At 43.4% G+C, this 58555-nt stretch overlaps 1 protein-coding gene across 1 annotated transcript; it reads right to left on the reverse strand.

Moving 5' to 3' along the window:
- Positions 1-9758: 9758 nt before the first annotated feature.
- Positions 9759-47301, reverse strand: LOC106982250 (cytochrome b5). Its single transcript, XM_015080413.3, has 5 exons — positions 47032-47301; positions 18593-18721; positions 16480-16509; positions 11873-11907; positions 9759-10130 (listed from the first exon to the last, which is right to left on the reverse strand). Exons 1-5 carry the CDS (start codon positions 47158-47160, stop codon positions 10049-10051), a joined length of 405 nt encoding a protein of 134 aa, XP_014935899.1. The 5' UTR covers positions 47161-47301; the 3' UTR covers positions 9759-10048.
- Positions 47302-58555: the final 11254 nt, after the last annotated feature.

The following is a 58555-nucleotide window of genomic DNA, read 5'->3' on the forward strand; positions in this document are numbered from 1 at the left end:
AATTCTCCATGGATCCAAGAACATGAAATTTCCTCACCTAAAAGCGACAGTGTATGATTCACATGGTTCCTTACGTTACTTGGTCTGGAGGGAAAACATTTGCAATCACATGCTTTGGTTTCTCTGGGGGGGGCCTCAGCTGTGGGCACAAGCACACTTGTTTCACTTGCTTCTTTAAGGAGAACAGTGCTGATGGGGTGCGCAGCACCCTCACCCCAGGATGTACGAGTGCTTCTAACAAACTTCAGCCTGGTCCTAGAGACTCCCAATACCACCAGATGCAGAAGCCACCTACGGAATTGGAAAGACCAACTGCCCTTGATTGTCAGTTCTACTTCTAAACCTCATGTAGACTTGGGTTCATTCCAAATTTCATGACTGAGCAGGTTCTTTGGGTCATCAGCCTCAGCAGGAAAAAGGGCGTGGCCAAGAAGACACCTGGCCAAGGCAAGAGTAGAGAGAAGCAGGGAAAGAAGCAGTGCCTGGTTCTCCATTTGTAGACTTTCCCGGCCAGATGCATCATCCCCACCCACGAGCAGGGATCTGTTTTTGATCTCGATGGAAATATTCACATTTGACAAAACATAAGACTCACTTATGTTTCAGAATTTATGTAATGATTTCATCGCTCTCAAATTCTTAAACATTTGTCCATTGCAGAATATGCCTCCTGATAGAACCCTCTCCTCTTCATCCATCACGATGGAAATACCTAGTATCCCTGCCTACAGTTCCGGGGACTGACATCCATGTTTCCTGTGTGAAACGCCATCCTCGCTTGTTGCCCCTCCCCCAGGGTGTCCCTGCTAAACACTGAGGGACTGAACACAGCTGATACAGAAGCCTAGCCTTGTCTGCCCCCATGTCTTCACTCCTCCCAGGAAGACCGCAGGGCTTGCTGAGGGCAAGGACCATCTCGCTGCCCCTTCAGCTTATAGGAAAGCTTGTGTTGCAAATGTTGATGGCACAGGAGTGGACCCTGATCACTCTAGGGGGGCCCTGTGCTATCCCAAGTCCCAGAGCTCCCCACACTGACATGGGGCCAGACCAAACTGTACCTCCAGATAAGGTAACAGTGAACACAGTGTTGTCAGAGAGGAGCAGAAAGAGAAGTTTAGAGCCTGGGTCGGTCGGCCCAGCCTCACAGATTCTGTACATGGACACGATGTGGCTGTTGGCCGTGAACATCACAATTACGATTTGTTTCGCTCAGGTTTCATACAGCAAATGCCTCATCCTAATTTAAAGTGATCATTTCTCTAAGAGATCCAGACGGGGGAAGTGCAAACATTCACTGCGCGCGTGCACCAGGGAGAGGAGTGCAAACGTGGTCATTTCATCGCGATCCTCACAATATCAGAGGGTCTGCTCACATCCGTGGGGCAGGGGAAGTAGGTCTGAGTGTTTTCATGTTACAAATTCTAACATCTGCCAATGGCCTAAAAGGCTAGGTTTGAATTTAGGATTTTCAGAGTCCTCAAAGTTCTATGGCAGAAGGTGGCAGCCCCAGGAGAACCAGATCCAGCCCTGGTTATGCGCCTGCCACGTCCACATTCACAAGCCCAAGGAGAATGATGGTCCCCCAGAGATAAATCCAGTCGGAGCACAAGCCGTTACCACAAAGGTGGCACCGATAATGGATTCAGTCACAAAGATCGTCACATTTGCCCATTCAAACCAGGGGGCATTTCAGCACAGCTGCAAAGCATATCTCCTAGCCTGAAATGAAGAGTCGTTCTAAATTCCTTGCAAAGATGGACACTGTTGGTGAGATCTTTTCCTGACTGGAGGCAGATCAGATGAGATAATCATAAGAACGTGGGATGCATGGGTATTTGGCAAGTAGAGTTACAAGTGGAGAAAGGCAAAAACAAGGCACTGGATGTTCTGGCCATAAAAGTCAGAGTCTGTGACTTCTAAGGCAGCGGGGGTGGGGGTGGGGGTGGGAGGGGGGCGACTGTAGTTTATGGAGGCATTGGGAACAGAAGAGAGACTGGTCCAGGGAAGACCAGGGGTCTCCAGCATCACGACAGATCAGAGTTTTAGATGACAAATCCAGCAGTCTGAAAGGTCACCTTCCCCACTCCCACCCCCGCCGTGGCAACGGCCTGAGGGACACAGATGGTGGGTATTACCTTTCCAAGCCAATGCCAGAGTGAAGGAAAGAAAGGGGAGAGGCCTTCACGTTTAGATGAAGTATGAAGTCTCGATCTGGCATCTGGTGTGGAAGCAGCCCACGTCAATGTCGACTATTTCTTCTATCAATTTGACTTTGCGGTCTCTGGATTCACATAGGACCCGGGGTCTGGTGGAGCCTTCTTCAGCTGTGACATACTCACCCAAGTATCACACTCGGTCATTTGGCAGCAGTGACAGAGGACCTTAGGGGGTCCTCTCCATCCGTCTCATTTTTGTAAAAGCAACAGAACAAAACAGTAACTGTGCATACATGACAAGACTGTAAGATCCCCATTGTTAAATCTGATGAGAGTTCATTTAAAAGGGAAATGTAGTTATTCTGTGATATACAACGTTTTAAGATAATAACTGAAATGATGACTGACAACATAGCAGGACATACCAGATTTCTAGGAATCTTACACAATTTTCTACAATACGTACAACATACGCCTACCAAACACAACAAACACCCAGTATTACTTTTTGACAGAACTACTTCCTATGTAACTAACATATCAAATAAGACTAATTCGTGTAACACCTCTCTAAGAAGGTATGGAGAAAGAACAAATCTTCGGAGATGCTACAGGGACTCTAGAAAATCCCAAAGTTATCTCCAGGTCAAAAAGACATCAATTACAATTTGGCTTGGGGGAAGGTTGTCAAAAGTATCAAAAGGCCTTAAAACACTTGGTCAAAAAGGTTCACAGGTCACCGTGAAACGATGTTTAGTTACCCATTTAATCATAATGACAAAGACTGCAGGCAAATACGGAAAGTTAAACATTTGTGTACAAAAACCTTAGCTCTTTGAACAGACAAGATTCAGTTCTCTTTAGTAAACAAAGACCTGATAAACACATCAAGAAACACAGGAAATTATTTTGATAAAATATAATCTTTTGTTTTCTAGGCAGATTACTTAAAAAGATAAAAAAAACTCTTTTACACCTCTTACCAAGAGTAGACCAAAAGTCTAAGCAAACTTTGTCCTTTTAACAGAAAGAACACCAAACATTAATTTTGCAGATTAATTTTGATATTAAATGCATTTATTTATAAACTTGAATCTATTCGAATCTTAGCCAGCTTGACCACATGTAAAATTGTTCTGCAAAGATTCCTTTTCCACAAGCTTCTACAACTTTTTAAACACCCCTTCAGATGTTGTCCTGTTTTTCCTCTCCCATTCCGAAATAACCAACCTCACTTTAGGAAAAAATCATGCTCTTTTGCCTCAAAAAAATAATTCATCTTTATTCCTTGTACCTTCTCTTACCAAAAATACACATCTTACTTTCCTTGCATACAGAAATGTGTCTCTTATTACTTCTAGTACCTTACATATGTTAAAAATTTTAATGCTTAATATATTTTAATTTCTAAATGATTTTTTACAAGTTTATTATTGGAGAGAGTACATGTGTGAGCATGGGGGAGGGGCAGAAAGAGTGCGAGAGAGAGAGAGAGAGAGAGAGAGAGAGAGAGAGAGAGAGAGAATTCCAAGCAGGCTCCACCCTGTCAACGCAGAGCCCGATGAGGGGCTTGATCTCACGAACTGTTGAGATCATGACCTGAGCCAAGATCAAGAGTCAGACGCTTATGCGACTGAGCCACCCAGGCGTCCCTAAAATGCCTTAATTTCTGATGAAAATAAGTTGACAATTGTGAGCTGTTTTTTACTTTAGCATTCTACGGCTTGGCAAATGTATAAATACATTTTATATTTTCTAGAAACACATGCTTTCTCCATGTGGCACAAAACACGTTCACTCATAGCCTCAAATAGCTTTAACTGCTCTGTACAAATAAGTCAGAAAGTAGATAAACCTATCCATCTTCAGTAATTAACGTTTTGGTATTTTATTTAGAGAAGATCTAGACAGTCAAGTACTAATTTAACTTAATAAAACTTTAAGTGTTCAGGTTACCAAAAAGATTTGGGGTAACTATTTAAAAAGCTCACCGAGGGGCGACTGGGTGGCTCCGTCGGTTAAGCATCCGACTTCAGCTCAGGTCGTGATATCGCAGTTTGTGGGTTTGAGCCCGTTGGGCTCTGTGCTGACAGCTCAGAGCCTGGAGCCTGCTTCAGATTTTGTGTCTCCCCCTCTCTCTGCCCCTCCCCTGTTCATGCTCTATCTCTCACTGTCTCTCAATAATAAATAAACATTTTTTTAAAAAATTTTTTAAAGTTCACCGAAAAATTTCTGTCCCCACTTACATGTATTCAGTTCACTTGTTCCCAGCATGAGGGATGAAAATTTCATCAAACCAAGTTATTTTCTGTGCTGACAAATTTTGTAACAGTGATAACATGAATTTATTTGATTAATAAATCCAGGTAGAATAAAAGACGTATGTGTGCATTATATTTAATGTTGATAATTCTATAGACATGTCTGTCTTGACTAAACCAACGAACTTTCATCAGCTTTAATATGAATATTTTCCCAGATCACGTGAACCTGAAAAGCATTTAGGTCTCTATTACATTTTTGAGAATTTTATGAACACTTTATTCATATAAGTGCTTTTCTTTAAGCCAACTGAATAGAGCTCTTTAAAAAAATTAATTTTGGCAATACAATCTGGAGGTGGAAAATACCACACATGTACAATACACATATATAAACACACATACAGACAGAAGTAAACAAAGACCTTACAGCTTTTGTTTCAAAATTTTAGCGATGCGACGGTAGGATAATGCAAAACTCACTGCTTAATGAAAGATGCTGGATCCAAATCATGTGTCTGGAAGATGAAATAAGTAAAGGTCACCTGCTCAGGTGACTAAAGCTTTTTACTAATATTTGTTTATTTGCCTAAGTTTCAAATAACCTTTTCCCCTTTTGTTTTCCTTCTGATAAGAATTACCTCCCTGAAGTTTTTATTTCAAAGACATGGCCTAGCTAAGTCTTGGGAGACCAGGTAGAACATTTACATGCCAAAGGCACAGGGGAAAAAATGCAAGTTCCTCCCGGAAGAAACTTCATGTTCTAAGGTCAGAAGTTTTACAATACTGGGGCATCTGGGTGGCTCAGCTGGTTAAGCATCCAACTTCGGCTCAGGTCATGATCTTGTGGTCCATGAGTTCGAGCCCCGCATCCAGCTCTGTGCTGACAGCTCAGAGCCTGGAGCCTGCTTTGGATTCTGTGTCTCCCTCTCCCTTTTTGCCCCTTTCCGCTCACACTCTGTCTCTCTCTCTCAAAAATAAATAAACATTGAAAAAAGAATAATTTTCACAATACTTACACATGTTTTGAGATAAATAGAGGTGGTTTTAGGATTGCTAACTATAGGTGAACTGTGACTTGTGACTTGTTCCTAGAGCCACATTTCTAGTTTTGCTAAGATGTGTAAGATAAAAACAGTTGTTTTTAATTCCTCAAGGAATTAGATTACAGCCTAATGATACCAAGGGGCTGATCTGTCCACCTAACCAAATTACCTTCAATTTACATCAGGGACTGGATTTCCAACTAAGATGAAAATCCAAGATTTCTATGTTCTGGATTTAGACCTGTTTGTCTTTGGGATGTTTTACAAAATCCTTTCACAGACATCAGAAGGTTGTTCTTTCCTTCTGGATGTGTGGTTTTATTTTAGCTTAGGGAAAAATGTCTATGTCAGGCACTGAATATCAGCTTCCAGTTTCACCAACTTTTGACCACTGAGCTACTTTACAAAAATCCTTTAAATATTTTGCCCGTTTTCAGCTGAGATGAACAATAAATTATTTTTGGTGGTATTGAACAACCCTTGTTGCGTTTAAGAGGAGGCAAAGAATACTACTTTCTCAAGATTCAGAGTCGCTCTGAAATATGGCCAAAAGGAAGAACTGACAACTTTTGTGTTCGAGGCAGGCAGAAACCCAAGCCAAGTTCTTAGGACACAAAACAAGACAAGCAAGAAGGCAAGAACTCTCCCTGGAGGAGACAGAAAGAGTCGAGAATCAGTGGGTTGGGTTTGGAAAGGAAGAGACAACTCAAGAAATTTTATTTTCTCCTCTTGACTGGGCATGCAGAGATCCAGGAGAGCTGACTCTGGTAGGAACCCTCACCTTTCACCGACTTCTGTCAGTCTTCCCCAAACCCCATCTGTAGGTTCCAAGAGGGCTTAAAGAGTGTAGCTTCAGTATCTACCAGAATCTGGCAAAGTGTTTCATTCATTTGTAGTTTCCCTTGTTTGTTTAAGGGAGTGACAGCCGTTTACCAGAAAATTCCTCAGAGTCCCAACAACTCTGGGAGGGGCCCATATGGGAGCTCTCCTTTAAGGGTAGACATGGAGGCATCTATAAGGCCACTCAGTTGGCAAATTTTGTTTTCAGTCTTATTCCAAAGTCCTTTCAAAGTACTTGGCTGCAGTCATGAGTTCCATCAGACTGATGGGGGCTCAGTTCCAACCTGTTTTTGTTGTTGTGTTTGTTGGTGTTGTTGTTGTTGAATTTTTAATCAGTCTACTAATCTCAGGGACTGATCCATTTACAAACAGCGCAGCTAGAGCAGGTTGGGTGACCTCATTTTTTGCATGGAACCTGAATGCCACAGGAAGAGTGCTTCCACACAGGCTTTAATGTCTGCCACAGATTCATCTTTTTTGTTTGCATGTTTCAGTAATAAACCAAATGGTGCGTGCAGGGAAAACTCCTCCAAAGGATGGCTTTTAAGAGATCAATCACTATTTTATGAACTTTTTCTGGTCCACGAGGGAAGTGTGTTTCAGATCGAGGATCCTGAGCATCTTTGGGTTTACACTGATCTGTTTCCTGACTCCATGTTTGGGCTTCCTCAGGGCCAACCTGCATGTGCATAAGCTCATAGAGATCTGGAAGCCTGTGGTCCTTGGCCCTGGTGATGATGAAATTCTTCAGGAAACTTCTGGGGATCCTCCCTAGGTTTAGGAAATTCTGTTACTATGGTAGTTCACTCTTTGACCAAGGAGTTTAAGATATCTTTAAAAAAATTTTTTCATGTTTATTTTCGAGAGAGAGAGAGAGAGAGCGAGCACAAGCAGGGGAGGGGCAGAGAGAGGGGGAGGGACACCGAATCCGAAGCAGGCTCCAGGCTCTGAGCTGTCAGCACAGAACCCGACGCGGGGCTTGAACTCACGAACCATGCGATCATGACGTGAGCCAAAGTTGGACACTTAACTGACCTACCCCGGCGCCTCAGGAGTTTAAGGCATCTGAGGAGGATCTCCTGCAACCTGGGGTGACCCATTCTGTTTGTTTGGTTTGGGAGCCCTTGCTTTCAAAATCTTGTCTAACAGGAATGTTTCTCATAATGGCCATTGTAATTCTAGGTTGTTTTTAGTAAGACTTGGTCATTGTAAATATCTACAGCTTCTGGGACCACAGTTCTTAGACACCAGATAAGTAGTTGTGCCGAAAGGTGGTATGTTCAACTCTCTGAGCTAAGGCTTTGGGTCTTTTGGAGCCGAACTAACACCTAAGGGGACGTGTGGCTGGGCTGGGGATCGTGTGATGTTTGGACCTCACCACACGGAGACTTTCTTGAGGTTGGCAGGTGATCTAGCATCAGTGTAACCTGTTCTGTGACCAACTTATGGATAAATTAGGTGGCAAGCATTCTAACAGTTTTTAAGTGCTCAACGCATGCAAGTCAATTACGCAGCTTTTGGCTTCCCAGATTTCCATTGCCTTTACCTACACAAAACACACTGGTTCCAGGCCAGCTTAAGCCACACCTAGTTTGACTCCAGTTGGCAACTGCCAGCAATGGGACTGGGGACAGGACCAAGCCAGCAGACCCCAAACAAATGGAGAACTCTGGAATGAACCACCGCCAACATGGAATCCGAGATTCAAGCAAGGGTAAGGATTCTGACCAGACGGGGAACTGCAGTCCCGACTCCCAACACTTCTCAACATGGAATCAGGGACCGGAAGCAAACGACAGCTTAGAGAGCCAACAAGGTCAGGAGCTTGACACAGAGAGAGCAGAGCTCAGAACCAAGAGGCACTTACCCACGGCCCTCCGAAAGGGCTAGAAAGACAGAGGGTTTGTGGGTACCCTGCCTGTGTTTCTCGCCCCCAAAGCCGTGAGAGGCTTCCTTCAGATCCCATCCTTGCCACCAAATCTGTTAAAAGCCAAAATTCATCTCAATAAAATTTAAAGATCTTATTAGTTTTATTCAACAATTCACGAATGGGGTGGTGCCCCACCTGGCACACAGAAAGAAGTGCCCAGGAGCTACAGAAAACGTTAGAGTTACGGGCAGAAAGAGGTGGGACAGGGAAGTTATTTTAGCAGAGCCATCTTCCTTTGAGGGGACCGCAGCGGGGAAGAGGGATCCATCTCGGATTATCTCATTAGTGCTGGCCAGGTAATTCCAGACTGCCCAGCTTAAGATTCTACTCCTGGGAGAGGCTGAAACTGCAATCCATTTAGGTATTAAGCCTTTGTTTGGTGATGTGGGCTTAGCACAACTTGGGGCCTGTTGCCTCTATTTAAATAATACTCTGTAATTTACAAAGTCCTTTCCAATGTGTTTATTTCTGAAGAACTCCATTGCTTTTCAGTTGACCAGCATGCCAATGGAAACTTGCAGTCACACATAACTACAAAGCACTTAGAATCTAATTCGTCCTTTCAGTTTCCACATTCGGAAGAAAAATAGCATGGGGCCGAGGATAATAAACAAAGACGACAGAATTAATCTCCTGGAACTCCAATGAGAAAATGAACAGAGCCATACCAGAATTCCTCATGGCTCATCAGCACCAGCTAACTTTCTTCAAAACTCAGGTTCCAAATGTCCCATATCTCTTTCAAATTTCGTTTTTGCAAAGGAGGGAATGAACATTTTCTTACGTGAGCACATTAACATTTTTGGCCTCTGAATGAGTAGTTTTTTTAAACTTTAGAACCTATATGACTGTGAACCTCTTCGGAATATTTTCAGTCTGTGAGAAGGGAGGGCTAAAATGTCCTCTCATGGTTCACAGGTTTTATTCTTTATAGTTCACAGATTTCTTTCTTTTAATCAAAGACGAGATGGTCTCTTTTTTATAGGTCCTATAGGCTACCTTCTCTTTATCATCTGTTTCAAGTAGAATAATTAGAAATCTTACATTTTGGGAGTGCCTGGGTGGTTCAGTCGCTCAGTTAGGCGTCTGGCTTCAGCTCAGGTCACGATCTCACAGTCCCTGAGTTCAAGCCCCGCATGGGGCTCTATGCTGAGCGCTCAGAGGTTAGAGCCTGCTTTGAATTCTATGTCTCCCTCTGTCTGCCCCTCCCCCGCTTGCACTCTCTCCTCTCTCTCTCTCTCTCTCTCTCAAAAATAAACATTAAAAAAATTAAAGGAAGAAAGAAATCTTTCATTTTTTAGACCTTCCTAATTCCCGCGAAAGGGAAACTCTGCTGGAAGAGGCAGAACTGGTTGTTCAGTGAGATAAGGAGGAGCACAAGGAGAGAGCCAAGGACATTCCCTTCCTCACACCATAGGGACAACTTGGGTCTGAATGACCAGTGCATTAAATGACTCTGCTGAATAATCAGATTCTAAACGTTAAAGACAATTATGTACCAAATAGACAGACAAACGTGGTGGTGTATTTTAAAAGCCAGATATATTTTTAAACGATCGTGCCTACAATAAGTAAATTATGTAGTGATGGAACATCAAAAAAAAGTTGATGAACAAAAAGGCACATTCTAAGAGTTCAAGAGTAGAAAGAACAGAAGAGTTCCTTTTGGTTTGGTTCTAGGGTAAGAGAAAAGAGAAACAGGTATACTAAAATTATATCTCAGGTGAAGGTTTCTGTCAGCTGAAGCAGTTAACATTGGCGTCTTTCTCCCTGGTCCAAAGCAGTCTTTTCTTTCATTGACTTCTGAGAGTGTGTTTAATCTTCCTTTGTGTAGAGATGATACATCAGGGCTACCACCAGTGCTGAGATGGCAGGGATCACCCAGTTGGTCCACCAGCTGGAAAGAAATGGCAATGATGCTTGTATGGTGCTCGATACACAGGACTCAAAACCTCTGCTCTTCTGATTACCATGAAAACCACTGTGGCATGTGTTTATTACGTCTCTAACGTACCTGGATGAAAAGCCAACTAACTCGTTAAAAGTGACATGAGCACATCACATGCCCTAATATACCAGCACCTGCTCGGCTTTATAAGAAAATGAACGGCCCCACCCCTGTTCCACTTAAATCTATTTCTATAAACTTATACAAAGAGCTATGAACCACTCACTCCCCCAATAGATGCTACCGATAACCAGTGACTTATCTAAGGACACGAACTCTGAGTTACGGATCACAAGTTCATAAAAGCAAATATTCCTTACAGGTTTTATTCTACTCACATACACTAAGAATTTAAAATAGTACTAAACCGAGAACCAGAAAATCAAGTTTCTCATTTTGGCAGAGGCATCAACAGGTCTATAACCGGGAGAACAGCACCTCTCCTCGACTGTGAAGTTAAGGACTTTGAACCACAGGATGATTAAGGTTGCTATGTCCACCACAACTTTACATTCTCCGACTCTGTTCTGAAAATCTAATCTGTACAAATGCACAATAGATTTATCGCGGGAAGAAAGAGCATGCCCAAACGACTTCATCTGTGGTCCACAGGTGTAAACCCAGAAAACTCCCTAACTTACACACTGTTTCAGTCCTGGTGCAAAGAACTTCTGATCTACTATAAATGGCAGATGACAGATCAAATCAGGGACAAAGCTAGGATGATCTTCAATTTAGATATGAACCTTTAATTACTTAGAAAACAAAATATACAGCTTGTAGAATGTGAATTAAGCCAGAAAATCACCTATGAAGACATATATTTTCTGGCATAAACTTTCTACCCTGTAAAACTTCACACATCAACGCATACAAAGATGGAATTCATTAACAAGATTTAACCTGCACAAGGGTTACAAATGCAATTTTCATCTTGGTGGGCTTTTCAGTTTTCATTTAGAAGGAAACTGACCTGCCCATGAAACATAGGATGAAGTGAGTACTAACCACTGCCTGAAGGCAGGTAATGTACTAGAACACCGACAGAGACTGGGGCGGTTACATTTGACAGGGTGAAAGAATAAATAAGCATAAATGTGTGGCTTTGAGCTTGGGGCCAAATATCTCTAGCTACCAGATACACAGATGCATATAGTCCCAATTACACAAGTCAATATGCTAGAACTGCCAAAAATGTCAATACAACGTTGGACTATACCACAGAAATCCAGTCCCTAGAACAAGGGACTCATGTTACACTTGGAAGAACACTGAACCATGCCTAGAGAGACCTAATCACTACAATGCTAAAACCGGATCATATACTGAATGAGAAAGGAAAGAGATGTTTGCCTGGAGAGTAAAAGATTGTGCTGGCCACAGGACTACCGTGGAGAAAAGGAGACCCATTTGTTCAGTCTGTCCTATAGGGTAGATATGGCCAGAGGGTGAGATTCGGGGTTGTTCTGAAGAGGGTCCCGAGTCTGAGCTGACAGCTGAGGAGAGAGTGTCCTGAGTCATGGGGGTGCCAAGTGGGGACAATCCTGGGATGTCCACTGACGGGGGGGGGGGGGGGGGGGGCAGAGTGGACGCCTGCACCTCAAATGGGGGAGGGTCCCATAATCCGACTCTGACTCTATGAGCCTTCTGATCACAATTACTTTAAAAGAAAACTACCACGTATCACGTACCTGGAATTAGAATCAACAGTAGTAATGAGAGTCTCCTGAAACACGAGAGAAAAAGTAAACGTAAAGGGAACATCTAAACATTTATTCAATTGACTAAGAACTTCTTTTATAAGTAGGTCACAGTATTTTACTCAGTACATTCTTCCAAACACATTGAAAGGGAAAATTAACATCATAAACTTTTCACTAAAATGCCCAATTTCACCATTTTTTCAGAAGGAAAAAAATTTTAAGACTCATCTGTATGTAAATTACTTACAAACCTAACCTAGATAATTTGAAAGAAAATGTTAAAAATAGCCTATATAGAAAATACCCTGTACACAGTACACATCTGAATACTTTAATGGAGAAACTGAAAACAGATTATCATGTACACATACACATAACCCCGCCACTACCTTCAGGAAGAGCAGTTTAATTTTTTAAAAGCACTGATGAAACATTCAATAAAAAACATTAGTTATTTCATTCAAATTTTATATGAAGTAAAGTCACCCAAACTGTATTAAAAGACATGTCAAGCAAAAAGAGAGAAGTAAAAACAGTCATTTAAATTACAACACTCTGGGGGCACCTGGCTGGCGCAGTTAAGTGTCTGGCTTGATTCCAGCTCAAGTCAAGATCTCAGGGTCATGAGATCAAGCCCCCAGTCAGGCTCTGCACTGACAGTACAGAGCCTGCTTGGGATTTTCTGTCTCTCCCTCTCTCTCTGCCCCTCCCCAACTTGTGTGTGCACACTCTCTCTCAAAATAAATAAGTAAACTTCAGAAAATAATTAAATTAATTAATTGTAACACTGTGGACCACCACCTTTCCTGGACTCCAACTCTGACAAGACGGCTCTAAAAAGATACCGGAGGCCTTAGGGACTGGTCTCTCACACCGTCACTAGCCAAGAGCCCTCTGAAAATAAGGACGCCCTGTGCGTGTGCTGGGGTCTTTCACAGTTGCAGCCTAATTTACCTTCCAGAACTTTCTGAGAGAAGTTCTTCTTGTCGGTACCATGAAAGTGAACTAATTTTGGCTCTGGAACAATACATACTTCCCCAAACAGCTGAATAACTAAGGCCTAAGAAAAAATAAACTGTTCTGGGCTTGAAAACTTAAGAAGCATTCTTTTGAAATTTCACACCAGCAGAAGTATTAGTGCCTCAAAGGAAGGTAAGTAAGGCAGCTTCCTCAGAGAGTTCATCTCCGCAGTTTCCCAAAGCACAAGACAAGCCAGTAGCAAAACAATCAGCAGTCTGCAGTGAGGCAAAGCGACACACAGCAGGGCGCATTAGAGAAACCCCATGAAAAGGCAGAAAACTTTTAGGGAAGGGCAAGCAAAACAGTTAGGAGACCCACAAACCTGGAAACATGGCCTTTAAGATTCCTGACACAATAGGAGGGAAAAAAATAAGTCATTTAAAAAGGAAACGTCACACATCTATTATCTCTTTAAGCAATGTTAAATCTTAGCGACTACACAAAGTATTCATAACGACGGCAAGGCTTTTCAAATTTTGTATATATGAATAAAATTAACAAGCATTACCAGAAGTCAGTGGACTATGCGAAATTATTATTCAGCGATTAGAAGACACAATGAGTCGTGAAAACCAGAGTGCAACGGTTCATTAAAGGTAAAATATTATTGTCACAATAGAAAGTTAAGCCCGGAAGAGTAAAACAGAACGCGAACACAGATCTGTTATTTGCTTATACCAAGTACACGCATTTTACCAAACATGCTGACAACCCTATGGAAACTAGGCTGGCCTGTCCTCACTCTCCAAACACTACCCTGAGCGCTCATGCTAAAACAAAAACTCTTAGGGTGTTTGATCCTCTAAAGAGCTGTACTTTGGGGCGCCTGGGTGGCTTGGTCGGTTAAGCGGCCGACTTCGGCTCAGGTCACGATCTCGCGGTCCGTGAGTTCGAGCCCCGTGTCGGGCTCTGTGCTGACGGCTCAGAGCCTGGAGCCTGTTTCAGATTCTGTGTCTCCCTCTTTCTCTGACCCTCCCCTGCTCATGCTCTCTCTCTCTGTCTCAAAAATAAATAAATGTTAAAAAAAAAAAAATTAAAAAAAAAAAAAAAGAGCTGTACTTTAAGAGATTATATATATTTCCAAGTGTTTATTTTCTGTTAGGCTCTTAACCCAGAGGTGCCTGGGAGTTACAGCAAAAGTCTGAATTATCACTTACCACCATGCTGAAAAAGGAAACTGAAACAGTCTGGTCGATCCAGTGGTCTGAGGGGCCTAAGCTGGGTTTCTATGTGTAACTAACAAATACATCAAGACCAACAGGCAGAAAAGACTATGGCTTTTATTATAGGCTCTGCCACCTGCTCACTCCATGACCTTGAGGAGTTCAACTTCACATAGAAAGGTCAATAATTCAACCAGTGCAAGAGAAGCTCTATATAAAATAATGCAAAGCGCCTCGGGTCTTTGCAAATCAAAATCCTCTCATTTATACATTCATCTTTCTTAGCCTAGTCCCTAACTGGAAGGCTTTCCTAACCCATGCCTTTCCCGTGCAGAGCCCACACAAGAAGCTTCAAGAAACCGCACCTGCCAAGCTGGAGATGGGTGCTAGCCATGGTTCTGCAGCGTGTGACCTTAGACAAGGCCAACGCTCGGAACAAGGTCTGAGCTTCACTGTTCTCACCCTCCCTGGAAGGTCTCTGGATCCCACAGGGTCATCACAAGAACCAAATAAGTTCATTTAAACAGCAATGATTTGAAAACCACAACCAAGAAAAGGTATTGACACTCCTGACATCCTCCGTGTAAGCAAATGTGATAGGTACAAATTTGTTCAGAAACATGTCATTTCTGTCTACCAATATCTTACTTTGGCAACTAAACACCACGTTTTCCTCTGGGCGGGTTCAAACCAGTCAACTTTGTTGCATCTTATTTTACAATTCAACTAGATATTTTAAACAGGCAACGCTGAAAAAAGTCAGAGCACAGCTTACATTGATCAGCCTGCAGAGACAGACAGATGGTTACACAGAGACACAACAACAGAAATATCTAAGGACTCTCGCCTGGCAAACTAGAAGCCCCAGAAAGAAAAATCCAGAAATGTGGTCACAAATTTTCCTTTACTGTATCTGCCTGTGGCCTCTAAGGAAGATGGCAAGTTCTCAGCCGCTTTCTCCACTTCTGCTGATAGAAGCAATGTCATGTGTGTTCTCAGAGAGGAAAGAGTCTGTCTTCCAGAAATGCGGCAGCGCGGTAGGGGACCCACTGACCACCTCAGCCCTAATTTCTGTCTCTGGGCATCATGGTTTGGGATACGGCTGGATCTACATTAAATCTAACTTGATATAATGAGCCTCATCAAACCTTTGTTTTATTGTAGCTGAATGATTTGCCCTGAAATTATTAACATACTGAACACCTAACAGGAAAAAAAAATGTATTTGTTCCCTGAGAGACTGTGGAGAAAAAGCAAAAACCACATGCATCACAGGATTTCACCTGCCCCAAACAAAAGTAGCCCCCCAAAAGCTGCTAATGTCGTATGAATGAACAGCAGGGACTGTTACAGAGGCAGCAACTGTTACAGAGGCAATTCAAATTCTGAAGTCCATTTCTTATCTTCCCAAGGTATTCGAATCACCAACATTGAACTTAAGCCTTTGGAATAGGGAAAGAAGAGAATATAAATGAAGGTGCTGTGCAGGAAGCAGCACGATGCAAGACTTTTATTGTACTACCGGGGGTATAAAGGTAAGCATGGCCTTCATGCTCTATTGGATTCACTGCTTGGATTTTGCTATAGATTAAAGACAACGTCTTGTCAACAGCAGCTGGTTCTTCATACAAGCCCCATGGAGTCCCACTGTTGTCCTCTAGTAAAAGCAAGAGCAGAAACCAAAATGGAAAAACTATCCTTTGTTTCTGTGGCTTAAGCAAAACTTTCCTCCAGATCCTTTAATTACAGGCCAGCAACCATCCTGTCTGCTCGTACTTGTCAGGGATTCTGGTTGTTGGCATCAGTTCTTACTATGGGTTTACCTTCAGAGGTGTGAGATCATCAGCTCAGAGAGAAGGGCTAGTGAACCAGGATGTAAAACTAGTGTCCCTAGAACTGTTTTCCTTTCCTAAGGAAAAATGCCCCCAAAAGTTATTATTTAATTTGACTAACATTAAATCCATGCAACCAATGTTTATTTTACACCTACTATGTGCCCCGGGGACACAGAGATGACGACGACACGGGTATGTTCTGCAAGGTTCAAGTACTAAGATCTGTCCTCAATCAGACTTTATGCTCTCTGAAAATCAGGTTTGTGTCAAATCTTTCAGATTAGAAGCACAGTGCTACTTATAAAAAGAAGCTCTTGAAGAGGTAGCTACTGACATTCATGAGGAAAAAATTACGTATTGAGGGTCTTACGAAGTGAACACATAAGCTGTTCTAATGAAACACAATGGCTGATCCACACATGAAGTATTTTCCTGAGCCAACACGTTACATATTCATCTAACCTAGAGAGACCTATGCTGGCCTCCAATATGTAAAAGACCTCTGTCCTCCAGTTTGACAGACATTAAATACAGTGGAGACACATACGGTCCTGAGACGCTGAGATGATGCACTTACCGAAGGTTTGATTATCTTTGATCTGTCATCCTGCAAAGGAAAAAAAGCACATCATGGAATGAAAGTTTACGAAAGCACCATGTCCAAAGCACTCGCTTTTACTGAGATGTTTTAAAAAACCTTACTCTTCAGTAATTATTAGCAATTTACATTCATCTACCTAGGTTGTTATTCACATAGTTTGATCCATCTGAGTTGACTGCTAAAATTAACAACTGATTAAGTGATTAATTTTTAATCTAGAGTTCCAAGGTTTAGAATATCATCCATGATAATCCTGTTTCTATGTTGATGCGCATATATATTAGACTTGGATTTTGATCTTCAATTCAGAGAGCAGCTGGGATCTAATTAGATTCTTCTCTTCTATCCTCGGAAATGAGTCTGTGTGTGTGTGTGTGTGTGTGTAATTCTGTGTGATATCCTTAGTGAATTCCTGCAATCTCCCAGTTGCAGGGCCGTAATTTTCTTAAACCTCTGGTTGAGGGAGTCCAAATTAAGGGGCATCTAAAGGTGACCACAGAGGAGCCCAGTAGGCAGGTGAGGCAGAAATGCTGTAGTCACAGCCTGAAAACCCACCTGCTCTAAACCCACAAGTTTTGGAAAGGAAAGAATCAAACATTTTAGGGGAAGTCCTCTCCAGTTACCAGGAAAGTACCGCACTTTGATGAAGTGTGAAGATGAAGATGATAAAAACAGGTGGATGAATAAACTCCCCGGATAAGTGAGGGACACTTTCAGGGCACCACCTCCTGCCACCAAAAAGCAAACAAAAAACCCCACCTCTCCCTTCAACTGAAATTGCTCTACAGCACATTTCTGATCTTCAGGCTTTCCATAAAAAGCCTACTTTAAGCTTTCCTTCATCCCTGATCGTCGTAAGAAACGTCAATCAACAAAACTTTTCATATGGGTTTTCATCTGTCAGGGGTCTCTCAGAGTGCCTGCTTGGGCTAGGGCCACACGCCCATGCTGCTTCTTGTTAGCCTGCTTCTCACAGCGCCTCAGCCCCCTCTGGATGGCTCCTGGTGAGGCAGCATGAGCTGAGAAGCAGACTGGGGACCGTGCTGAGAGACCCCAGTGCTCTCCAGAGGTGAGAACAGCTGAACGCAGCGTGTAGGATCCGCTGCCTGCTTGGAGAATGACACTGCTTCTTCCCAAGTGTTCAGCCGCATTCAGATTAGCCGAGTTTCACATGCTCATTTGAAACTGCCGCAGAAGGGCCTAAACTCATATTACCCCTCTAGGTTTATATAAAAGCTGAAGTAGGCCAACATTTTGCCAAAGTCAGTCCATGGACTGACACCAAAGGTAACATTCTCAAAGTTCTGGGGTAAAGTGAGAAAAAAAGAGGAGAACGTGTTGGTTTTATACAAGGTAGAGTGCACTCATTTAACAGAGGTGGGTTAAAATTTTTTTTTATTTTTTTTAGAATTAAAATATCCTCAGACTAATGAAAGTAAAGGGAGTTTGTTAAGTAAAATATTTTACTCAAAAAAACAAAAACTAAAACAAAAAAACCCATGGTGGATCAATGACCCCCACTTTCTAAAATCTGCTGCTCCAAGGGGCGCCTGGGTGGCTCAGTCGGTTGGGCATCCGACTACGGCTCAGGTCATGATCTCACAGTTCGTGAGTTCGAGCCCCGCGTCAGGCTCTGTGCTGACAGCTCGGAGGCTGGAGCCTGCTTCAGATTCTGTGTCTCCCTTACTCTCTGCCCCTGACCTACTAACGCTCTGTCTCTGCCTCTCAAAAACGAATAGACGTTAAATAAATAAATAGATAGATAGTAGATAGGTAGGTGGGTGGGTAGGTAGGTAGGTAGGTAGGTAAATCAATCAATCAATCAATCTGCTGCTCTGAGAGACACTTCATAGTCTGAGAGGCGCCATGGCCTTGGGGTAGAGAGTCCTGACTCCAAGTGCCAGTGAGAACTAAGCCAGGGAAATACAAAGAAATTTCCAGCTGATTTACGACAAGAATGGTGTTCTAAAATCAGGAGGAACTGTTTTTTGCTTTACTCCTTCAATTTCATAGTACGCAAGTCTACCGTTTTAAGCAAGGTCAACTCACAACCTTAAAGAAAAGGAAAGGCCCCCAAGAAGGTACTTACCGGATGAAGCTCTCCAATGATGTACGTTTTGGACAATTCTCTAGCATCTGTAGAGTGCCCGACATCCTCAAAGTTTTCAGTAGCATCCCCTCCAGCTTGTTCCCTTAGCACTTCTTCTCCACCAGGATGCTGTTTGAAGGAGATAAAAAAAAAAAAAAAAAAAATGCGTTTTTTCCAAGCAAATAAGTTAAAAGGAAGTGGTCAGTTTATTTAACCAAATAGGCTACTTTAGAAGTCATAGATGACAATGTGTGAGTACAACTCATCCATAATGTGGGTGAGAACAGTATACTCTTTTGTATTCAATTTCCTTCTTGGAAATACAGAAAAACCTTTCTCCAATAGTCAAGATGTCCATTTCCCCAGGTATTCATATGGCAATACACACATTAGACACATATTTTTAATCCTTTGGGAATGTCTTCTTTGCTTTTCCAGAAAGCTCTCAAAATTGTTCTTCTTAATCTTTACCCAACCTAATTTTAATTCAGTCCTATATCCTGACCTTTGATTTCTTCGGTCTAAGTGTAGACTTATGCTACTACTCCTTAGATGATTAACTGTGTGATAATTCATCTTCAAAAAGCACCCCGTCTGCCCACCAAGCACAGGCAGAGGATAGCCTGTTGGACAGGCAAGCACATCCCCTGCCTCTCGCAGAACTTTCTAGGAGAAAGTTAAAGGAAAGCAAGCAGGTGCACCAGTGACTTGCTCAAGCTGCTGCCAGAGGGACAGATTACTTTTGGGGACTGCGGAGACAAAAAAGAAAGAGTAGCAGTCTACGTGGGGTCAGGAAGAAGATCTCTGTGGAACGGAAGCATTTCAGTGCTCTTAGTTAGGTGCTTCAAATGGTAAAACAAAGAAAGGATGGTCACAAAGCAGCAAGGGGACTGACAAGAGCGGCCAAGGCACAAACACAGATGAAGTCCAGAGATCTTCAGGCAAGGAAAGGAGTTCTCATTCAAGTCAAAAGAAAGAGCTTGGTTATTAGCATCCTAAATACTTTCATCGGGAAAAAAGTCTTCTTAAATTGAGCCTCAGTATTACCTTAGTTCAAATTTACCCCACCCTTAAGCAAATCATCTATAAGTACGTGTCCAATAACTAAACAACTCTCCTTTGCATAACTGACTGCACTCTGTTCTTAATTTCTCCCAGTGATGGAAAACATAGAGGTACATGACAAAGAAGGGTAGATAATTACTCTGTTTTCAAATCCATCTCTCCTCCTACTTTGTTTAAATATATCTACTGCTATAGAAATCTACCAGTTTTCTTTTCCTCTCCTATTATAAAAGTTATCCATCTACATTATAGAAAAAATCACCCAATCACGTATGGTCTTGCCATCTCAATAGGGCTGGATATACATATAAGTATATGTGTGAATAATTTTTACAAGAAAACTGTGATCATTACCTTATGCATACTGTTTTGTTAGGTAAAAAGCAGATTACAATACATGGTACTAAGAGCATTGCCTAGTGGTTACTTACTACTACTATGTAAACTTAGGAAAATAATGGTATTTATCTCATAGTTTTTGAAGATTAAACATGTTGATATATGTGCCTAGCATGTAACATACAACCAATGAGCATTACCCAGCATTTTTATGAAATATTTTCCCAATGTCATCAAGCATCTTTCCTCAACATGACTTTTCCAACAGCTATGTAATACTACATACCGCAGGAATTTCCAAACTTATTTAAATGTCTTCTACTGGGGGCACAGATCAGAAGTCCACTTTAAACAAACATGAGGGGCGCCTGGGTGGCTCAGTCAGTTAAGCGTCCGACTTCGGCTCAGGTCATGATCTCGCAGTCCGTGAGTTCGAGCCCCGCGTCGGGCTCTGTGCTGACTGCTCAGAGCCTGGAGCCTGTTTCAGATTCTGTGTCTCCCTCTCTCTCTGACCCTCCCCCATTCATGCTCTGTCTCTCTCTGTCTCAAAAATAAATAAATGTTAAAAAAAATAATAATAAAAAAAATAAACAAACATGAGAAGCCACACCAGGGTACAGGCAGCTGACTGGCTCACTCTGAGAGCCAATCTGAAGCTTCCTGATGTACCTCCAAGGCTGTGGCAATGGAAACCATGGTCTGTTGATTCTGTAACAATCTGTTTAATACTGGACATGGACTGAGGAGTACAGAAGCAAAACACGAGAGATATAAAATGACTAATTTAACTCAGCACCCACAAATTGTGTAAGTTCACATAATATTCTTTCCATGTGGGCAGCCGAACTCATGAGTTCCTTAACTTTTGGTTCCTGTTAAGGATATGTGAATATAGACAAATCTCCCAGAGCAAACCACTACTTTCCAGTTATAAACTATTATCTTCAAAGGAAATTTGCAAATGAGATTAAAAACACAGACTGGCCTTTAATAAAGCATCATAAAACTAAACAAGTTTTTAAAATAGAGAATTCTGGGGCATCTGGGTGGCTCAGCTGGTTGAGCGTCTGACTCTTGATTTCACCTCAGGTCATGATGCCGAGGTCGTGGGATCGAGCCCCACGTCAGATTCCACGCTGAGCACTGGAGCCTGCTTAAGATATTCTCTCTCTCTCTCTCTCTCTCTCTCTCTCTCTCTCTTCGCACCCTCACCCCTCCCTGGCTCACTCACACAAACTCTTAGAGCAACACAACAGTCCTCACCCAAAAAAAAGGGCAAGTTCTCAACTTAATTTCTGACCAAGCAAGGAAACAGGAGAGTATGTCTCTACATGTACATAAGCGTGCATCTAGCTATGATTTAAGCTCTGCCTAAACCATCTCTGTGAGGTAGTTTTTTCAGGGGGGAAAAAAAGTAAAACATCTTGAGTTCCACTGGTTCCACTGACCACTATTTAAGAAAAATTATAGCATCAACAAACTGACACTAAAATACCTTTGACCTTACTCTTAAGGATTTTTTAAACAGTAAACAAAAACAAAACAAAAAACTGACTGGGTGACTCAGTCAGTTAAGCATCCACCTCTTGGTTTCAGCTCAGGTCGTAAGCTCAGGGTTCATGAGTTCGAGCCCCACATCAGGCTCTGCACTGAAAGCATGAAGTCTGCTTGGGATTCTGTCTCCCTCTCTCTGTCCCTCCCCTACTTGCTCTCTCTCTCCCTCTCTCTCTCAAAATAAATAAACCTTAAAAAAAGTTTAAAAGTTGATTTTTTTTAATGTTTATTTTTGAGAGAGAAACAGAGCACAAGCAGGGGAGGGAGAGAGAGAGAAGAGGGAGACAAACAATCTGAAACAGGCTCCAGACTCCCAGCTGTCAGCACAGAGCCCGACCCCGGGCTCAAACCCACAAACCCATGGGATCATGACCTGAGCCAAAGTCAGAGGCTTAACCGACTGAGCCACCCAGATGCCCCAAAAGTTGATTTTTTTTTAAACAAAATAACTCAAGTCTTGATAAGACAGCAAAAGATACAGGACTGGCTGATTATAATATCAAATATTTTCCTTGAAACATATTTATGATGTGGGGAAGAGACACAGAGACACACACTTTGTAAAGTAAATCAAGTCTAATCACGACGGTTTGAAACTTGGTGATTCACCGTGTCATTCTCTTCACTCGTGAGCAGATTCACGCTGCAGTCTTTTTTTTTTTTAATTTTTTTTTAATGTTTATTTATTTCTGAGACAGAGAGAAACGGAACATGAGTGGGAGAGGGGCAGAGAGAGAGGGAGATACAGAATCCGAAGCAGGCTCCAGGCTCTGAGCCATCAGCACAGAGCCCGATACGGGGCTCGAACTCACAGACTGTGAGATCATGACCTGAGCCGAAGTCGGACGCTCAACCGACTGAGCCACCCAGGTGCCCCCACGCTGCAGTCTTAATACACACACATCTCACTGCACACATCTCATTTTAAGACTGTCAGCATTCTTAAGAGACAGACCTGGGGACACTGGCATTGGTGCCATCTTGGTTACTCCCAGGGATGGTGTACAACTATAGTTTCTGCCCAGAAACCCTGAGAAAACTTACTGCTATCTGTTAGGCAGCTTCTAGAACTGGAGAGTGACTCAAAGAAAAGGCAAGGCTTCAAAAGAGGTAAACAGTAAAATTAACAGGTGATGAAAATTATCTGAAGATTTTCTGAAAGATTTACGGAAAAGACCGAAGTACCTAGTCATACACACAGGCAAGATTAGAGGTAACAAAAGAGGTGAGGCTCTCCTGAAGACTGAGCCAAGCACTGGTGAATTCTGTAACAAAAGTCTGTCCTCAGAAAGCAGCACTCACTGGGGCTCCCACTCATCCCACCATGTGGTGGCAGTCAGCAGCCCAAAGAGAGAGCGATGGGAGGGAACACCAGGGGTGACAGTAAGGAGGACACAGGAAGGACAGAACTGGGTGCAGCTATGGAAAAGTCAGCCATTTCCACCGTAGCTGTGTCCTTCTGACATAAAGTCTCCCATTTTTCCAGACGAAGATTTCTTTCTCCACTTGCAATATTACGTGCCAAAGTCAATTCACTCAACAAACACACAACAAATGTCTCTATGCGACAGACACCAGACATGGGGAGCAGAGAAGGTCCCAGCTCCTGCCTGGGGAATTTATAAACTAATAGGGACCTCACAGGAATAATCTGCAACTGTACCACTGCAGGTGAAAATCAATGTTCTGAAACAAAAGAGCACACCGCCATGAAGAATACAGCAGGGACTCAGGAGTGGCTCCGCTGAGCTAAGATACAAAGCAGGAGTCAGGGTCAAGGAGGGGCAGAGACAGAGGGGTGAAGTGTCCCATGGGGGAGGGAACACAGTGAGCTCTGCGGCAGGGAGAGGCTGGCTCCGGGGAGGGCAGGCCACACAGGGCTCTAGATCTTTCTCCTGCAAGTGATGAGAAGCCATTGAGAAGATCTAAGAAGGGAAGGTGACAAAAGCAGAATTTTTTAAAAAAAAACATAACCATAGTTTTAAAAATATAACCTCGTCTTCAGAGTGAACAACAGGTAGAAGGGCAGGAGAGGATTCAGGAAGGCAATTTGCCAAGGCCAATACAGTAATCTAGCGAGAGACAGCCTACGGAAGGCTGGTAGCAGCCAGGGACACAAACAGGTGTAGAAGACACAGAATGCGAGAGAGGAAGGACGTCTCGGTGGAGTGACGACGGTGGATGAGAGACAAGATGCAACGCGAGGACACAGATTTGGGGCTTGCAAAATCGAACGAATGGACGTTGATGCCAACCACCGGGAACGGGAATCCTGGAGGCAGACCAGCTTCGGTGGGCAGGCTGGTTCCATCAGTGCCTCTGCGCACTCACCGTGTCCACATGCCTGGTGAGCCAGTCACCCCCTTGTCTGCCTCTGCAAAATCTCCACCACACAAGTTATCCACATACACATTGCTCTCACGGCATATGAAACCCCAGATACCAACCAGGGAATACCCATAAAATAACTGGAACTAGCTTTTGCTCTTGGCATCCATAGTTGAAGGGTTATTTATAGGAAAATAGATTTGAAAAGATAAAAGACTGGCACAGCCATAATTCAGAAGACATTAACGGCCAGAGTCCCACCCGACTCCCAAGGACACTTTCCAGGAAGTCAAGGTGAACTTCCGTGGCGTCGACAGTAACACTGGCAACCAGGGCCTGAAATTACAGGACTCTCTACGGCTCACGGCATAAAAGGCCTCAGCAAACGTGGCACGGTGGATCTCTTCATGAAATGCTGGCTTCTCGTGGCTGCTGGGACAGCAGGACCCCTGGCTTCACCCCCACTGGCCACTACTTTCTAATCTCTTCATCTCCAAGTCTCAACGAGGGAGCACTCCAGGGCTCAAGGCCGTGGTCCCCACCCACTCTCTACCTGTACCAGCCCTCCCAGTGATTTCATCTGGTCTCCAACCCAGAAAATCACCGTTCCCTAGTGAGTGCAGTGGAATAACACCCGACTTCCCGAGCTCCGGAGTCCTCCCCCCTGCAGTCGCCCCCACCTCACACGTGCACTCAGCATCTGATGCACGTCCCAAACACAACGTAAAAACCAATGCGCTGCTTTACAGAATTTCCGTTCTCAGGAAACAGTGCCACCATGCACCCAATTGCTACAGTCAAACTTTATTCCTCTTTCGTTCCCACTCCAATCCACCAGCAAATCCAGGTGACTCTCTTCAAAACAGACTCAGGATCCAACCACACCAACACCAAGCGTGGATATCTACAACGGTCTCCTAACTGGTCTGCTTCCTTTTGCACCTTCTACAATCAGCTCTCTCACACTGTCACACCATGAGGGCTTTTAGAAGAAGATTAAGATAGTCCAGGGCGGTTAGTCATGGCAGAAGTGAGGAGAGTTAAGAGGGAAGTAGAAAACAGACACGCTTCAGTGACACACTGAAGGCAGTGGATTCTGCCCACACTTGCAAATATCCCAAGTCCTTCCATCTTCCTACAGAGAGGGTGAGGGTGAAGTGAGTCCTCCCTCACTCAGTTCCAGCCAGTCTTGGGGCAGGTCCTCAGACTTGCCAAACTCGTTCTCCATGTCAGATCCCTCCCAACTGCCTCTGCTTGGAATGTTCCTCTCCCAACTTCTATGTGATTCCATCTACCCTCATTCATACTCAAGTCGGCTCTTCAGATCCTTCCAGGATTTCCCTATCTAAAGAGCCCCCCCACACACCCTGTTCTCTACCCGCCTCCTGTTTTGCCTTCACACCATTTATTACTATCTATATTTCTATCAATTTCCTCGTAAGATTCAACGAGTACAGAGACTTTAATTGATCTTGCTCACCCCTACTGCCCCAAACCCTTGTCCAGTGCCTGGCACGTGGCAGACACAAAGAAATATTTATAAGTAATTGTTGGATAACTAGAGGAGATGAACACAGGTCATTACACACAGACACACTAGTTTTGGAACCGTTAATATAACCAGTATGTGGTTGATGACAACTTTTCATTTCAACTATTCTCTCTCCTTTTCCTGAACTATACTAGCTCTTCCCATTCAGAAACCATATCAGTTCATATTTAATTGCTGTCTAATTTCCTTGATCAAAATATTTACTGTCTACTCTGAGCAAGACATTGTGTGGGACACCAAAAGTACAAGAAAAATCAATGTGACTTGATCCTGAAGAATCATGCACTTAAGTTGAGGTTAAAGAAATAAAATAACAGAGAAAAAACCCTTGGCCTCCATTGATACAGCCTCATGGTTCTGACTAATCATGAATGATCCACCAGGTCCTAAACATGCAACACTGCTAACCATGGACTTGAGTCACTCTCCTTGAGGGTCAGGAGCAAATGAGGCACTTAGCTACTGCCCAGCATCCATAGCACAGTGATTCTGCAGCTCAGTGATTCTCAACTTCTTTTCAAGGCTGTGATTTGTGTCACGTGATAAAAGCCTTCTTCATAACAAGTAGCTCTGAAAAAAAGTCACCGGTTAATAATGGCGATGGAAGTGAAGAGAACATCAAGAGGAGTATAATAAAGCAATGGTTTTGTTGCCAGATTTCACAAACGGCTACTGAACACTTGAAATGGGGGTGAGAAACTGAAGGGAAATTTCATTTATTTAAGTGTAAATAGCCACATATGCCCAGTAACTACCACACTGGACGCTGTAGCTACAGACAACACAAACCTTTTCCAAGACATAAAGACAACCTGGGTGAAAACTGCAAAGGCGTTTCATTTGCAGCGAAGGATATGTTTTTATTATATATGTGCGTGGTAGTACACCTCCTCTCAAGGTGAGAAGGCTCACAGGCAAGAGCCTCTGGACAAGAACAAGGGCTCAGCACAAACCAAACTGCTTTGGAAGAAAAAGCTTTTGTCAACTGATTCATCCAAGAAGGAGAGGCCAAGATAAAAGCTGATAATGACCAAGGACCCAACAACTCTTCTCTGTGGTTTTGGCAGGTTGTAGGATCAAGTCTGACTTGTTTTACCAGCCCCAGGGCACCACAGGGTAAGGATACTGAAGTTCTTGTCTGTATAATGACAATGCGATAAAGACTAGGCTCACACAGACTACTTTATTGATTTATGTTAATTTCACACAAATTACTAGTTTATTGGCTTTAGTCCTTTTACAATCACTAAGGGTCTCGGTCCTTTCAGTCACATTCTATTTAACATGAGAAATACAGTTGTAATTATGCTTGTGAATTTGAGGATTTATAAGGGACTCACAAATATATACAAAAATGAGAGGAATAAGGCAGAAAACAGTGTTAAATAAGTATCAAAATGCAAGGAAAGGGTAGGTCATTCCAGAGGGAGGACAGGCAACAACAGAACCTTCCACGTGCCGAATGGGGATGGTGAGGTCACCCCTCCCTCATTAATGGCATTTGCTGAGCCTGTATGGTACTCAGTGATCTAATAGGTATATTACCTGTTTTCTTAAAAATTTAAGAGCTCAAAAAGGGAGAAAATATTACAAACTTGATCAATATTTCTTCCCTGGGCACCAAGTATCAATAAGTTAATGAGTATTTACAGTCCTTTGGACAATACTAATAAATAGAAATAAACTCAGATTTTCGTTTCATCTTAAATGAATAGTACCATGCTAGTATTATTATCAGGTAAACACTGCTGAGTCACGTGCAGTGAAAAATCCACACACTTTGGAGCACCTGGCTGGCTCAGTCCACAGAGCATGTAACTCTTGATCTTGGGATTCTTGTGTTCGAGACCCATGTTGGGGGTAGAGTTTATTTTTAAAAAGAGGGGGCGGGGGCACCTGGGTGATTCAGTCCAATGAGCATCCGACTCTTGATTTTGGCTCAGGTAATGATCTTATGGTAGTACTATCAGATAAACACTGTTGAGTCATGTGCTGTGAAAAATCCACATACTTTGGGGCACCTGGCTGGCTCAGTCCATACAGCATGTGACTCTTGATCTCAGGATTTTTGTGTTGGAGCCTCATGTTGTGACTAGAGTTTATTTAAAAACAGAGGGGGTGGGGGTGCCTGGGTGGTTCAGTCTGACGAGCATCTGACTCTTGATTTTGGCCCAGATCATGATCTCATCATGGTTCTTGAGATCAAGCCTTGCATCAGGTTCCACACCTGCTTGGGATTCTTTCTCTCTCAAAATAAATAAACAGAAAGAAGAAAAAAAAGAAAGAAAGAAAGGGTAGATCCACATACTTAAAACCAATGACCAACTTGTCACTCTTCACCTCCAGAGCCAACCTAGCCATGACCCCACCCACCCACTCCTCTTTCCAAATATCTCCTACTGGTAAAAATTTGCTCTAATCTGAAAAACACTCAGGGCGGGCGGAGCTCAAGTACTCTTTCGACTGCTTTGCTCAGGAGGGACACCAAGGTTATCAGGGCTAACCCCACACTCACAGCCTCCCTTCAGAAAATGTGATAAGCTTCATTCATAACCAAAGTCTAAATAATCTCACTGAGAAGACATGTGGTCTGTTTAACACTAAGCAGCTCAATGGTCTCCACCCCAGGTCATTACAAAAAAGAACATGACCCAAACCCGATGGCAAGACTCCCATGGTCCACTGATGTCACAGCAGGACTGTTCAAGGGGTGAAGGCCGGTCCTAGGACAGCTTCTTTCTTGCACCTCATCCCCTAACCCCTGGATCTTCTACACTTCAGTAACAACTTCAGTCACTTCAGTCACTAGAGATACCACATACAACGTGTAACTTTGTTCAAATGAGAATAAGTCTAATTTCCCCACACACAGGGGGAAAAAAAAAGTATTAGAGCAAACTACAAGGTGCTTCCCCAGAGCCCAACAGGACACACATATCCGTGGTCAGGTACAGAATAAGTGCAGTCAATGAAGGCCAAGTCTCAGATTATTTGTGTTAAGAGGCCAAGAATTCCAGTATTGACATAATGAGAGTGAGGCCTCAAATCCTTTTTAGAATGAGGCCAACGAGAAATGCTAAACAAAGGAATACATGCATAATTAGAGGATTTTTTAAATTGCAGTAAAATTCTATTTCCTATTTAGTAATACACTAAATAATAATAATAGTAATACTATGCTAAGAAAAGGACCTATAAAAAATGGCAAGATAAAAAAGATAAACTTAGGTGCCTCTCCTGATGCAGATGTTTTCAATAAGTAATAAATTCTTATTGGGAAGGCAATAATCTTTTTTTTAAGGAATTCTTTTTCTACTTTTTTTCTCAAGAGTACTTTTTTAAAATTTGAATTTCCACTTTTATCACATGCAATAGCAACACTTTTAGAAATAGCTTAATATTCTTCAAATGATTATTGTCATTAGTTTTTCTTTTGTTGTTATTTAAACTCCATTAAGGTGCAAAGATCTGTTATATCCTTACTATGCCATAGTGTGATTTGCAAATTTTTTTTAGTTTTTATTTAAATTTTACTTAGTTAACATACGGTGTAATATTACTTTCAGGAGCACAGTACAGTGATTCAACATTTTCATACAACATCACAAGTGCGCTCATCACAGGTGCCCTCCTTAATCCCCACCACCTATTTAACTCATGCCCCCCATCCATCTCCCCTGGGAAGGCAATAACGTGAATGAGAAAGAAAACATAAAACCAATATCATTCTAGATTCAAATATGCAGCCTGCGACTACTGTTAATTCTTAAACTAATTACTGGTGAAAATACTCTCCAGGTCCATTTTACGTGCCTACTATTTGTTTCTGCAGCCGTTTTTACAGTTCCTTGGATTCTCCTCCCAGAAAATTAAGATGGGTACAAATTATATTTTGGGGATTATTTTTGCTAGTGCTATCCCCCCCTTAATAAAAACAATTTCATAAATGAGACAGTCTTAGGCTTGATACAAAATAACATTTTTGCTTAGTCTTTGACCTTAACTCCTAGAATTCCTACATGTTAGTCAGTCTGGAAAAAGAAACTGTAAAATTTTGTACTCAAAAGTTAGGTCTTGTTCACAGGACAGGAAAACCTTGCATTCTTGTAAATAAAACCAGGGATGGCTTCTCATCAAGTTCATGGCTCCAGCCACCAAACTGGTCCTCCTCTCCCCAACCCCTCCCCATTCTTACCCATCTTCTGTACCACTGCTAGAATGTTCATCCTCAAATACCAACCGTTTCATGTATCCCGCTCCAAAGTCTACAGTGGTGAATTTCTGCAGGCAAATCAAATGCCTTTTGAATATCTCAACAAAGAAAGCCTCAACACCTGCCCAGCACAGGGGTGTCCTCAGCTACACGAGCACGTGTGGGGCCAAAGCTGCTCACTGTGTCCCTCTCTTCCCCCCACAACATTTAAACTTTTCACTGGGAGACAGCCACCCAGAATAGAGATTTCGCCCAGCCTCCCCTGCAGCTGTGTTATGCCATGTGATTAAATTCTGGCTGATGGAGTAGAAGTGGAAGTGGCAGAACCACCTTCTAGAGGTCTTCTCTTTAGAATAGTGCGTTGCTTTGCCCTTTCTCTTCATCTTGCTGTCTGGAATGGGAATGCTACCTTTGAACTGGCAGATGAGAACCAGACCCCTACGGACGGCCCAGAAATACACTAGAGGTATAGTGCTGAGGGCTTGATGGAACACAGCCAGCCCACTAGGCCTGGACTGCAAAGCTTGCTTCTTTATGACAGACGAATAAATTTCTTATTTAAGCACAGTTATTTGGAGTTCTTTTTTTTTTTTTAACTTTTTTTAATGTTTATTATTTTGAGAGAGAGAGAGAGAGAGAGAGAGAGAGACAGATGTGAGTGGGGGAGGGACAGAGAGAGAGGGAGACGCAGAATCTGAAGCAGGCTCCAGCCACTGAGCCATCAGCACAGAGCCCGATGCGGGGCTCGAACTCATGGACTGCGAGATCATGACCCGAGCAGAAGTCCGATGCTTAACTGACTGAGTCACCCAGGGGCCCCTGGAGTTCATCTGAGATTAATTCTAACCACTACATCCATCGTTTTGTCAATACTATGTGCCAGGCACTAAAGTCCTAAAGCATATAAGAGATGTGAGTAAACATTATTCCCAATGTCTAGAAACGTAAAACCAAGTTAGGACAATGATCTTCACATACGGTAAACAATTAGAGCAATATTAAGAGATTAACAATATTAACCGTTGACTGAACAAAGAAGTCTGGAAAAGCAGGGGTTGTTAAAAAATAATCTAGGCAAGAGTTAGAATTTGGATAAACGGTGGATAAAGATGAATAAGTTTAACAAGAGTATGATTCCCAATGAACGCTTACTGGCTGAAATGTGCATGGCAGGCTTGGGTTTGTGAAGAGATCATTCTGAATAAAGCAAAACGTGTAAGGCTGTGTGATGGCTCATTTTGTGTGTCAGCCTGACTCGGTCAAGGGATGCCCGGAGTAAACGGTATTTCTGCGTGTGTCTGAGAGGGTGTTTCTGGATGAGATGAGCATTCATATCAGCGCACTAGAGTAGGCTGCCCTCCTAATATGGGGGTGGATCATCCATCCACGGAGGGCTTGAACAAAACAAAAAATGGGAAGGAGGAATCTGCCCCTTTCTTCCACCTCACGGATTGGGCTGAGCCAGGTCATCTCATCTTGGGCCGTCAGACGTGGGCCTTTCCAGCCTCCCGCTCCCCTCAATCCGTTACAGCTCCGGCGTTCATAATAAAGCTCTCTCAGCTCCCTGAAAGTCCTGCCATCCTCCACCCTATCGGTGAGCCTGGCATCAAAAGCATAAAACTGAGCTGAAGATCTGGACTCAAAAAAGTAGACTGAAGGTTAAAATCTCAGAAGTGCAAGTCGGAAAGAACCTTCAGAGACTCCACATCTTGAGATTCACAGAAGAGGACGCCAGAACCCAGAGAAAGGAAGCCCAGCATTACACTGACAGATCGTGGAGGAGGCGGGACCAGGACGCTGGTGTCTGACTTGTAGTTCAGTCTTCCCCCGCTCTTTTTTGAACATGCCAATTAAATGACCGTCTTTATGTTTCTGATCAGAGTGACCTTAGGTAAGATACCCTTAAAAATAAAGTTTCTCCATAAATTTCTGTTTGGGGAAGTTGGGGGAAAATCTCTCTCACTTTTTCTAGACCCCAAGAGATTCTGTTACCTGCTCCGACTTCTTGGGTTACCAACTATGAAAGATTCACCAGACACAAACACACTTCTATCGCGGGGTTCTACCCGGTGTGAGGTTATCCCCTATAAAAAAAAACTCAGGAGGGTACACGGATCTGCACTACCGAACCACAACGTGTCAGGTCAAAGTCATTCCCTCTGAGAACTTGCTTAAACAAGCAAAACAAGGGCCATCAACAAAAAAACCCTTTCCACTTAAATGTAATGTTATGTGGCCCCAAAGTCCACCAGTTCTAAAGTTTCAAATAGGATCTTCCAATGCAAACACTTAACACTGCCAAAAAAAAAAAAAAAAGGTCAAATAAACATATTGTCCATAAACAATGACTAGGCAAAAATATTTATTTAAAGAGATTATCTTTAATAATCTTAAAGCTCTTAATAGTTAAGTCAAAAATGAAAACAATTCAAAGGAGTTTGGAACATAAACAATTTATACAAGATTTAGAAAAAAGAGCCCAACCATATGTTTTCTATAACTTCTGGACAGTTTTTCTGCACCGCCTAGGGGCTCTCACTGAATCCTCAAAGCCCAGGGACCAGAGGCTTACAGAATCATCTGAATTATTTCTCCTTGTTTCCCTCGAAGATCATGGGATGGAACTTAAAACCAGGCCTATCCCTGTGTTCTTCCACTAACCTGAGACCCATCCTACTCACTCAAACATCTGCCAAGTGTCATGCCAAGTTCTGTCGCTTCCGTTGCTAACGGCACAGCAGGTGGTGGGATCCCCTCCCAGGAGCTGGAGGTCAACAAGGGCGCTAGGTAAGGAGGGATGCGGGAAGTAGGCCTGCGAAGAAGGTTCAGGAGCTGTTCCGCAGGGGCCCCACGGAGGGACGCTCTATGCAAAGGAAACACAAGGGCATCCTGGAGGGACTGCAGGCACTAAAATAACCCGATTTCACCTGTACAAAGATGCCCCGTTTGATAGTTTTTTCACTTGTTTTTGTTATTGGATTGGGGGAGGCAATTAGGAGAATTAAGCACATATCACCTCCCATCGACTTTATAAATAATCCCTTCCCATATCACTTATCAAAATGCAAAATGAGACCCCTCTTCAGTCCCTGCAAGCCCCTTAACCTTCGTGACACCTCCCTGACCACCTCCGTGGGCTCCAACATCCACCTTCTTACACTCCTCAGGTCCCCATGTCATGGTCAGTATTCTAGAAGTTGTGATTTGTACCCCAGCTTTCACAGTTTCTGTGTCTGGGCAGTATTGTCACCCGCACAAGGTCCAGCTTTGCCACATCTTAGTGACGTGACCCAGGAAGGTGCCAGATCCTTCTGAGCTTCCATTTCCACATCACACATACCTTCCCAGGAGAGCAAACAATACAAGGAGAAGAACACCCGGCATGTAACAGGTGGACACAGAGAAGCTTGTCCAGAACCTAGCATGGTACCCGGCCCCCGTAAACTGCTGAAGACCAGTTTACAAACCCAGAAGACCCCCAGCTCTTTCTACCCAGCCCTTCACCTTCAAGAGATTTCTGCGGATTAAATCACAGATGTGCTAAGCCTCACTGTCCGAAGCCATACAACCAAATGACAAGAGTTAGCAGAAGCCACATGTTGCAAGGACAATGAACATTGCCTACATGAAAGCATTCTAAAGGTCATGAAGATGAGGACAGATAGGTGGTGCAGCTGTGAGCCTGCGATTATCCCACAGAATGCTGGGAAAACTTCCTCTCCTTGAAGAAAGAGAATGCCCTGTGGCCAATACTTTTCATTCTACCATCACTAAACTCTCAGCAGTAGAATAAAGCAAGTATGTTAACTACAGACAGAGCTAATCCTTGGATCTCTGAAAGGATCCTAAGTCCCTGATTCTGAGGTGAGGACCTCGGGGTAGAGGGAAGGGACAGGACATGGAGCAAGGGAAAAGAGCAGGGGACACTGAGGCCAGGAGATGAGATGGAACAGCTCCCATATGGCCCTCACGAGAATAAGCAGTCACCAAACTTGAGGGCCCAGGGGCAGGCGGGCTGTGATCTAAGAGGCCGTTACTCAGTCTACGGTCTGTGATCCACTTCGGGTTAGAAGAGCCCAATGATGAGATGACAGGACAGCCTGCATCGAGAATGGGGGGAAGGAGAAGAGAGCTGATGGAGGCACCAGTTGGTTCTGTGTTTTCTCATTTTCTCCCTCAAATCCTTGGCCTAGTTTTCCTTTCATAGCTAGTGTTAAGAATGAATTTGGCTCAAAGCGGTATCTGAGGGCAAGACAGAAATAAAACAAGCTGCCAGGACAGTATCCAAGCCAGCCCCATAGCCACTCTGCTGTATTTTCTAATATTTTACACTTACAAACTTTTAATTATTCATCCAATAAACACTTGTTGAGTCCTTTCTATTGTTGTCAGCATTGTTCTGATTGCTGGGAAACATCAGAGAATAAGGCAGAAAAATACATGCTGGAAAAACGTGTGCTACTGGACTCACGGAGCCCACATCCTAGCAGAGGGAGGCAGATAAGCGAGACGCACAGTGAGGAAATGATACAGCTTGTCAGAAGGTGACGCAGCACGATGGGGTTGGGGGGGCAGGGGGTGGAGGCGGACTTCCACGTTTAAATGGGGGCAGGTCAAGACAAGCCTTATTGAGAAGGCAAACGGGTGAGCCGCGCAGGTATTTGCGGGAGTAAATTCCAGCACAAGGTACTTAAGGTGAGAGGGGTCGCGGCATGTCCACGGAAGAACAGGGGCATCAGTACACCCGGTGTGGGACAGGACGGGAAGAAGACAGCAGCACGAAAGAGCAGAGACAGAACTTGGCACCGACTGACGTGGGACCTTGTAGCCATCAAGCAGACTCTGCCTTCACCCATGAAAGAGACTGCGAGCCACCGAAGGTATTTTCTAACTGTATCGAAATACTCGTCCACAAGCAGCTATGAAAACAGCACAGAGAGGTGCCACGAACCCATCCCCCGGACTTCCCCAGCGATGACACCTTACAGGCCTACAGAGCACTGTCAAAACCTAGGCTTCCTGGCAGAACACGGTCCACCAGACCGACTCCCAGGGAGCTGCTGCGGGCACTCGTGTGGTCCCACGGTGCGCCGGCATCCGGCCTGCAGCGCTGGGCCACGTGTCCCTTCACATAAGGCAGAATGGCTCTATCATCACAAAGGGACCCCCTGCCCGTCTGGTCACCCCCATAACTTATCGGTTCCTCGCTCTGTAATCAGGTCATTTTGAGAAGGTCCCGTAAATGGAACTGCCCCGTAGGCAATCTTCTGAGACGGTCTTTTTCCACTTAGCGCACTGCCCTTGAGACCTGCTCAGGTTGCTCTGTTCCCTCTCCAGTGCGGAGTCATGTTCTACTCCATGCGTGGAGCCTAGCCACTAGCTCACCAAAGAACACTGCAGTTGCTTCCAGTTGGGCGCTATTTCACATAAAGCTACTAGTCAATAGCCATTTTGTATCAATTTTCCAATAGTTGACCGTTGTGAACTACGAATTATTCACCTCATGAACGCCGAGTCCTCCTACACACCAGCATTGTTCTAGTTGCTGAGACTTGTACACAGGCTTTCATGCGGACACAGTTTTCATCTCTTTAGGACAAATGCCTAGGAGTGTGATCTCTGGGTCACATGATAAGTGTACGTTTAACTATTTGTTTTTTATTATTTTATTATTGAGAGACAGAGAGAGCGAGCGGGGGAAGGGCAGAGAGAGAGAGGGAGAGAGAGAATCCCAAGCAGGCTCTGCACCGTCAGCACAAAGCCCCACGTGGGGCTCAAACTCACAAACCGTGAGATCGCGACCTGAGCCGAAACCAAGAATCGGCACTTAACCGACTGAGCCACCCAGGCGCCCCTACGTTCAACTTCTTGAAAACAAGTTGAGCTCCAGAGTGTGCCAGTGTGCATTCTCAGAAGCAATTCCCACTGGAGTCAATACTGCCCCATCCTCGCCGGCATTTGGGTCACCAGTATTTTTTTTTTATCACAGCCCTTCTAACAGGCTTCTGGTGGTATCTCACCGTGGTTTTAACTCGCATTTTCCTAGGGGCTAATGACGATGGACGACTTTTCGTGTGTTTATTTGCTATCCATCTATCTTCTGTCTTTTTGGAAGAAACGTCTATTCAAGTCTTTTGCCTTGGATTGCTTCCTTATTGTTGAATTTAGAGAATTCTTTATACATTCTGGATCTAAGTCCCTTGTCAGATATGAAATTAGAAAAAATTTTCTGCCAGTCAGTGGCTTGTCATTTCATTCACTTAACAAGGTCTTTTAAAGAACAAATATTCTTCATTTTCATCAAGTCCCATTTATCCATTTGTTCCTGTTTGGACCACACTTGCAGCGTCATGTCTAAGAACCGTGCCTAAGTCTCTTCAAAATCTTTTATACTTTACATTTAGATCTATGATCTATATTTGGGTTATTTTTTTTTTTTAATCAAGTGTGAGATTTAAGGCAGGATTTATTTTTCAACTACTGACGTCCAATTGTTCCAAAACCATGTCTTGAAAAGGCTGTCCTTCCCCCATCAAATTGCTTTTGAATCTTTGTCAAACCTCAGTTGAAAGTATGTGCATGGGTCCCTCTCTGGGTTCTCTACTCTGTTCCACTGATCTACTTATGTATATCTCTTTGCCAGGACCGCACCTTGATGGCTGTAGCCATAACTTCAGTCTTAAATAGGGTGGTGTTATTAGCCATGGAAGGGTTTACACAGGAAAGTGACGTCCTCTGACTTAACATTTTAAAAGGTCACTCTAGCAGCACCTGGGTGGCTCGGTCAGTTGAGCACCCGACTTGGGCTCAGGTCATGATCTCTCAGTTCACGAGTTTGAGCCCCGTGTCGGGCTCTGTGCTGACAGCTTGGAGCCTGGAGCCTGCTTCGGATTCTGTGTCTCCCTCTCTCTCTGCCCCTCCCCCACTCACACACTGTTTCTCTCTCTCTCTCTCTCAAAATAATAAAAACATAATCAAATTAATTAATAAACGGTCACTCTACTATCGTGAGAGTAAGTTGTCCCAGCAAGGGACACCAGGCAAGGGGCAGTGGAGACAGACCAGGGAGATAGCAGAAGAGGTGGGAAAAATCGGTCAAAACCTGACTACATCATAAAAGTGGAGCCCACAGAATGTCCTGCTGGACTCACGCAGGGTGTGACATGAGAGAAGGGTCAGACGTGACCTCCAGGCTCTTGACCTGAGCCAATGGACAGAATGGTCATGGAACGAAGTGGCTAAGAGTGACAACGGAGCCAGTTTTAGGAGGGAAGGTCAGCTCAGTTTTCTTTACGTCAGGTGTCAGGAGCCTAGTGGGCATCTAAGTGGAGATGTGAAGCAGGCCGGGAGTAGGAGAATCCCCACGTCTAGGTGAGAGGTCTTTTTGCCCTGGAGGTAAAAATTCACAAGCGGCCAGCACGTGTCAAGTCAGGACACTGAATGAGGAGGCTCAGTTCAACACTGGGCGTGCAGGCACTCCCACCCTGAGGTCAGAGGGGACGCAGAGAGCGGGGCGAGGCAGGTGGGAGGAAAACCAGGAGAGAAGGGGCACCGGAGCCACGTGCAAAAAGCGTCTCCAAGAGAGGGGGACATCTGGTCACGGGGTGCAGGTGAATCGAGCAGAGGAGACTTGCAAACAGACATCACTGGAGACCTTAGCAAGAAGAGTTCTGGAAAACTGTTTAAAAGAGAAGAGCGAAGACGAACTGGGGACAGCAGGCCTAACAACCCTTTCAGAAGGTTCTACTAAGCAAGGGAGCGAAAACAAGCAGGGCCAGGAGGGGAGCAGAGTCAAGACAGGCTGTGGGAATGTGTTTTAGGACAGCAGCAGTATCAGCATGCGTGACGGCCCAGGAGAACCACCCAGTGGGCCGGGGGGTGAGGAGAGGGCTTGTTAAGGCAGAAGAAAGAGCAGCAGGCAGCTGAAGAGGGAAGTGGGGTCATTAGCTCTGGGCAGGACCGTGCCGCGAACCCCCGGCTTTGACTCTCCGCTTTCTTCTCCTTACTTCCTAGGCGTGGTGCTCAGGGCCATTCTTACACTCCACGCTCTGAGGCTATGTCATAATCTGAAAGGTCTTAATAAAAACTTACCAGTTCCTAGATGTTAAGCTTCCGGGACAGAATTCCAGGCAAACATCTGTGGACCAAGAAAGGTCCACAGCATAATAAAACTAGTATGTACCATTTGTATGGAAAGAGAAAAAAGAAGAAAGAAGATAGTAGAGAGAATGGGTCTGTGTTCCTCCATCAGGCTCTCTTCCTCCACCCACTTAAGGAATATTTACTGAGCACTTACTATGTGCCAGGATGAGATGGACAGGGGCCCTGCTGTCTGCTGGGAAGGGCTGCAAACAAGCAAACAAGAAAAACAGCAGATACCGACTGAAGTATTCACAGAGAAGCACAGCCAGGTGAGAGGACAGAAGATTCCCCATCCTGGGAAAAGATACTGAGCTGCGATCTCAAGAGGGTAGTGATCAAGGGAATACACAGCACGCAGAGGGGAAGCCGTACACAAGTTTATAGCAGAAACAAGCCTGACTTTTCTGAGACACAGAGAGAGCCTGAGCGAGGGGTGGAGGGCAGGGGGATAGTGTTACCAGCTGAGGTGGGGGCCAGATCATGCAGACCTTATTAAACCAGGACACAGAGATGCAATTTTATTGTAAAGGCCACAGAAAGCCATTGAAAAGAATTCAACAGAGAAATGGCAATCTATTTACACAACACGAAGCTTTTGATTTTCTTGTAGAAATGACATCCTCTAATATAACAACAACATAGTTCCTCAAACGGAAAACTCAAAGCAACCACCAATTTGGTGAAAGCAGTAAAATCCCGGGGGCTACATGAGGATGTGCTCTGAGACTCCGGCCAATTCTGCAGCCGCGTGGCAGCTGCAACCGTAAAGGCCTAAGACCGAAGGGAAGCGGCAAGAAAGAGGGAGACCTTCCCAGGGTGGGGGGCCTCCTGTGGCTGAGACACTAAGTGGAAGGGTGACGCAGGCAGACAAGGCAAGGCAGGGTGTCACCTACAGCTCCAAGGACAAGGACCCACGATCAGCCAGGGGGTCGGAAGGGGCAAGGGGGGATTAGGTGAACCCATGCAGGGATTTTATCAGAGTAGTAACTTCATCAGATTTCCATTCAGAACAACCCCTCCCAGGGCACTTACTTAAGAGGCCTTTCCAAAACGACCTTTAACCTCTTCACATTCCTAACATAATGTAAACAGCAGTCTCTTCCTTAAACACAAGGACGGGGTGGGGGGGGGGGGGGAAGACATGGATTTGTAAGACCATCCAGGTGACATCTGTGTTAGGAACAGAGTCACCTCCTGCAAGAAACCAGACCGGCTGCCTGTTTCCTTCACCTTCTGGAAGGCAACACAGTAAAATGCCAAAAGACGGAAAGAAAGGCACATTTTTGCCCTTTGACCTTCCAAGAGTTTTCCTTTTTTGTTCACTATTTCCATTCCCAACTACCCTCTACTTTCTCCCTGGTTCCCACAGATCTCCAGACACCGGGTGGAAATCTCAAAGCAAATACAGCAACTGGGTCCCAAATGGATGCCTCTAGTCTTCTAAAGCTCTCCCAGTTACCTTAGGCCCCACGCCCTGGTCAGGGAGTTAGCTGAAGAACGTGGGCTGGGAAGTCCTGCAACCTGGACTTAAATCCTGGCTTTGTCCTCACTGGCCTTGTGACTGGACCAAGACACTGACTCCGCCAGCCACATTTCTCTAATCTTTAAAAGGAGAGGGGTGCCTGGGTGGCTCAGTGGGTCGAGCGTCTGACCTCGGCTCAGGTCATGGTCTCGCAGTTCATCAGTTCGAGCCCCGCGTCAGGCTCTGTGCTGACAACTCAGAGCCTGAAGCCTGCTTCGGATTCTGTGGCTCCGTCTCTTTCTGCCACTCCCTCGCTTGCACTCTATCTCTTTCTCAAAAATAAACAAACATTAAAAAAATTAAGGAGAATACCACCACCAACCCAGGAGGATCATCTTGAGCACTGTAAGTGCAAATGCAAAGGAGGGCTCTGTGCACAAAAAGCATTCAGGAGACTCTCTAGCACATGCTCCATGCTAATCAACGTTCAGTAAGTGTCCACGGCTGTCCCTTTTACCTTAGCCCACTGGGATTTCTACCAGGGGAGGGAGTAGGAAAGACATTTAGGAAACACTTTCTGAAGAAGAGAGGAAAGCGCGCTGGGTATATTTTGTGTCCAATTTTCAGCAGAGCTGTGCAAGACTCAGTGAACAGCCTGTTCATGATAAGCAACAGCAGGCACCGCGAAAAGAACACTCCCTCGGCCTTTACTGCCAAAGTGCAACAGGTGGCCACCCCTAGAAAGTCAGTACAGAAGACCCCGGACGGAGCCCAAAGCCATTAATACCGCCCTCCTCCTCCTCCTCCTCCCCCGGCACGCACTGGGCATCCCGCCCCTCCCCATCAGCAGGGCCAGCTCAGCGCCATCCTGGACACAGCTCTGGGCATGCAAGAAAGTGACTTCTTGCTGTCACCCGTGAGATGTCAGCTGCCACTAACCAGAGGTCGCTTACCAACAGGCTGAGACCGAATTCTACTCACCCTGAGGGAGCAGAGTCCCACATCTTGAACTCACTCTCCTGGTCCCCACACAGGGCTTAGTAAAAGACACAAGCAGCCAGTTAAGAAATACACACGCCAAGTTCAAAGGTAACAGGGAATGGGGCACCTGGGTGACTCAGTCGCTTGAGCGTCCGACTTCGGCTCAGGTCATGATCTCGCGGTTTGTGAGTTCGAGCCCCACGTCGGGCTCTGTGCCGACAGCTCGGAGCCTAGAGCCTGCTTCGGATTCTGTGTCTCCCTCTCTCTACCCCTCTTCCACTTGTGCTCTGTCTCTGTCCCTCAAAGATGAATGAATGTAAAAAAAAAAAAATTTAAAATCAAAGGTATCGGAAAAGCAGCGCGCTTCATAAAGACACAGAGAAGGGCAGTGAGCCACTGCTACTGAAATCCTCCTTTAGCCCGCTGCTACCTCCGGCCACTTTCCTCGGGGCTTCAACATGCACTAGTGCTGGAAACACCAGGAGAAACGAGGTGTTACTCGGAACTGCTGCATTTCTAAGAAAATGTATACGCGAAAGGGGAAAAAAGCATTTCCAGACATGACCCCTTCTGAGAAAAATACACACCCAAATCATACAGGAAAGGAGGAGGGGAATCTTCCCGGGGAAGGAGCAAAGTCTCCCGGGTGTGTAAGCCGTGGTTGTGGCCACGAGGGTGATCACCACGGGCACCTCGGGAAGATGCAACCAGACGTGGAAAGCGTGCAACTCTTCACCCGGCAATCCCACTTATAAACACTTACGTGGACAACAAGATGTACGAGGAGAGAGGATTGCTTACTTGTGTTCTGGGACACATTTCGGTACGACAGAAACAACCAGAAAGTAGGATTTGCTGAAGTAGAATGGTGCCCTCCACACACAGGGGGACGGGGACAGATTACAAAACAGCCTACAGAGTATTCTATCATTCGTGTGAAACAAATCCACGTACAAGGGTGGGTGTGCACACAGCTCGCGGGGACAACGTTCACCAAGACGTTCACAGGGGTCACCTCGGGGACTGGGACTCTGGGCAGTTTTGATTTTTCCCTTGCTCTTTTCCACACTGTCCAATTCCTTTAGTAATCATGTGTTCTTTTCCCCCAAAAGCAATAAAGTCATACGTTTAACAGCTCCAGAAAAGAGATGATATCCCATCAGGCCTAGCACATATTTCTAAAAGAATTATAGTTCAAGTGCATTATTTGTACTTTGGCCCATTTTTGCTTTTCACATTATACTTTGATATATGTGCCTACTCCAGAAATATTGGACCTTCCACACAACAAAAAATAATTATAATGCTTAACTTATAAGAAAACTTTATCCTAGTCAAAATACTTACTTTTCCAAGTGTTTTCGCACATACTCTAATGTTCTCAAACCTGATGCAGAAGACAGAATGTTCCCCATTTAAGAATAAAGAAATGATGTAGGGAATTTACCTGACTCATCCCAAATCAGGTCTAGTTTTCTTAACCCCCATCCAACACTTCCTATGGATGTCTAGTGGGACCTCGGTTGTTCAGACCCCATTATATTAAAAGGTCTTCACCGGTGGTCTTCTATGGTTTGGGAGGACTTTTGGAATACCAGACAGCTGCGCTAAGTAGAAAGGAGCGTGATTTGCCCCTTGATTTAGCCAAACTGGCCTGCATAATCTAGTCTCCCTTCCTTTGGAATTTCCATCCACCTTAAAGATAAATAAAAAACAAGAATTAACAAGTGTTGTTCTGTTGTTGTTCTGACTGTTCCAAAATAAAGTAACTCACAGGCACTCTTGAAACCTCTTCTCAAAAGTAGCAAAAAGTTATCACAAAAAAATAGAAAACAACAAATGTAGAAATATAAGAGGCTCTGCGCCCAGACTCACATTCCCCAAGTAGCCTTGTGAGATGTGGCTCTCCACCTGTTTCCCCAAGACGCCAGAGCCACCTTCACCCCTAAGGATCCCCTTACGTTTTCCTCCTAAAGACTTCATATTTTCTAAGTTTTATTTACCAAACTATGTATGTGAAATAATAACATTCCCATTTTATATTCATCCAAGACGTATTTGCAACCACAGTACCAAATTTAGAATATTATCAAAGTCCCTTGAAAAAAGGAAAGGTACTTAGGATTTTAGCCCTCAATATATATCACCCCATATCAAGGGTATATCTTCTGTGTTTCTCAGAATTTCAAGCACTTACACTCTCTTCCTGGGTCCAGGAGAACTGAGGTCCCCCAGGCTCAGAACCACTGATTTCTGCAAAGTAGGTAGCCATGTTCAAAGAAAATAACAAAAAGTAAATCCCTACAACAAAACACAAGTCTCTGAGCAAAAATGAGCCGACAGCTCTGTGAAGTAGAATGCTGTTAAGGAACATCCGTGGCACAGACACAGAGCATCAGCATCCAGGATGACCAGAAAATGGTCTGTAGAAACAAGTCTCCATTTTGATCCCGTCAAAAAGGGGACAACGTGACACAAAGACATCAGTCTCTACCACATTTTTCAGGAAGAGATGGATTTCACAAATTAAACATCTATTGACTGGAACCAAAAGCAAGTTAACAGAACTTCATCGATTATCAGATACTTTCTTCTTGCCTCCCACAGCTCCTTCAAAAAAGGAACGCATACTGCCGCCCAAATCACAGAAAGGGAAAAGCAAACCATTTTCTTTGTTTGGCACCAAATGCCTACGTTTTCATTGCAAATCACTGCCCCTCAAAGTTCTATAATCGTTAGTCCTGCGACTGATGTAATCAGATGACAAAACCCAACTTCACAAATATAAATTCAAAAACTAGAACTCAGGGCTGAGAAACAAACAAAAAAAAAAACCTAGTTCAAATGGAGGCAACAAAGCTCATAATTCTGTAGGTCAGCATCAGACAGTAACCAAACACCTCTGCTGTTTAACTTGCCATTAATAATGAGCCCGTCTTCCCTCTCAGGTGTCTACCCTCCTCTTGAACAACAAACCAGTTTTTTAAGGCCATTATTTCAAGAGATAAAGCTTGTTACACAACTTAGAAACTTCACCTGTGCCTAAGACTGGAAGGCTAGAATTTGGATAATCCTCTCTCATTTCAACATCACCTGCCAGATTTACACCTTTACCTAAACTCTCCTATTGACACTCAGCGACACAGGATACTACAGAAGAAAAGCCACCAGCCTATCCTGCCCCAAACTAGTACAGGAGTCTGCGTTTACCCGGGCATGGCCCATATGTCAGCTACTGTGTTTTGTGTTTAACCAGAATTGCTGTTTAATTCCTACAATAACCCTGTGAAGTAGACACTATCATCATTCTCCCATTTCACCTTAAAATAAGGCATCTGAGGCAGGGGGTGGATAGTAGAGCAGTACCCCCTTCCACCCATCATGAACATTTTCGCAACATGAATGGAGCTATGCATATAAACGTAGGATATTCTGAAAGGAGAAAATACTCAGTCATGAAAAGTCTTGCTATCCACATGGATGTGTAAATTCATAGTACAGGGAGATCGCACCCATAATGATGGAAAGTTCCCTTTAGAGGTAGGAAGCCCCCTCCCCTTCCAAAATAGTGAAATACCTTTCATACTTAATACGTAAATTAGGGAAAGCAGAACATTCTTTAATTAGCAAACAAAGGCTTCCTGAAATCCTGGAACTTTTTAAATGATGGAAGAAAGGGGGCAGGGCAAGGAAGGAAGAGACAGATATCCTGGTCTCCTTTCTATGTCAAAAGAAGGTAGGAGAGGGGCGCCTGGGTGGCTCAGTCAGTTGGGTGTCCGACTTTGGCTCAGGTCATGATCCCACAGCTCGTGGGTTCGAGCCCCACGTCGAGCTCTGTGCTGACAGCTCAGAGCCTGGAGCCTGCTTCAGATTCTGTGACTCTCCCTCTCTCCGCCCCTCCCATGCTCATGTTCTGTTTCTCTCCGTCTCTTAGTAGTAAATAAACGTTAAAAAAATTAAAAAAAAAAAAAAAAAAAGAAGGTAGGAGATCAACAGCACTGGCCTAATAAAATGATGGAAACAGGAGGGCTCTAGGAAGAATAACACCTGGCAAAGTGTCCTGCGGAAGCTCTCTGAATGAGAGGAATTGTGTTCAAGATGCAGGAAGCTGGGGCGCCTGGGTGGCTCAGTCGGTTGAGAGACTGACTTCGGCTCAGGTCATGATCTCATGGTTTGTGAGTTCGAGCCCTGTGTCGGGCTCTGTGCTGGCCCCTCGGAGCCTGGAGCCTGCTTCTGATTCTGTGTCTCCCTCTCTCTCTGCCCCTCCCTCACTCATGCTCTGTCTCTCTCTGTCTCAGAAATAAACAAACATTAAAAAAAAAATTTAAAAAAAAAAAAGACGCAGGAAGCAACAGGCAGGGATCCCAGAATGGGGTATCATCCCAGAGAGGCCCGCCATCCTGCCACTGTGTCCAACTTCAAAATGTGAGCCACCTTCCTTGGCTACCTTGATCCAGACCCCGCTCTGTGGGCCTATCTCATCCTTTCCAGCCTGCCACTGTGGACTTCAGGCCCTGTTACAGAGCCTAAGGCCCCCCCGGGGTCCACTCCTTGCTGAACTACACTCAAGTGACCCCAGCTTTTTCCTGTGCTATTCCTGTTTCTGCCAACGGAAGCTTCTGGAAACAAAATGATGTCTCTTCTTCTCAGGTTGTAGTCTTCTGAGAGAGATGTACCTCTAAGAGTCCAGAAGATACTGAACTTACTGGTCAAAAGCAAGAGCATAACTACCAGAGAGCAGCGGGGCTCCAAACTCAGGTCACAGACTACAATGGGGAGCATTTTACCAGGTGTCAATTGAGAAAAGAAACCGGAACCACCATATACTCGTTTTCATTTACTGCACTGTAAGTAACTTTTACTTATCCCACTGTGTTAGTTATCCAGTAATAGTGATAAACACACATTCTCAGGCTACTTCGAGAGAGCGTACTGAAAGCAGAGAAATCATGGAATTGGCCGCCGGCTAACTTACCCACCCAACAGCTTGTGCACGTCTCTTACAAGTTAGAAAATTTTGTGCAATGTCCTCTTTCCTGCCTCACCAGAATGAAATGTAAGTGGTTTAAAGGTTAATACTCTTCACCTTCTTATGATCTCCTAAGAAATTTACCCTTAAAGTTATCCAGAATACATTTTATGACAGTGATTCTCCACTGGGACGGATTTGGGGGCATTTGGCAACAATACCGGAGACATTTTGGTGGTCACAACTGGGGCAGGGAGTGCTGACGAGGGGGGGTGGGGAGGAGTGGGCAGGCTATGGAAGCCACCTGTACAACACAATGTACAGGACCGAACCTCCCAAAATAGGAAAAAGAAAAAATCCTTCAAAAAATATCCCATTACTCTTTCCGAAATGTTCTTTTTTTTTACAGACAGAAACAAAGAAAGCACACGCTGAATCGTAAAACTCTTGAATTACACACATACCATGGGAGAGGAACAGTTGCAAGCAGACCTTTGGCATCAATTAGCCCTGACTTTATGCTGCAGCAAACATGCCCGGGCTCAGTGGAAGGGGCAGATCAGATCTGCCTCCCCACTCTAAACCACTCCTAAATCGGGGCGCTATTTTATCTTCTGGCACGGCACCAAATGGCGATTTAGGAGTAAAATGTCTTATTAATAAATATCAGCTTCAACTCTTTTCAAAAGTTTAAAATATCTTTTCTGGAAAAGTCCTCTGATGTAAATTGTGATCCAGCTAAGACCAGGCCTCTATTTTCATTTTCCCCTCCAACTATATAAAAATGCCCGGCACTAAACATTCTCTGGGCAGGGGGAGATAAAGGAAGGGGAGTGTTGCGTTCAGATTTATGATTCAAACTCCCGCACAGTGACAAAAACAAATCCAGAGGTAGCCAAGAAAAGCGTCTTAGAATTTGCTGCAAAACTTATAACCTAATGCAAAGAATCTTATCAAAGGAATGTTTTCTTTTACGTTACGCAAACTTATTTTATAACTTCCAAAGCTAAGGATCAAGTCCCACTGGCAGTTTTCACTACCCTATCCTTCTTCCTTCCTTCTTCACCAAAGCCTCCCACAGGCCGCGGGTTGACTTCCTAGTTCCCGGAGTCCAGCACTACCTCGCTGTAAAGTCCTCTCTGGATGCGGTTAACAATCACCGCGCTCCCTCCTGGGAAACAGGGTGGGCATGGACCGTGGGGGAGGGGGGGCCCGGGGACAGCGGTGCGGACCACACCCCGACCTCTGAATTCAGGGTCCTCTCTTGTGGGATCCCACTGTTCTCAGGATGGGTGCTATCCAACCGGCCTCTCTCTACTGGAAATCCACTCCCGGAATAACAGAAATAGGACGATCCCTGTCTGCGATGGAGACCCCGTTTATGCAAACTCATAAAAGGGTCCCTTCAAAATCCTTCCGCAGCTGCGCCCTCTCCTAGGGAAACAGCTCCAGACCGATTTCGCTTCCCGCTAAGTGCTAAGTAGTGCTCTCCTCCGCACCCGCGAAGGGAGGCAGTTTCTGCCCGAAGTGGGCACGCCGCGGGCTGCTACAATGGCTCGCCGGCGGCGACGCTGGCCGAAGCGCCGCGGAACGCTCCCGAGTGTGCGCGCACAGGTGCGCAGACTCCGGGGGCGCGCTCCCAGGTGTGGACGCACAGGTATGCACACGCAGATGTGCAGAAGCGAGGAACGCTCAGGTGTGCAGAGCCGGGTGCACACACGGGCGAGCACACTCCACACTGCCGCCCGCGTCAACCCCGCCGCGCCGCGAACGACAGACCGGTCGCTGCACGGAAACCCCAAACCCCAGGCGGCGTCACGCCTCACCAACTCACCTCCTCCAAAAACTTGGTCAAATCGTACACCTTGTGGTGCAGGATCAACCAGGTGCTCTTGCTGTGGTTGTGCTTCTGGATCTCTTCCAGGGTGTAGTACTTGACGGTCTGGTCCGACTGCTCGGCCATTTCGGAACGCGGTGGGCCTCAGGCCGTGCAGACACCAGCCGAGCCGGGCGAAGCGGGGCGCGCGTCTCAGCTAGCTGGGCCCGGGACATTCCCGGAGCCCCGGCCCAGCGCCCAGAGCGGGGAGGCCCGCGCCGCGGAGGGGGCGGTGGCGCACGGCCTCCGATGACTGGACAGAATTCCCGTCACTCAATGGGCCCGCCCTCGGCCGACAACCTCCGCCAACCCGAGAGTGCCCCCGCCCAGCGCGCGGGTGTTGACTGGCTGCAGAAGGTTCCCTTCCCAAACCCTGTAGCTGGAGCGCGCTGAGGGCGTGGCCAGTGAGGCGGGCCGCGCGGCGGGGTGGGGCGGGGCTTCCCGTGCGTTTGCGCAGAAGGCAGCGGGACGAGGGGCGGACAGCGCGGGAGAGAGAGAGTAGGAGGCGCCCGGCGGGAGCGGGGACGGGGGCATCAGTGCGCGGGAAGAACCGGCCCCGCTGGGTCGCCGTCGGAGGAGGGTCAGCCAGGACCAGCGCACTGCGCATCACTGCGACTTCGCACTCGGATCAGATCAGCCAGTCCTGGCTGTCACTGTGTAACAAAGGCTCTCCGCAGCGAGTCTGTTAACTATTAAACTGTTAACTAGCCTCGGGGACTTAAAAACACACAGTGCCATCACTCCGCCTCAGCAAACAGTGTGCTGGCCAGAACCGTCGCTCTGTAATTTTGCTTGACACTCTCCGCTCCCCAGGCTTGCCCATTTCTCACAGGGGGAAAAAAAAGGGAAATTATTTGTTCTGTACAAAGCAAAAAGTCCTAATTATTCCTAAAGTTCTGAAGCACTTCTCCGCTTCAGGTAGGCGAGTACCTGCATGAATGCCCTGTCTTGTCTCAACAGTATATTGGTTACATAAATCCTAAAGGATCCATAGCACTTGGAATGGACTCTGGAATACCAACTCCCTAGCTGAGCACTCCTAGTAAGATTTACAAACGTTTGATTAAAAAAAGGGGGGGGGGGGGGACTTGAAATCCCAGCCTGTGATAAAGTAATCCGACATTTATTAAGGCCCTTTTCAGCATTAATAGTTCATTCCAAAAAGACCTACACAAGTTACACATCCAGGTCATGGTTCTAGGGACTCAACACAGCTCTTCCACATTAGAGCCTCATAAATGTGAGTTCCCTTCCCCCCTGCTTACCTCCTCCATAGGAATGCATGGCCATGGAGAAGGAAACACTTTTCCAAACATTCCAAACATTCTTTAGCCTTTACATATGACAGAATACATTGGATTTCATATATTGAACCATCCTTGCATCTCTGGAATAAACCCCACTTGTTTATTGCTAAATTATACTTTGTTAAAGAGGTTTTGAATCTGTGTTTATGAGAGATATTGGTGTGTAGTTTTCTTTCATGCATTGTATTTATCTGGTTTGGGTATCAGAGTAATAGTGGCTTCATAGAATGACTTATTCCTCTTTTGCCATTTTTCTGGAAGAGATTGTGTAGAATTGGTCTTATTGTTCTTTAAAAGTTTGGTAGAATTCTCCAGCGAAACCATATGGGCTTGCAAATTTCTTTTTCGGAAGGTTTTAATTCATGAATTTAATTTCCATAACAGGTTCCAGGACTATTCAAATGATCTATTTCAGACTGGGTGACTTGTGGTAGTTTATACTTTTTCAGGAATTGATCCATTTCACCTAAATTGTCAGATCTATGTGTGTTGTTGTTCATAATAGTCCCTTACTATCCTTTTAATGTCTGCAGGGTTTATATTGATATCCTGTTTAATTCCTGATACTAGTAATTTGTGACTTCTCTCATTTTTTTGTTGTCAGCCTTACTAGAGGTTTGTCAGTCTTGCTGATCTTTTCAAAGAGCCAGCTTTTTGTCTCTGATTTTCTCTATTTTTCTTTTTTCAATTTCATTAATTTCTGTTCTTTATTATTCCTTCTGCTTGCTTTGTGTTTGTTTTCCCTTTTTTTTTTTTCTAGTTGCTCCAGGGCAAGAGTTTAAACTATTGATCTGAGATGTTTTCTCTTTTCAAATGTATACATTTAGTGTTATACCTTTCCTATACACTTTAAAAATAGTAAACCAGATTATACTAACAGATTCCCTAACAGTTCTCAAAACTGCTGATTCTCCCCATGACTTCTAGCAGAGCAATGAGCCTCTTGAGGTCATGGCTACATCTGTAATACAACGTCAATACTGTTCCAGATTTCAGTCCCAGTTCCAACTCCAGAAGTGGTTAAAAACAAAACTTCATCTATAGTGATCTGGATCCTGCCCCTGGTTGAGTGACTTATCAGATACATAACTGTTCAGTTGATCCATGAGCTAGTCAGTTAACTGTTCTAAGCCACTGCTTGTAAAATGCTTAGCACAAGGTTTGGCATATAGAAATCAATCAATAGATTTTAGCTAGTGCTATGATTATTACTCAACAAGACTTCTTTGTTCTAAAACACAGGTATGAGGAAACATTTTATGTGGCACGTACTCCAAAGTGAAGTAAATCTAGGCAAATTTGCAAACAAACCTGAGAAACTGAAGGAACACAAACATTCACACACTCCTCCTGACTTCCCCTGGCAAAGACATTTTTGTAAACATTTACAAAAGCCAAATCCACTCCTAAATTTCCTCAGGTAAAAATACACCATAAAAAGCAGTCAGTCTTCTTCCACTGTAGGGCAAAAATAAGCAATCCTGATTATATTTTTAATTTTCTAATTCTTTCTGTCACTCATGCATAAAATGTGCTTGAACAGCCTTTTCCTACCCATTGATAATTATATTTGTCATTATATAGGTATAACCATAGAGAGCTGGTTCCCTCAAACAAATGGACACTTCAGCAAAGATGGAATCCCAATACAAATACAATATCTACACAGATAATTTGCATTATTTCCAGGTCTTTTTTTTTCTTCAAATTTTTATTTAAATTCTAGTTAGTTAACATATAGTGTAATATTGTTTTCAGGAGTAGGATTTAGTGATTCACCACTTACCTAAAACACCCAGTGCTCATCACAACCAGTAGCCTCCTTAATGCCCATCACCCATTTCGCGCTCCCCGCCCCCACCTGCTTCCCTTCATCAACCCTCAGGTTGTTCTCTATCGTAAAGAGACTCTTACGGTGTGTTTCCCTCTTTTTCTCCCCCTTCCCATATGTTCCTCTGTTTTGTTTCTTAAATTCCACATATGAGTGAAATCATACTACATTTGTATTTCTCTAACTTATTTCGCTCAGCATAATACATTCTAGCTCCATCCACTTTGTTGCAAATGACAAGATTTCATTCCTTTTGATGGCCGAGCAATACTCCATTGTGTATACACATCTTCTTTATCCATTCATCAGTCCATGGACATTTGGGCTCTTTCCATAGTTTGACTATTGTTGATAATGCTGCTATAAACATTGGGGTACATGTTACCCCTCCAAATACGTATTTTTGTATCTTTTGGGTAAATACCTAGTAGTGCAATTGCTGGGTCATAGGGTAGTTCTACTTTTAACTTTTTGAGGAACCTCCATACTGTTTTCCAGAGTGGCTGCACCAGTTTGCATTCCCACCAACAGTGCAAAGAGGGTTCCTCTTTCTCTGCATCCTTGCCAACACTTGTTTGTGTTGTTAATTTTAGCCATTCTGACAGGTGTGAGGTGGTATCTCATCTTGACTTTGATTTGTATTTCCCTGATGAGCGATGTTGACATTGTTTTCATATGTCTGGTTAGCCATCTAGATGTCTTCTTTGGAAAAATGTCTACTCGTGTTCTTCCCATTTCTTAACTGGATTATTTGTTTTTAGGGTGTTGAGTTTGATAAATTCTTTATAGGTTTTGGATAGTAATCCTTTATCAGATGTGCCATTTACAAATATCTTCTCCCATTCAATACACTGCTTTCAGTCTTGTTGATGGTTTCTTTCACTGTGCAGAAGCTTTTTCTCTTGAAGTCCCAATAGGTCATTTTTGCTTTTGTTACCCTTACCTCCAGTGACATGTCTAGTAAGAAGTTGCTGCAACCAAGGTCAAAGAGCCCACCTCTGTTCTCCTCTAGAATTTTGATAGTTTTCTGTCTCACATTTAGGTCTTTCACCCATTTTGAATTTATTTTTGTGTATGGTATAAAGAAGTAGTCCAGTTTCCTAGCACCACTTGCTGAAGAGACAGTCTTTTTTCCATTGGGTATTCTTTTCTGCTTTGTTGAAGATTAGGTGACCATACAGTTTTGGGTCCATTTCTGGGTTTTCTATTCTGTTCTATTGATCTATGTTTCTGTTTTTTGTGCTAATACTATACTGTCTTGACGATAACAGCTTTGTACTGTAGCTTGAAGTACAGAATTCTGATGCCTCCTGCTTTGCTTTTCTTTTTCAGGATTGCTTTGGCTAGTCAGGGTCTTTCATGGTTCCATACAAATTTTAGGATTGTTTGTTCTAGCTCTGAAAAAAATGCTGGTGTTATTTTGGTCGGGACTTCATTAATGTGCAGATTGCTTTGGATAGTATAGACATTTTAACAATGTTTGTTCTTCCAATCCGTGTGCATGGAATGTCTTTCCATTTCCTTGTGTCATCTTCAGTTTCTTTCATAAGTGTTCTATAGTTTTCAGCATACAGATCTTTTACCTCTTTGTTAGGTTTCTTGCTAGGTATCTTATGGGCTTTGGTGCAATTGTAAATGGGATTGATTCCTTGATTTATTTTTCTGCTACTTCATTATTGGTATATAGAAATGCAACAGATTTCCATACATTTATTTTATATCCTGTGACTTTGCTGAATATGTGTATTACTTGTAGCAATATTTTGGTGGCATCTTTCAGGTTTTCTATGTAGTATCATGTTGTCTGCAAGTAGTGAAAGTTTGACTTCTTTCTTGCCCACTTGGATGCCTTTTATTTCTTTTTGTTGTCTGATTGCTGAGGCTAAGACTTCCAGTACTATGTTAAATAATAATGGTGAGAGTTTATTTCCCTATCTTCTTCCTGACTGTAGATAAATCTTAGTTTTTCCCCAAGGAGGATATTAGCTGTGAGTCTTTCGTGTATGGCTTTTATGATGTTGAGGTGTGTTCCATCTATCCCTACTTTGTTGAGGATTTTAATCAAGAATTGATGCTGTATTTTGTCAAATGTTTTTCCTGTATCTATTGAGAGGATCATGTAGTTCTTATCCTTTATTAATGTAGTGTATCACACTGGTTGATTTGCAAATATTGAACCACCCCTGCAGCCCAAGAATAAATCCCACTGATCATGGTGAATAATTCTTTTCATGTATATTGCATTCCATTTGCTAATACCTTGTTGAAATTTTTTGCATCCATGTTCATCAGGGATATTGGCCTATAATTCTCCCTTTTAGTTGGGTCTTTGTCTGGTTTGGGAATCGAGGTAATGCTGGACTCGTAGAATGAGTTTGTAAGTTTTCCTTCCATTTCTATTTTTTTGGAACAGTTTGAGATGAATTGATATTAACTCTTCTGTAAATGTCTGGTAGAATTACCCTGGGAAGCCATCTGGCTCTGTACTTCTGTTTGATGGGAGATTTTTGATTACCAAATCAATTTCTTTGCTGGTTATGGGTTTGTTCAAATTATCTATTTCTTCCTGTTTCAGTTTTGGTGGTTTGTACATTTCTAGGAATTTGTCCATTTCTTCCAGATTGCCCAATTTGTTTTTTTTCATAATATCCTTACAATTGTTTGTATTTCTATGGTGTTGGTTGTAATCTCTTCCATTTATGACTTTATTCATTTGGGTTCTTTCCCTTTTCTTTTTGATAAGTCTGGCTGGGGGTTATCAATTCTATTAATTCTTTCAAAGAACCAGCTCTTAGTTTCATTGATCTGTTCTACCATTATCTTTGTTTCTATTGTCATTTAATTTCTGTTCTAATCTTTATTATTTTCCTTCTTCTGCTGGCTTTAGGCTTTATTTGCCGTTCCTTTGCTAGCTCCTTTAGGTGTTAGGTTAGGTTGTGTATTTGAGACTTTTCTTCCTTCTTGAGGTAAGCCTATATTGCATTATACTTCCCTTTTAGGACTGTTTTTGCCTCATTCCTAAGGTTTTGGACAGTTGTGTTTTCATTTTCATTTGCTTTCGTGTACTTTTTAATTCCTGATTTAACTTCCTGGTTAACCCATTCATTCGTTGGTAGGATATTCTTTAACCTCCATACATTGATGGTCTTTACAAATTTTTTCTTGTGGTTGACTTCAAGTTTCATAGCATTGCAGTCTGAAAGTATGCAAGGTATGATCTCAATCTTTTTGTACTTGTTGAGGGATGATTTATGAACCAATATGTGATATAATCTGGAGAATATTCCATGTGCACTTGAAAAGAATGTGATTCTGCTGCTTGAAGATGAAATACTCTGAATATACCTCCTAAGTGCATCTGGTCCAGTGTGTCATTCAAAGCCATTGTTTCCTTGTTGAATTTCTGCCCATTGCTGTAAGCAGGGTGTTAAAGTCCCCTACTATCATTGATTTATTATCAATGAGTTTATGTTTGTGATTAATTGATTTATATATTTGGTTTCTGTCAAGTTAGGGGCATAAATATTTACAATTGTTAGATCTTCTTGATAGACAGACCCCTTAATTATGATGTAATGCCCTTCATCTCTTGTTAGTCTTTGGTTTAAAATCTAGTTTGTCTGATATAAGTATTGCTACTCTGGCTTTCTTTTGACATCCATTAGCACGATAGATGGTTCTCCATCCCTTCACTTTCAATCTGTGGGTGTCTCTAGGTCTAAAATATGTATCTTCTGGGTAGCATATAGATGGGTCTTGTTTTTGTTATCCATTCTGATACCCTATGTCTTTTGATTGGAGCATTTATTCCATTTACATTCAGAGTGATTATTGATAGATATTAATATAGTGCCTTGTGTAAAGTTGGTGTTTCTGGTGATGTTCTCTGTTACTTTCTAGTTTTTGTTGTTTTTGGTTCTTTTTTCCCCAAAGAGTCCCCTTTAATATTTCTTGTAAGGCTGGTTTAGTGGTCACAAATTCCTTCAGTTTTTCTTTCTGTTTGTCCGCTAAACTATCCAGGTCTTTTAAGTACTATATTAGCATACGTTAACTTTTTCCTTCAAAAATATCTAAATCTCTAATATGTGTAGACTATTTGGTTGATCCCTCAATAATTTCCTATTAGCAATAATATCTAAAATTTTCTAAATTTTGTATATTTTTATTCACTTTCAAATAAAGCACCTATGACTGAAGTTGTTTTTATCCATGTATATTTATAATACCAAATGTCAATTGAGAATCTCTGATCAATTGGACTGCAGCAGCAGAAATGAAAAGTAGAGAGCAATGGGTATTATCTGACCACAAATCTCATACAAATGTCTGAAGTTCATTGCACACACAGGTAGGGCAATTTTCCTCACTGACTTCAAACAATGACAAGTTAATTATATGCAGGTTATCTTATTGTAAATACATTCTTAGGCACATTTTCCTTATAAATACATCTTTAGGAGTAGGCAAATAATGAGAGTAAATATTTGATTGTAGAACATGGTTGCAATATTCAACTTATTTTTAAAAATCTCTTTTTGTCTCTAGCACAAGTAAATAGAACAAGAGTAAGATGGTATAGATAAGGAAAATTTCAGATATCCTATTTAACTTTGTAAAGGGTTTAGGGTTCCAGACAGTTCTATGAAATTCAGTTGCTGGTGTTCCCAAGTCAGAAGCTTGTAAATCATCCAGGTCATCCTCAAAATTGATTCTATCACTGCATCCCAGAGATTTTTCCTCGTAAACATCTAATGAGTGCTCTTCTCTTTTATTCCTCGTACCATTTTGCCAGATCTGCCTTTCATGATTAGTTGCCTACTACCTGTTTACAATATCTCAACAGGTTCTTCTTCCTTCTAGTCTCCAATTCCTCAGTCCCATATTCCATAGAACAGTGAGTCTAAAATTAAAATCTGATCACATCACTTCTTGCCTAAGACTTTCCAATGTCTTCCAATAACTAAAGTTCCAATTCCTTACCAGAGCATCCAAAATCATTCAAAATCTGCCTCTCTCCAGCTTTATCATTTGCCATTTCCATCCCAAGCCTACAGCCTAGCAACAGTGAGCTATTTTTAGATCCCTGGAGATAGAGCATCCTTTCCTCACTCCCATACCCTTGCTCAAGCCCCCTTCTCTACCAGAGTATCCTTCTTACTCCTTCCTCCCAACTCCTTTTTCTTGGTCTAGGACTCAGGACCCTTTCTGATTCAGCCTAGGGGTCACCAATGGAGGAGGCATGTGCTGATCACACTTTCCCCTCCCACTAGTGCCCTCTCAGTATTCCTTGATTCTCTAATCATCTCTATCACACACTCACTAAGTCATCATTCTACGGGTCTGTCTTTCTCACTGGGCCCAGAGTTCCTCGAGGGAAGGTACAGTTTGGTCATAGCTATGTCTCCAGCACAGGGCCTAGCATTTAGTATGTGCTCCATAAGCATTTTTGAATGAACATAGGTACAAATGTGATATAGAAGATGGCATGTAAGAACTTGGAAATATAATTTTATTACAACCATACAGAAAAACGTGAACTAATTTATTTATCTGTCACTAGCAAGAGAACTAGCCAAGTTTTCTAGCTTTTCCTGAGACATCTACTAAAGGTAAAATTGTTTTCTTTCTTTCCCAGCCTAGGAAACAGAGAGTCTAATTGCTGCAGCAGCATGATAACAGTTAAAATGAACAATGTGCACATATAGGACCTACCCAAATGCTCAATGCATCCACATAAGTGTACAAGTAATGTGAATGATGAAGAGGGCAATGGAGTTCTTGCAAGCTGGAATCCCCATGTCAGAAAGTTACCTACCTGAACAAAAATATCATTTAGGACCTGTAAGGTTGATGCTAGAAGGAAGTAAATATTAGTCTCTAGGTATCCTTCTTTTCCTGATTCTATCACTGATTACTGTATCACTCCCTGCCACCTGCCATCACCCTACTCTCTTCCTCAGCACTCTGGCAGAAATATGGATAAATAGCTCTCTCTTTGCTTTCTTATAGCAGGGCCAGAATATTCAAATGAACTTTGCTAAAGGAAGCAAAAAAATAATTTACCACCACATACTATGATCCTAGAGCCTGATATAGTCTATTCATCTTTAATAAATGAAGCAGCAATGTTAATTCAAAAAGTTCGTCAAATTCTCAAATCTCCTTAAGTGATTATGAGGTGCACACCCAGTAAGTCCCAGGCTCCCTCCATATATTTGAGGACAGCTGATTATGCTCTACCCATAAATACAATCTTAGACATCCAAACTCTTCAAATTCCAGGCAAAGGTGCATGGTAAACACAGCCTCAACCCCCACCTGGGGCTTATCATCATATGCCAGCTTCCTGACTAAAGACCTGACTCTTCCTCACGTAATCTTTCTTAGAAATGACTTCATTTTCTGGGGTGCCTGGGTGGCTGAGTTGGTTGGGTGTCTAACTTTGGCTCAGGTCATGATCTCACAGTTTGTGAGTTTGAGCCCTGCATTGGGCTCTGTGCTGACAGTTCAGAGCCTGGTGCCTTCTTTGGATTCTGTGTCCCCCTCTCTCTCTCCTCCTCCTCTGCTCACATACTCTCTCTCTCTCAAAAATAAACATTAAAAAATTGTTTTTTAAAAAATAAATGGCTTTATTTTCATGTGGTACTAGCTTACCCAAAAAAATGGCCTAATTTTTGTATGTCCAGAAAATTTAAATATGATTTAATACAATGCAACAACCTTAATCATCATAAAAGAGATACATTCAGTCAAGCTGGAGGTGCAATCTTTAAGAGGATTCTTTCCCATCTGTAATGCCTGTGAGTGACAAACAGAAACATAAGTAACTCATATACCTGGTAAATTAGCCTGTCCACACTTGTCATCAAAATGTATTCTGTCAGTAAAGTTTTTCCCAGGATAAAAATTCTGATTGGTCCTATGACATTATGTGCCTTATTAATTAAAAATTATGATTTAATGTTTAGTATAAGTGGAGGTACATATATGTTTTGAAATTTAATAATATAAATGAGCACCAGTGAACCCTTCACTTGACTTGGGGACTACAGTTCCTCCCATATCCCATCCTTCTGCCATCCAAAAATCATTATTATCCTGAATTGTGTTTAACATTTCCTTGCTTATAGAAAAAATAGTTATGCACATATACCAATAATTCATTGTTCAGCTTTAAGTTTATTTTGAGAGAGACAGAGATAGCATGAGTGGGCGAGGGGCAGAGAAAGAGGGAGAAAGAGAATCCCAACCTGGCTCCTCTGTGCTGCCAACACAGAGCCCGACATGGGGTTTGAACTCATGAAACCATGAGATCATGACCTAAGCCAAAACCTGGAGTCAGACACTTAACCTACTGAGTCATCCAGGAGCCCCCATTGTTTAGCTTTGCTTGGATAACTACTGAGCTTTACAAAAATGGGATTACAATGTATGTAGCCTTCTAGGACTTTTTTCTTTTTAATGTTTTATTTTATTTTTGAGAGAGAGAGAGAGAGACAGGCAGAACGTGAGCAGGGGAGGGGCAGAGAGAGAGGGAGACACAGAATCCGAAGCAGGCTCCAGGTTCTGAGCTGTCAGCACACAGCCTGACGTGGGGCTCGAACCCACAGACCATGAGATCATGACCTGAGCCGAAGTCAGACGCCCGACTGGGACACCCAGGCGCCCCAGACTTTTTTTCTTAATAAGAATTCCCTTCACAACATTCTTCATAATAATCCCAAACTGGCAGCAATCTAATTGCCCATTTAACCTCAGAAAGGATAAAATGAAGCATATACACACACAATGGAACACTATCCATTATGTAATGGAAATGAAATGTAAGTAATGAAAATAAGACACTGCTACTCTCAACAATATGGATCTCATGGACATGTTTATGAGCGAAGCTAGACATAAAAGAATTCATGTTGTATGCTTCCATTAATAGAAGTGTTCAAAATTAACAAGATTAACTTACAATTTCGCAGTTGGGACAGTGATTACTTCTGGAGGAAGTGGGTAAATGGCTGGGAGAAGGCATGAAGGGGAATGTTGGAGATGCATGAAGGTAATGTTCTATTTTTAGATATGACTGGTGGGTAAACAAGGATGGGCATTTTCAAAAAATCATAAAACTGTCTACTTATGACTTATTCACATTTTGAAAGATTTGTCCATGTTTTCACAAAAAGCAATATTTCATCTTCATGGAATAGAACTGGATATTTAGTACTTGGGTGTTATGTGATTTCAAGTATTTTTAATTCTGCCGTGTTAAAATTGTTGAAGTCAGAGGCCGTAAGTTCAATAGCAGAGATATTAAGAACAGGAAGTGTTGACAGGTGTGCTTTTCAGAATG

Source organism: Acinonyx jubatus, chromosome D3 (assembly GCF_027475565.1).
Source record: "Acinonyx jubatus isolate Ajub_Pintada_27869175 chromosome D3, VMU_Ajub_asm_v1.0, whole genome shotgun sequence".
Classification (NCBI taxonomy): Eukaryota; Metazoa; Chordata; class Mammalia; order Carnivora; family Felidae; genus Acinonyx; species Acinonyx jubatus.

Excerpts from the sequence above, each read along its gene's own strand:
- LOC106982250 (XM_015080413.3), bottom strand. The coding sequence starts at position 47,160 with ATGGCCGAGCAGTCGGACCAGACCGTCAAGTACTACACCCTGGAAGAG. Across the intron at positions 11,908-16,479 it reads CAAAGATAATCAAACCTTCG|GAGACTCTCATTACTACTGT; the intron begins GTAAGTGCATCA and ends CTCGTGTTTCAG. Across the intron at positions 10,131-11,872 it reads ACTGTTGATTCTAATTCCAG|CTGGTGGACCAACTGGGTGA; the intron begins GTACGTGATACG and ends ATTTCTTTCCAG.